Below are 52,321 nucleotides of genomic sequence, written 5' to 3'. Positions count from 1 at the left end.
CGGTCATCTTCCTCACTGCATGTGGAGCAGCTGCATATAACATCATTAAAAGCCTCACTTACCTTGACGCACCGGATACATGGGTTGGGATTCTCTGTTGCCCAACGCCAATATTGTAATTGGCAATCGGGCGGAGAATCCCTTCTGACGCCCAAATCGGGGGCGGCGCAGGTTTGACGCCAGTTTTTGAGGCTCCGCCCCCTCCGAAATGGCATCATTGCGGCGTGCGCCATTGGAATGGCGTTGGCGAGTCATCGGAAGGCCCTCCCCTGATGCTCTGCCCCCAATGGGCCGAGTTTCCAACCGTGTGGTTGACGTGTTGTTGGTAACCCGGCGTGGCGGCCGCAGACTGTGTCCAGCACCATCACAGTCGGCTGGCAGCCGTGCTACTGGTCGGGAAGTGGGGGCTTCCCCGAGGGCTAGGGGGACTGGATTGCGGGAGGGGGGGGAGGGGGTGGCGCTGGCCAAGGGTTGTCCTGTGGTGCCATATTTGGCAGGTTGGATCCGCGCACGGCCGGTACCATGTTGTCCGCCGCGACCGCTGCAGGCCGTCGCCATATGTATGCGCGGCCACTGACCCAGCCATTCTCTGGCCACTTTTGGCATGGGAGCCGGGAGTTTTACCCTGCGTCACTGCTAGCCCCTCACCGGTCCCGGCATCAGTGAAGGTTCGGGCCCGATTTTGGCATTGTGAAACGCCACATTTCCCATGCTGCCGTCGGCACTTAGTTGTAGAAACGGAGAATCCAGCCTATGGTCTTTTGCCACCCTGGTAGCACTGGTGGGTTCAACCCCAAGCCGTTCCTAATAGTCTGCCATTTCCAGTTCCATATGGCCACCCAGGTTCAGGGTGAATTCGTGACAGACTTCTTGGCCTATCTGAGGAAGCTCATAGAGTTTTGCGAGTTCGGGGCATCCTTGACCGAAGCAGGGGCAGCACGGTGGCACAGTGGGTTAGCCCTGCTGCCTCACGCGCTGAGATCCGAGGTTCGATCCTGGCTCTGGGTCACTGTCTGTGTGGAGTTTGCACATTCTCCCCGTGTTTGCGTGGGTTTCGCTCCCACAGCCCAAAAATGTGCAGGGTAGGTGATTTGGCCACACTAAATTGCCCCTTAATTGGAAAAACAAATGAATTGGGCATTCTAAATTTATTTAATAAAAAGAGTGATGGGCATGATCAATTTTATAGGGAAATTCATTCCAAACCTGTCAGCAAAAACAACACAGAGAACATTACAGCGCAGTACAGGCCCTTTGGCCCTCAATGTTGCGCCGACCTGTCTACGGAATCTCCTGAACAAGACAAGATTTCACTTGGATTGAGCAACATGAGCAAGAATGGAAGAAGCTCAAGACTTCACTAACCGCCACACCAGTTGTCACATTTTTTTGACTCATCTAAGCAGATTAAAGCGTCATATTGAAGCCTGAAGGCTCTGTTCATCTTTTCAGGGACTATAAAATGACGGTCAACAAAGTGTCCAATTTGGACCGTTACCCCACCCTGTGCATGGAGAACCTCTATGCGAAGCTCAAAGGAGGCCACACCTTCACGAAGCTGGAAATGAGCCATGCTTAACTCCAACTTTTCTTGGACCCAGGCTCCAGGAAGTTCGTAAAGGTGAACATCCATCGCGGGCTGTACGAGTATACTCGGTTGCATTTTGGTGTTTCGGCAGCCTGCCCGAGTTTCCAGCGTGTCATGGAGAATATATTGTGAGGTCTACACGAGTCCCAGCCGACCTCAACAATGTCTTGATGGCCATGGACCAGGAGCACTTGCAGAACCTTGCTGGGGTTCTCCGGCATCTTGCGGCCACCAGTGTTCGGCTCCGCAGAGAGACGTATGTGTTCCACGCTGAGGAGGTCACATAGAACATACAGTGCAGACGGAGGCCATTCGGCCCATCGTGCCTGCACCAACTCACTTAAGTCCTCACTTCCACCCTATCCCCCTAACCCAATAACCCCTCCTAACCTTTTTGGACACTAAGGGCAATTTACCATGGCCAATCCACCTAACCTGCACATCTTTGGACTGTGGAAGGAAACTGGAGCACCCGGAGAAAACCATCGCAGACACGGGGCGAACGTGCAGATTCCGCACAGAGAGTGACCCAGCAGGGAATCGAATCTGGGACCCTGGCGCTATGAAGCCACAGTGCTAACCACTATGCTACTTGGGTTACCGCATGGGCAGCCACAGTCTTCACCCGGTCGAGGACAAAGTACGAGCAATCGGCAGGCCCGGAACAACGGAGCTCCATTCATTTTTGGGCTCATAAATTATTACAGGAAATTTATCCCAAACTCCGCGACCCATTGTCGAAGAAAGGCCAGCCTTGGGAATGGCATCATCCACAACAGACGGCTTTTTTGGCGGTAAAGAAACGGCTGTCGTCCTTGAGGTTACTGACCCATTTCAACCCCACCAAATTGCCGCTGCTCAGTTACGACGCCTTGCCTTACGGCGTCTGGGCAGTTTTGGCCCACCGCATGGATGACGGAACGGAACTCCCCATCGCGCTGGCCTCTCGGACGGTCGCTGCGGCCAATTGGAATTACACGGGGGACTTCTGGTGACGGCGGGCGGGAGGCAGCCGCGCGTTGGAGGGCTCCCGTTCAGAACGGCATTTTCGGGGAGTAACGCCTGGTCCTAGGGCCAGCGACGGCAGTAAAAGTCGGGAGATAGCGCAAGGAGAAGAAGGATGTCAAAAACCGGCCAGGAAAAAAGCGGCTGAAAGTCTGTTGGAGAGGGGAAAGGTCACCGCGGGGTCAACAAAGAAGATGGAGGCTGGAGCACCAGGGGAGGCCGCAGTGCTTACGGCTGAAGAACTAACTAAGGTGATGGCTGCGGAATTCAAAAAGCAGTTGGCACAGATTGAGAAATGTATGGAGATGGTGAGGAAAGAGATGCTGGTGGAGGAGGCGGTTTCCCCGGTGAAGACGGCGGTGGCGAGCGCAGTGGCGGAGGTGCGTGAGCAAGGGGAGGCACTGAAGGAAGTGGAGGAGACGGTATTGTAGCACGGTGATCAACTTGCCTCGATGGGGAAGGAGATGCGGAAGGTGATGGACATGAACAAGAATCTGCGAGGAATAATGGAAAATCTAGAAAACAGATCCAGGCGACAGAATTTGAGGGTCGTGGGGCTGCCCGAAGGAGTTGAAGGACCGAAGCCGACTGAGTATTTTGCCGCAATGCTGGCAAAACTACTGGGGGAGGGGGAGGACCCCTCCCAATATGAACTGGATCGGGCTCATCGGTCGTGGAGGCCTGTACCAAAGGCGAGTGAGCCGCCAAGGGCAGTGACTCTGTGCTTCCGTAGGTACAGTGTGGAGGAGAAGGTCCTGAGCTGGGCCAAGCAGAAGCGGGTGGTGCAGTGGGCTGGAGCTGGTATACGTGTATACCAGGACTTTACGGTGGAGCTGGCAAGGAGGCGGGCTGCCTTCAACCGGGTGAAGAGGGCACTGTACATTGGCAAGGTGCAGTGTGGCATTGTATATCCAGCGAAGCTGAGGGTGACTTACAAGCTCAGGGTCTTTTATTTTGGAACGACGGAAGCAGCGGAGGAGTTTGCGAAGGCAGAAGGACTGTGGCAGAACTGACAAATTGAGGAATGGTCATGTGCCGATGTAACCTCATGACTGTATTTTCTTCTTTATTTTTGTATCACTGCGCGCGGGGTAGAGGCTAAAGGAGCCAATGTTGCATATATTTGGACAAGGGAAGGGACGGGACTCTCATTCGAAAGGAGGGCTCTTTGGGGTGTAGGTGGATATGCGGGGTTTGTGTGCTAAAAGGGGATCTTTGGGCTTTCCTAGGGCCGGGAAAGGGGGAAAGGGACCCGGGCGGGGGCCTCCACGCTGGCCGGTTTAAGCCGGCCAGTGAACGGGAGTGAGGTGGGGGGAGGGGCTGCGGCCATCGGAGCCTGACAAAAGGAGGAAAATTAAAAAAAAAAAAATTTTAATTAAAAAAAAATTGGAATTACACCCAAATTGTGAAGGAGGGTATGGCCATGGTTTTCGCACTTGAGAAATCAGTCCATTTACGGCCACGCGTTTATGGTGCTGAAAGACCACAAACTCTTGCTGGGGCTAGTTAAGGAGGACAGGCCGATTCCTCCCATCGCTTCCGCATGGATTCAGCGTTGGGTGTTGCTATGTGATGGAACACTGCCCTGGGGCGAGGATTCCCCATGCGGACGCTTTGAGTCGCCTTGCTGTCCCAACCAGGCCGTCGACGCCTGCTTCTGCCGGCGAAGTCCGAGCCACCTTCCACGTCATGGACTTGTTGCCTGTCGCAGCGGATCCTGACGGACCCGCAGTTAGCCTGTGTCCGGCATATCTTGTACGGAGCTCAGTACCGCATTTTGCCAGATGATATGAAGGTTTTCACTACAAAGGTTACGGAGCTCAGCATTGAAGATGGCATCATCTTTTGGGGAACACTCATCGTGGTTCCATAAAAAAGTAGCGGCCCCATTTTTGCAGGACCTCCACAATGGGCCTTCCGGGGTCTCGAGGATGAAGATGTTGGACCGCAGTTACGTCTGGTGGCCCGGCATTGACCCCAACACAGAGAAGCTCGCCCAACAGTGCAGCCTGTGCCAGCGGCATACCTCCACCTGTGGGAATGGCCGGGTTGGCGCTGGTCTCGCCTTCACGTCAACTTCGCCAGGCCGTTACAAGGGTCATGTCGTGTTGGGTGTTCTGATGCACAAATGATCCAACATGGCTGTAGATGGTACAACTCAGTTTTATTGTCTAAACAACTGTAACAACTAACTACTGGCTTGGGTACGTGCTTCACCAGCTAACCTGTGGACCCAGCCCTATCACTATCTTAGTGAGGCACTCAGCACATGGTGTATGTCTGAGTGGCGCCTTGTGAGCTCTGTGGTCTGAGCTATCTCCTGGTAGAATGAGCGAGAACAGTGGTGTTCCCTGTTTTATAGTGCATGTGCTCTCACTGGTGATTGGCTGCGATGTTATGTGTGTGCTGGTTGGTCCAACTGCCTGTCCATCAGTGTGTGGATTCTATGATAATCTATGATTAATTGAGGACAAAGGTTCGGCACAACATCGTGGGCTGAAGGGCCTGTTCTGTGCTGTATTTTTCTATGTTCTATGTGTGTGATTGCACCATGATATGCTGATGTGGATATCATGACAGATCAGTGTTTCTAATCATGGTCGACGCCCACAACAAATGGATGGAGGTCCACCGCAAGTAGGCGGCGACCTCGAAGGTCACAATTGAGCGTCTTCGCCAAACATTTAGTGTGCACAGCATTCCAGAGGTACTCGTCTCCGAAAATGAGACGGCGTTTGTCAATTTGGCTCTTTTATGAAGACTAATGGGGTCCGACGCTTGCAAACTGCATTGTATCACACGGCCTCCAACCCTGTACGGAATTGTCACTGTAGCTCATCACTTCCCACTCTGACCTCTTGATCTCTCCATCATTGGAATGCTACATTGTCCCAATTAATTTAAAGGCAAGCTTCGATGGTGATATATCATCTTTCTGCTAGACACATTGCAGCCCTTTGGTTTTAATAAGGGCTTCATTAATGAAGAACCTAACTACACCCTTCATTTGCATATGTCCAGGATGAGAGTCGTTTTCATCTGAACTGGTGAAGAAATGCCATAAAATGGCCAATTTCCACATCCTGTTCAGAGGACGAATACATAAATAACTCGGACAAACAAACTCAAAACACATGTAGCCAGTGAAGGTGCGATACTATTCCCATCTTTAAAAAGGGCACGGTAGCATAATGGTTAGCACTATGGCTTCACAGCGCCAGGGTCCCAGGTTTGGTTCCTGGCTTGGTCACTGCCTGTGTGGAGTCTGCACGTCCTCCCTGAGTCTGCGTGGGTTTACTCCGGGTGCTCCGGTTTCCTCCCACAAATCCCGAAAGACGGGCCATTAGGTAATTTGGGCATTATGAATTCTCCCTCTGTGTACTCGAACAGGAGCCGGAATGTGGCGACTAGGGGCTTTTCACAGTACCTTAATTGCAGTGTTAATGTAAGTCTACTTGTGACAATAAAGATTATTATTTTTTTAAAATACATATCATTGCATTGTCCACCAGTGTCAAAAAACTTGAAGGTAGCTCGTGGACATTATGTATTCCCTTCCAGAGTCACCTGCAACCAGATGTTGGAGCATCCCAATCTTGTACTTCCTGGACCTTTCGATATGATGTTTGCCAGGCCCTGCAGCAAACTAACCAGGAGGCTCTCGCTCTGTAGACTAGGTGACCAAGGATGAAAATGGAAAAAGAGTTTGAAGAAAAGCACCGTCAAAAAGTGCAAGAGCGGCTGCAACCTTCAGTGCTTTGCTCACATCGGAAAAACAGGTTATTTCCTGATAATAAATAAATATAATGTCAAGAAGGCCAAAGCCATTGTCACAAACTTCTTTCCCGAGTCACCATCCCCATTATTCTACCTGGCAACTAACTATCTGAGGTTGAACCAGCTTTTTGCAACCTTTGTGTTATATTCAAACCCAGGATAAGTTTTCCATCACATATTCACTGTGCCTATTTTCACCTCCGTAACATCACCCAACTAGTTCTTCTCTCAACTCATCTGCTACTCAAACCCACATCCATGTCTTTGTTGAGGAGTAACTATATTGGCAAAAAGGACAATCACTAAAAGCAAACTAACTAGGATTATTGGACAATAAAGATTGATACAAAAACAGAAAATACTGGACAGTCTCAGCAGGTCTGACAGCATCTATGGAAAGAGAAGGGAGATAACATTTTGAGTCTGGGTGACTCTTTGTCAAAGCTGATTCCGGCGTCCACTGTAATTTGCTTTAACCTTAAAAAAGATTGATACTTAACATGCATTAGTCAAGGTATGGCACAGTGCACAAGTTCAATGCATGTCAGTCTACCTTTCCTCTTAGATCCTGGGACTTTTGGGGTCTTCTCTTTTTGCTTCCTTGTGCCTGGTCTCTTCACTCACAATTTCCTTAGATTTTAATATAAAAGCAAATTACTGCAGATGCTGGAATCTGAAACAAAAACAGCAAATGCTGGACAATCTCAGCAATATGCACCACTATCAGCACCCTTCTCAGCCATGATCACCACCGTTTACATTCTCTTTGTCTTTTTGTCCATGACATCTTTGTCAATCTCTACCTATGTCCCTCTACGCAGCCCCAATGCTCCACGCCCCACACCCTCCATAACAGTACAAATATGATCCTATTTCCAGTTCTCTTTAGTTTGTCAGTCACCCAGATTCAAAATGTTAGCTCTATTCTCTCTCCACAGATGATGTCAGACCTGCTGAGATTGTCCAGCATTTTCTGCCTTTGTGCTTAGATTATAGTTTAGCCAATTGAATTCAAACATACATACAAATCCTTTAACAGCTTTAAGACTTCAATTCTGGTGGCCTAAGAACTGATCGGATTATTAACTCATTCTCAATCTGTCCTGCCACCTTCAATGATGTTGCATGGTAGCACAGTGGTTAGCACAGTTGCTTCACAGCTCCAGGGTCCCAGGTTCGATTCTTGGCTTGGTTCACTGTCTGTGCGGAGTCTGCACATTCTCCCCGCGTCTGCGTGGGTTTCCTCCAGGTGTTCCGGTTTCCTCCCAGTGTCCAAAGACGTGCAGTCCAAAGATAGTCCGAATGGCCTATTTCTGCACTGTAAATTTTATGATTCTACGAATGCACATACATTCCCAAGTCCCTCTGCTCCTGCACTTCCCTTAGAATGAATTAAAATTTAGAATGTAATTAAAATTATATTGCCTCTCCTCTTCCCACTAATATCAACCATCCTACTAATATTAATTTGTTCAATGCCAGGGTATCCCAAAACCCAGAACACCGGTTCTTAGTGGTGTATATTTTCAATTTGACACAATGGGTGGTGGAATTTTCCCCCAAAATGGCCACGTGTCCGGTTCAGTCAGAAAATTGGTGGGTTTCTCCACAGCGAAACACATAGGTTTCCCAAAGAGATTTCCCCAAACTTTGCCATTTTTTTTGAAGGGGGCGTGTTTTGCACCATTATTGGGAGGGATGTGACCTAACCATGCTGGCAAGCCTGGCTTCGCAGGGGTCGGGGCGCCTGCGAACTCAAAAGTTGAAATGAAAGGCCCCCCTACTCCCCTCACAAGGCGAAGAGGACCCCCCCCCCCCCCACTCATTGATGGCATGCTTCTCCCACCTCCTAATGAAATTTGACCGCCGGCCTGATCTCGCCCCCTCCACCCCCGGCTGAACATTGATCACAGGCATGGGACATCTGAGCCCTCCCATTCGGTTGCCCTTCATGCCCTGACCCCCAGGCGCCCCACTCCCTTTATGCCCCTGGCACCTTGGCAGTGCCAACCTGGCAGTGTCAACCAAGATGACAGTGCCAGGGTGCAGTCTACCATATCCCCACAATGGCCTCCAGGCTTCCTCCCCCCACCTCCCCCCCCCCCATTTGTGGAAACCAGGAGTGATTTGCGCTGGATTCACGCCTGCGGGTGGGAGAATTACAAGAGCTGGGAGTATCCAGCTTAAAACAGTCTGCATATTTAAATTGATTTAATTATGCTAATATGGTTCACGCCCAGCAAGGTTCGGAGGACCCAGGAACATCGCAAACTGTTTGATGCCTGGTAGAAATCCCGTTTCAGGGCTCACCTGATATTTTCCTGATATGGCAGGATTTGTGCCCCCAATGTGAGAAAAGATCTGCAAACCAGGGAGGAACAGTCCAGTCATTTTGTGGTCAATTAATAAAGAATATTTATTAGCTTAAAAGAAAACACACAAGAAGTTCTAATGAACTACAATACCCTTAACTAACTGATGCCTAAACCCCAAATTACCCCTTGTTCCCAACTACTTACATTTCCTGGACTCTGAGAAGCATCCCTTTTCTCAAACAACATCCAGTATCATATTATTCAATGAGCTAAATCAGCCACATATTATTTGTCCACATTTGGGAAAGCCGTCTTCAGATTCTGTGAAGGAATAATCTTCTCTGTTTGAGGTTGGATTTTTAAACAGCAGCCTCTTTGCAATAACTTGTTTTCAGAGAGCCTGCCTTCTACAGCTGGGTGTGGCTTAATGGTAACTGCCCCTATTGTGTCCCTTTCTCCAGTTATCTGGCTATGGATATGTAATTTATTCCCTATGATGTTACCCACCCTGTGGACTTGGTTTTTAGCATGCAAGTGCCAATTCGCTTATCTGCCCACTTTGAAATCACCTCTTCTATACACCATTGTTTCCCCTCAGTCACATTGGTAAACACTTGTTTTTCTCACTGTTGTGCTGATTCACATACCAAAGCAGCTGCACTTATTAGTCCATATTTATCCCCTTTCTTTATTATATCCCAATTTCATTTTTTAATCTTAATTTTCCTCACTTCTTAACAATACGGAAATGTATTATTTATTTCTTATCAAGATGAGATAATAGATCATTCAGAAGTTAATCAGCAATACATTATAGGCCATAGGACAATAGTCATAGTGGGTTCAGACATCAGCTAAGCAAATACTTTCTGAAATCATTCTGGGGCGAGAGGCCATGTGACTGGAGTAACCATTTTGAAATATTTTTTAATACAGCCCAAGCTGCCAAAACCGTAGTCTAGACGAGCCTGCCAAATGGGCAGTAATATTCCCGCTCTCCCCTTCGCCCTCAAGTTCAAGGATAAATCTTTATTCCAGTTTAAAATACAGCACAAGGATGGAGAACTTTTCATTGAAAGGAAACTCAGGTGGAAAACATCATCAAATTTTAGGAAAAAGCAGATTATGCTTTAAAAAGAGACATCTCCTGAAATTGCAGTCTACATGGGCTTCAACACGATTGAACTCTCAAGACCGCCGGGAAAAACTCTGCTCAGCCACAGATATGAACAAGGGACTCATAAACAGTGAACTCTCTGTTTTTTTTACCTTTTTGCACTTAACTTTAATTTGGCCAAGGAAGTAATTCCTGCAGTATATCTTGTAATTCTGCATATATGTGTGCACAAGTGGGTTGTGAAGATTAGACATGGGTTTACCATGAAAATATTTTTTTACCTTTACCTTTGAGTCTTTTCGACTCAGTAAAAACAAACTCCTTTTTGTCTTAAACTCAAGAAAGTCTGCAGACTTTGCATTCAGCACGTAAGTGGTTAAGCACCGACATTGAGTAAATACCTTCATCCTGACAAATTCACAAAACACCCTGTTTTGGTCAGACTTGGAGAGGTATGGTAGGGGAGTCATTTTTACCCCTTCTCACAAGGCTGTAAAAGTTAAGTAGCCTCCTCCATTGCTGTGTCACTCTACGAATCTTTGGACAGGAAAACGGTTATTTGCATCCTTTAAGTGTGATGTCACGAGTCATGCAAAACTCTTTAATTATCTAGATAATCAACCCATATAATTGCTAGTTAATTCCTGCTTGTGAATTCAGCTACATAAGAAAAGTTGAGACTGAGAATGAGCCAGTGGAAGCTTGTTCCCCGATATTCCAGTTCATCCTGCCTAAAACCAAATTTTAAATTGCATTAATATCTTAGCCTCTACTTCCTTACCTGTTCATGGTCCTTTAAGCATAGATCGGACCACAAGACCGCAAGTTGTAGGAGCAGAAACAGGTTATTCGGCCCATTGAGTCTGCTCCACCATTCAATGAGATCATTACTGATCTGATACGGTAATCCTCAACTCCACTTTCCTGCCTTATCCCCAAAAACCTTGATTCCCTTACTTGTTGAAAATCTGTCTATCTCAGCTTTGAACATAAAGACCCAGCCTCTATAGCTCTCAGTGGTAAAGAACTCCACAGATTCACAACCCTCTGAAAGAAGAAAATCCTCCTCATCTCTGTTTTAACTGGGTGACCTCTATACTGAGATTATGTCCTTTGGTCCTAGACTCCTACAGGGGAAACAATCTCTCAGCTTCTATCCTGTCAAGCACCATGAGAATCCTATCTTTCTCAATAAGCACAGTACGAAGTCTTACAACGCCAGGTTAAAGTCCAACAGGTTTGTTTCGATGTCACTAGCTTTCGGAGCGCTGCTCCTTCCTCAGGTGAATGAAGAGGTATGTTCCAGAAACACATATATAGACAAAATATAGACAATTTGTCTATATATGTGTTTCTGGAACATACCTCTTCATTCACCTGAGGAAGGAGCAGCGCTCCGAAAGCTAGTGACATCGAAACAAACCTGTTGGACTTTAACCTGGTGTTGTAAGACTTCGTACTGTGCTCACCCCAGTCCAACGCCGGCATCTCCACATCATTTCTCAATAAGGTCACTTCTCATTCTTCTAAACTTCAATAAGTACAGGCCCAACCTCTCCTCATAAGAAAATCCCTCCATACCTGGGATCAATTTAGTGAATCTTCTCTGACTGCCTCCAATGCCAGTATATCTTTCCTTAGATAAGATGACCAAAATTGTTCACAATATTCCAGGTCTGGTCTAACTAGTGCCTTGTTTAGTCTTCGCAATACTTTCCTATTTTTATACTCCATTCCCTTTGAAATAAAGACCAACATTCCATTTGCCTTTCCTATTAGCTGCTGAACTTGCATACTAGCGTTTTGTGATTGATGCACGAGGGCCTCCAAATCCCTCTGTGCTGCAGTCTTTCTCCATTCAAATAATATTTAGCCCTTTATTCTTCTGACCAGTGCAGAACTTCACACTTTCCTGCATTGTATTCCATGTGGCAAGTTTTTGCCCACTCGCTTAATACCCCATCTATACACCTCTGTAGACTCTGTGTCATCCTCACCACTTCCCTTCCCACCTATTTTTTTGTCATCTGCAATCTTGGCAACAGTGCATTCTCTTTCCTTGGCCAAATCATTAATATATATTGTAAATAATTATAGCCCCAGCACTAATCCCTGTTGCTCTCCACAAGTTACACGTTGCCATCCCTGTCTTCTATCAGTTAGCCAATTCTCTATAACAATAATCTTTATCGTCACAAGTAGGCTTACATTAACACTGCAATGAAGTTACTGTGAAAAGCCCCTAGTCGCCACATTCCGCCGCCTGTTCGGGTACAAGGAGGGAGAATTCAGAAAGTCCAAATTATCTGACACCGTCTTTCAGGACTTGTGGGTTTCCTCCGGGTACTCCGGTTTCCTCCCACAGTCCAAAGATGTGTGGGTTAGGTGGATTGGCCATGGTAAATTGTCCTTAGGTTAGGTGGGGTTGCTAGGTTATGGGGATAGGGTGGAGGTGTGGGATTAAGTAGGGTGCTCATTCCAAGAGCCGGTGCAGACTCGATGGGCCGAATGGCCTCCCTCTGCACTGTAAATTCTCTGATTCCGCCTCACAACACATTACCAGATCTAAAATAGCCTGATCACTGGTTGGAGCCATAACATATTGTTTTAGGAAACTGGCCCGAATACACTCTATGAATTCTTCCTCATATAATCTTCTCAATCCACATGAACATTAACGTCACCCATGATTAATGTATTCCCTTCCTTGCAGGGCCTCATTATCTCCTGATTTATTCTCCATCCTACAGTATAGCTTCTGTTAGGGATCCTATAGTCTTTGCCAACCAGTGTTTTCTTCCGCTTGTTATTTCTTACCTCCAGCCATATAGATTTGACACCGTCCGATCCAAGATCATTTCTTGCTACTGTACCTATTCCTTTTTGTATTAACAAAGCTACGCCACCACCCTTCCCTTCCTGGTTGTCCTGATCAAAAGTCACAGGTCCCTGAATATTTAGTTCCCAGCTTTGATCTCCTTGTAACCTGTTGCTAACTTTTGGTTGGTTCAATTGGCTCTGTTTTATAACCTTTGCTCTAGAGTCGCCAGGTATCTTTGATACCGCCACGAGGTTCAAGTTCAAGTAATGATCAATAACTCAACACACCAATTAGTAAGATTCAAATCAATACACATTTATTATACACAGTAACTCGCTACTTATGCATAAACTCTACTTTCTAGGCTATTTCTATCACTAACAGGCCTATACTTAGCTTCGGACTGGCCCACCAGGTCAGGGGAACAAATGGCCTTTCGTTCAGGTCCTGAGTCTACAGGATTCAAAAGCTGGTATGGACTGGTAGCTAGGAGCGCCTATCTCGTAGCGAGCGTTGACTTGAGACTTACTTTCTTGAAGGCCGCTGGACAGTTAACTCTCAGGGGTTGCTTCGCGTTGCTGAGTGACCCTGCCAAAGAAGGTCGATTTGAACTTGGGGCTTTACTTTATAGTCCCCAGGGGCTTCCCGCCCTTCGGGGCGGACCCCGTATCTGGTTTCAAGTGATTGGACTTTGTTCCAATCGCTTGGTTCGATTTCTCCAATACTGGAGCTGTTCCCTGATCGTTGGGCGGTCTTTAAGTGTCCGTTAACATCTTTTGTGTTGGTTCCTGCTGGCGCCGAGGAGTCTGGCTTGGCTTTGTTTACCTCAAAATGTTTCAATTGTTCCCGGGGATCGCTTATTACTATGTAGATGGCTGCTACATTACTATGCAGTTGGCTGCTTGTATAGATGCTGTCTGGGCTACTGCAGGGTCTAATACACAGTAACCTGCGCCTGCTAGTTTTTGCCTGTGTTGGCTGAACTTCCCTTCAGCCTTTGCAGTTCTCCATTTTAAGTCGGGAAGTGGCCAACTCAGGTGGCTACAAACCACATCTCTGTATTGGCTGTAAGATCATACCCATTAATCTCAATTTGTGCCATTAATAATTTCTAATACATCTGTTTTTCATGCCTTTTCATTAACTTCTACGTAGGTGCTCCTGTTCTACTGGCCTAACATAACATGAGATTATAATCTAGGCTTACTGTATCTATGATCCTTTAATACATTGTAACCCCCCCCCCCCCTCATACCTTCTCTCTGGGCTGCATGCTTAAGGTTTCTCCAGTATTTTCATGTATTTCGTTCCATGAATCATTGTGCATAAACATAGAAACTCCTTACTCATTACAGCTCACAACTCTTTTCTATGTTTACATCAGAACCATTGGGACAGTAAGAAATATGTTTCTTGTGTTGTCCATTACCACTTAATGAGATATCTGTACTGGCACAGTTGTTTTGAAATACCCCATACTATAATGCCATCTATATTATTTTAAAAATGTAAAATGAGAACCATTTAATGTCAGACTGAAATCTGGTAATATTGTCAATGTTTGATCATTTATTTCCAATCTTTAGTGTTATGCATTTTAACTGCAGGTATTCACTATATCACACCATGGCCCACACTGCAAATTAGGTTCCAAAAATTCTTAAATATAAGTCTATAACATAATTGAACAGACCTCATCAAATAAGTGAAATTGTATAATAGCAGCCTATTTCATATTGTGGAGTCTTGAACACTGCTGCCCAACATCAAAAGCATTATCAATCAAATTCCTCATCGGTATCAGAAAGTCCTAAGCTGTCATCAGATTCATCATCTTCTAAAGGTGGTGGTTCATCTCCCACGTAGGTTTCCTTTTTCTCCTGGATTAAAGGTTTACTTTCTTTTTCTTTCTCTTCTTTTTCATTCTTTTCTTTCTCTTCCTTCTCTTCAGTTTTGTGAGGTGGCAGTTCAAGCTTGGCCCAGATTACTGGGTCAAGTTTTTTGAGGCTGATTTCCACTTTTGTTGGGCACATAATGACAAAGCTTTTCTCTATGTCAGCGACCTGAGGAAGGAATTAATTTAATTCAGGATTACTCATTTTGCCAAGTGCTAAAATCCCAATGAAGGTCTTGCTCAATGTACTCTCAGGCCTGTTGCACCACAGAGCGAAGCCAAGTGACGTAGTGAAGGTTTTCCCTAGTACGCACCAATTGTTTTCTTGTGAAAATACTGCCATTTTAGGAAACATCACTTGCATTGCAGAGCATGTCATAAGGGCACCCTCTAATGGCTATTTCAAGTTCAACACTGACCTAACTTAGTATTAATCAATTTAAAAGAGCTTTCATGCATCGATTATGGTGTTAGGTGGCGATCATTTTTGCTATTTTCCACACTTAACCCTTAAATTGCTGGCATCTTTGTGTGTCACAGGTCCAGGCATTTTATTAGAATTTCACATGTACAGACCGAAACAAATCCTAATTTAGTTGCAGACATCAAAATTAACTTTGTTTCTGTACGACAGTGAAATCTGCTCAACAACGGCAAATAAAATGGAATGCACCGCCTGAGGGTGTGGTGGAGGCAGGTTCAATTGAGGCATTCAAAAGATAAGTAAAGATGGCGGCTTATTTTGAGTTAATCTCTTCATTAAATTAACAGAAGCACAAAAATTTTCATTTAAACATCATGCTTAACATTTTTTTAAAAACAAGGTTTTCATAGATATGTAATTGGAAGGGCAAAATTTGACATTGAACCAAAAGAGCTATTCGAAGGAGTCAGCCAGGTTTTTGATCAAGGGTCGAGGGTCTTAAATGATGAGACTGCACTCATTTAATTTTCATTGTTTTATTAACTAATACGGTTCCCACTATGTTGCTGATAATAATAATCTTTATTATTGTCACAAGTAGGCTTACATTAACACTGCAACGAAGTTGCTGTGAAAATCCCCTCGTCGCCACACTCCGGCGCCTGTTTGGGGAGATTTAAGAATGTCCAATTCATCTAACAGCACATCTTTTGGGACATGTGGGGGGAAACTGGTGCACCCGGAGGAAACCCACGCAGACACGGGGAGAATGTGCAGACCCTGTACAGACAGTGACCCAAGCCGGGAATCGAACCAGGGACCCTGGCGCTATGAAGCAACAATGCTACTGTGCTGCCCTTTTTTTTAAGCAAATTGGCAGAGTAGGATGAGGACAATGAAAAAGCAGAAGCCCAAGATAAAATCAGCAGCCAGTAAAGAATATAAGGGGCGGGATCCTCCGCGAACCGGTGGGGCGGGCAACTCCGGCGCAAATAAGTGGAGTGAACCACTCCAGCGTCGGGCCGCCCCGAAGGTGCGGAATCCTCCAAACCTTCAGGGGCTAGGCCGGCACCAGAGTGGTTTGTGCCGTGCCGGCCGGCGCGGAAGGAGCTTGGCGCCATGCCAACTGGCGCCGAAGGACCTCTGCCGGCCGGCACAAGTTGGCGCATGCGCAGGAGCGCCAGCGTCTGTTGGCGTCAACCCAGCGCGTGCGCAGGGGGTGTTCATCTCCGCACCAGCCACCGCGGAACGTTACACCGGCCGGCGTGGAGGAATAGAGTGCCCCCACGGCACAGGCCCGCCCGTGGATCTGTGGGCTCCGATCGCGGGCCAGGCCACCGTGGGGGCACCTCCCGGGGCCAGATCCCCCCGCACCCCCCGAGGACCCCAGAGGCCGTCCATGGAGGCAGGTCCCGCCAGTAAGTACCTGTTGTAATTTACGCCGGCGAGACCGGCCGTAAAAGGGCGGCCACTCGGCCCATCGCTGCCAGCGGCCGCCGACCGGCGCGGCGCGATTCCCGCCCCCGCCAAATCCCCGGCGGGGGCAGAATTCACTCCGCCCTCCGGCGATTCTCCGACCCGGTGGGGGGTCCCGCCCAAGGTGTGTGAACTGCAATACCACAAGTAGGATGCAGATAATCTAAGAACTGGAAAACACAGCAGGTTTAGGGCACTAGATTGGCATAGGCAATGCAGTTGACAGCAGTTCCAACAACACTCAAGAAGCTTGGCACCATCCAGGACAAACGATACCATTTGATTTGTACCCCATCCACCAGTGTAGACATTCACTCCCTCCACCACTAATGCACATGGTAGCAGTGTGTACCAAGATGCACATGGTAGCAGTCTGTACCAAGATGCACATGGTAGCAGTGTGTACCAAGATGCACATGGTAGCAGTGTGTACCAAGATGCATTGCAGCAACTCACCAAACACTCTTCGACAGGACCTTCCAAACTCATGACCTCTACCATCCAGAAGCACAAAGGCAGCAGATGTATGGGAACACCACCACCTGTAAGTTCCTCTCCAACCACACTCCATCCTGACTTGGAGCTATATCGTCGTTCCTTCACAGTTATTGCATCAACGTCTTGGAACTCCCTTCGTAACAGCACATTGGGTGGACTGTAGAATTTCAAGAAGGTGGCTCACCACCATCTTCTCAATTAAATGCTGGCCTAGTCAGTGAAGCCCACATCTTGTGAAAGACTTCTAAAAAGTGCTGATTCACTGGTCACCATGAAAATGAATCCTAAATACTTGCTCTGTCACAGCTTCAATCCACTTGCTTGTATATACAGCTATTCTCAGTAAAATAGCAGTAGAGATGTTATAATTGATTGACACATGCCGTCTCAACTCAGATATAGATATAGCCACTGAGGGGTAATGGGGAAGTATTGGAAGGACATATCCCAGTGGAAGTCTGCGCTTTTAGGGGATGAGAGAAAATTGGGGGAAAAAAACAGAAAAAATACTTACACCCCACAGGTTTAATACTTTGTGAAAAACTTTATCCTGTTCAAATATGATGTGAATAGTCAACTGTAAAAGACAAAGAAGAAAGCTCGTAAACATTGTGATCATCAAATTTCTCTTACTGACTGCAATTATAGTAAAGATTTTAACTCCATTACAAAGACAGTTTGAATACGTATAGATGCATAACTTGCAGTTGATTGATTTATTGTCACATGTACCAAAGTACAGTGAATAGTATTTTTCTGCGGCCAAGGGAACGTACACAGTACATACACAGCAAATGCTTTCTGAGTAGACTAGAGTGAGAGATGTGAAACATTTTCCCAACATCAGTTGAAACTTTACATCACAACCAATGTAACTACAAGAGCAATGTACTATGGATGCTGGAAATTTAAAATAAAAACAGGAAATGCTGGAAATAGCAGGTCTGGCAGTGTAATAACCTGCACAGGACTCATCCACCTGGGGATGATTGTTCCCTGTGTTCAATTGGACTGAGTTAACCTAGCACTAGCATAAAAGGCAGGCAGCTGTAGAGCCAGCTAAAAAAGGAATGAGGACCTGGTGAAAGGGAACCGGGCCCTGTGTATGTATGATGCTGTTGCTGAAATAAAGGACTTTTAAGAAGCTCGTTGGACTCCCCTGGCTTTATCACAGGCAGCTTCTGTGGATTGGGGAACTGAGTTAACGTTTAATGCCTGTGATTTCAGCCTTGTACAAAACTACATTTTCAATGTACCTAGGCAGTTCAGGTACTATAGCCTTTAATATGTTTACTTCCCTGGTGTGTCCTGGGTTGAATCAGGTCCTAAAGATCTATCTTCTATGGCATTGAACGTATCATGCATTAGCTCAATGTTAGCATTACAAATTTTCCAAAACAACTGGAGCAAAGCTTCTTAAAGCAGCACTCAATATTCACCGAAACCTCCTTTGTGATGTAACTTGTACAGTTAAAAGTTTTCACTAAAAATTAAATAAAAATTCTGATTTGTTCAAAATGCTTCGATTTTTCTGTCTATATTTGTTGAGGCTTTTTAAATTCTGGGGTTGAAATGATGTTGTACTTACCATTGTACGGTTAGCATCTATGTAGCTGAGCTCTGGGTTAGGTGTTTTTGCATAGATTGTGATGACCACAACACTGCCAGTCTGGTGCCAGTCATGCCGACAGCCAACCAGTTTTTTATCCTAAAACAGTAAGATAGTGGCATGGTAAGTACTAGTATGTGTAAAAACGCACATTTATGCCAATTGTCAAGTTCACTTTCTGATTCAAGCAAATGGTTGTCTCAAATTCTTGAAGGTACAGTAAACTAACAATCAGATAGCCAAGGCAATACAATGCCGTCTGATTCATGATTGAACAGTGAGTCAGCATCTTGAATATTAATTCTGTTTGTGACATTTTCGGGATGAATTTTCCCAATCAAGGGGAGGCAGGTTTGAGTGCATTCTGGAAGTTAAAAGTGACACTTGTTCAGGATCATGACAATACCCCTTCCTCTTCCAGGGTTCATCAGAGTGGGATTGAAGGCGAATGGGGAGTCCCCTAGGGTCTGTCAGGAAACCAACACCTCACTGCAGCATCTCAGCTCCCTCAGCAGGACCTCCAGGTATGAGCAAGAATCCCCAAGAGAGCAGACTTCTCGGACATGATTCTCCGTTTCTGAGACTAAGTATTGATGCCAACGCCGAATTCGTGGACTTTCACGTCAGAAACGCTGGCGCTGAACCTGGATCGATTTCGCTACTATTAAGGGGCGAACACCGGTGCCTTGTGGAACATAATCAATTCCATTGGAAAATGGTTCGGGAGTTGCCGGGTCCGTGATCGACACTCGGGAGGCTGACAAGTTGCAGCCGCATAAACACCTTACACACCCCACACACACTCATCCCAGCCAGCAAGGTGACACTGATTGTGCTGGAGCGTGCCCAAACAGCTGTTGGGTCAGCTGGGGCCAGAGGGCACTTAGGAGCGTGGCTCTGGGGACATCTATACGACCCATGGCCCTAAGTTCACAGTGGGTTGTTAGCGGTGTGTGCAGCTGCATGGCTGCCTTGATGGCTGCAGCAATGGTGTTCCATGCCCATCCATCCCGACCCCACAGCCCACCATCTGGCTCTCCCCCCCACCCCCCCCCCCATCCCCCCCAGCCTTGGCAAAAGCCCCTGACCAGCGGCACGACTGTCAGCACACTTTGGCGATGTTAGACACTTTTCGTACCCCCTCCCTTGCCTCCAGCAGCCACAACGCCTGTTTCACGATTTTTAAAAGCACAAGTAGACCGTGCCGTCAGGAACTCTGCCCATCGGAGATAGAGAATCGTGGAGGTCCAGAGAATACCGGGCCGGGCCCGCTAATGATATGCAAATGGTGTCTACTGTACGTGTGTTCCAGAACGTATTGGCGCCAAAATTGCAATTTGGCTTTAAGTCGGCGCCTGCTGCGATTTTGGCGTCGGAAGCGATTCTCTGCCCAATCATGTTTCCCGATTTTGGCATTGGCGAACAGAGAATCCCGCACCCCATGTCTCCTCTCCAATCCTATAGTTGCTGACCTCCCAGAAATGAAAGTGCCGGTGAACTTTTTTCAACCCATGCTGGGGTCCTCTTAATCAGATATCCTTCCTTTGACATGATGGATATGTCAACCCACCCACTCTCCTTAATTGCCCGGGGAACCTGAACACTGGATATGGCACTGGAAAGGTCTGCTAATTAATCACTTTCTGGCTGATCACTTTGGACATTTTCAGGCTTTTATGCACAACTAAGCTCCATCATAGGGATCATGGAATCAACCTGACCAGTGGAATCATTCCTGTAGTAATAAACTGGTGATTATCTTTACAATATCCCTATGGCTTAAGTTATCTCTCACTTACCATCTTTGAAGCTCCTTTATCTCATGTGGACATTAGATCAAGATTTTGTTTTATTCATTCATGGGATGTGGGTGTCCGTGGCTGGGCCAGCATTTATTGCCCAACCCGAATTGCCCTTGAACAGCATGGCTTGCCAGGCCATTTCAGACGGCATTTCAGTGTCAACCACAATGTTGCGGATCTGGAATCAGATACAACCTGCAGCACTAATTGTGCCAAAACAGATCATAGAATTTACAGTACAGAAGGAGGCCATTCGGCCCATCGAATCTGCACCAGCTCTCGGAAAGAGCACCCCACTTAAGCTCCTACTTCCACCCTATCCCCATAACCCAATAACCCAGCTGTCTCATTTTATCCACAGCAGACCAGATAGGAACCCGCACGGCCCTTACTGCTTCTTTCTTGGTCCAAAGATGCTGGCCTTTGGCACAGCCAGGCTGTTCAATGAAGTCTTCAAACTCTGTGGTCTTTATCTTACAGCAGCTCCAATATTTCATTCTATTAGAAAATAAAAACAGAGAAAGAGCAATAATATTTACCTGCTCATTAAACCCTCTCCTCTCTCAGTTCCATGGAATCAACCTGACCACTTAATCTCCAGAGAAAAAGGATACAGCGGATTTACTCTCTGCCCTGAAGGTTTAAATTAAGCAGAACTCCAAAGTGTCAAACATTACATCCTGCATTATATTGTACAGTTGCAATCCTTTCAAAACATTTCTATCCTTTGTCTCTCAATCTAATTCCTGAGCAGTTCTTCATCCAGTAATTGAAAGATTTTGAGGAGCATTGTAACGTCCCAAAAGTCTCCACACTATTGTTCCAAAGGTCTGAAGCCTCGTCTAAGTTTCTTTTCCGTAAAATAACAGGCAGCTTGTTTTAACTGAAGAATTCAGAAATATAGGCCGGGGTTTTCCAGCCGCACAGCAGCAGTTTCCACCCTCAGTGGAGGCGGCAACTCTTTCAAACGTCCATTGGTCTCGACGAGACCGGAAGATTCCGTTGGTGGGCAGGCCAGAAAACCCCATCCATAAATACCCTTTCAATTTTCCTTCCGTGACTTACATACTCTATACAGTGCAATGCTGTCTTGTGACGAATTGATAGCAGGCCTATGGGAGCAGCTGGCAGCATCCTGCCCTCCCTGCAATTACTCGCTCCATGTTCTCTCCCTCCGTCATCACACTGATTGTCCCTCTGATGTTACCTCCCTCTCTCCTTATAGTATTTTCCTGGTTTCAATCTTCCTGTCATAAATGATACTGCCCCGGATGGTCCATCCTTACAAAAAATTTCACTTTGATGCCTCTCCCCTCATTAATTCTCTGCACTATTCATTTTTTTAAATTCTCTCATGGGATGTGAGCATTGCTGGAAAGGCCAACATGTGGCTGGATTCTCCATTTCGCCACACCGGAAGCGTGATTCACGATCAGGCAGAAAATCACGCGTATTGCAAAAATCGAGGTTTGCACCCGCGCCGTGCCGGGCTTCCTCCCTGGTGGTGAAATTGAGGTTTGTGCCCAGCAATGGCGGGCCCATTCAAAACGGTCATTTAAATCTATTTAGCGGGTTGGGCACAGTATGCTCTGCCCTACCCTGATGCTCCACCCCTCTTAGGCGGAAGTCATGTGAGCGCAAATTAGATTAAGTATTTACAAATGGGGCCTGGGCACCATGGCTGCTGAGGGAGGGCAAGAAGGTAAGCAAATTTGTAAATATTCACCAAAATTGTCAGGTTTGTGGGGGGATCAGAGTGGCCTGGCTCAGACCACCATTTCTGCAATATGTGTTTTAAATGCACCCCTTTAATGCCAGTGACAGATCCCTGGCTGCCCACTCTGCTAACTGCTCACTGTGTCCTGTAAATGTTCAAAGAACCTCTGGTCACTTGGGAGTCCACCCAGGCAATCTCTCTGGAAACTCTCATACCCCAGCTGATCCATCAATGGGACGGGCGTGGCTAATCTCAATCAGTGGCACACCAGATGCTGCCACTCCTCAATGTACTCAGCAGAATTGCAGCCCCACTGTAGGGAAAGCACGGAATGCCAGAACTCACCCCAAACAAAGGACACACGCATCGTGGCATTTGGCACCATCCCTGGCACACTGACTTTCAGGGCAGAGGCTTCACCAGTGACACTATCAGGTAGCCCGCCCCTTAGGACCACCAGCTGTCTCCAAGCCCACATCGTGCTCCTGTTCCCATTAATCCTGTCCCAGGTCAGGTTGTCACAACTTGTGTGTCACACCCAGCACCCACATCACACTGCAGCTAAGCTCCCAGCAGATGCACATTTCCCTCACTCACCCCCATCTGTAGGACCTGCCTACACACAAGCCTCGAAGCATGGAGGTGGTTGGTGGCAAACGATAAACTTTACCACCACACAACCAGGTGCCATCCTGCTGGCGGAATGACACATGGCCCACCCAGTGAGGAAACCCACAGTAGGCCCCACTGGGGAGACAGGACAGGGTCGCAGAGCCTACTGCTGACATGGGTTGTGGCAGCCATCGGTAACCCTGTTGACAGCGATGGGTGGTGAGGTTAGAGGCACCCACATCACAGGCCTGATGCCGCCCACTGATGGGGACAGGGGTGCAGTGTGGATGGTAACACATCGGGGGGGAACATCTGAGAGGTGGGGCTGAGGTTGGGGGGGACATGTTGAGGGGGATGCTGAAGTGCAATTCAGGGTCACCATGTAGCCTGTTGGATTTAGATGGGCAAGGGAATACTTATCATGCTAACATGTCTTCTTTTTTTCCCTCCCCGCAGAGAATGAACTTTGGAGTACAGCCAGCAATGCTCACTATCTACCCGGCCGCAGCTGCTGTTGTGGATGTATGGAGACTGGAGGCCCGCTCAGGGAGGACCTGCAGAAGAGATGGGGCAAACTGGTCAGGCCCGAGTATTGGCAGTCCAATAGGCCGAGGAGGAGGTGCGAAGGAGGTGGTGCATCAGGGCACATGTATACCGTCGGCGCCTGTCCTCATGTGTCGCCGAAGATTTTGGCTAGCCAGGGAGACCGTGCACCACCATCTAGCAGTTTGGGAATTTGGAGGAGGACAAGCGCTCCCAGTGGCCATCATGTAGATGGTCACCCTGAACGTTTATGCCTCTGGATCTTTCCAGGGGCTGAACGAGGACCTGCCTAGGATCTCCCAAACATCTGCATACAGATGGATCCTTGATGTGACAGATACCCTATGCTCCCGGGCAGTGAACTATATCACATTCAGTCTGGACCAGGCACACCAGGATGCTGGGCAGCAGGATTAACCGCCATTGCTGGCAGGCCCCGGTCCACGCATGTCTGCCTACAAACACAGACTTATCAGGGGGTGTCCTTCATCAATAGGAAGGGCTTCCACTCCCTGATTGTGCAGTTTGTGTGCAACCACCAGATCCTTCGGTTGAGGGGTTGGCTCTTGGGTGGCAATGGTTACCCATTGAGGTCTTGGCTAATGACGCCTCTCCAGAGGCCCTAGACTGACGGGGCCACCTGTTATAACGATGTCCATGCCACAAGCAGGAGCACCATTGAGTGGTGCATCGGCATTTTCAACCTGTGCTTCTGATGCCTGGACCGCACGGGTGGGGCTCTCCAATATTGCCCCAGGACTGTCTTGAACATCGTGCTGACCTGCTGCGTCCTGCACAACAAGGAGGGACATGCTGGAGTGTGTGGGGGTGGGGGAACGGTCTGGTGGTGGAGGTAGGAGCACGTTGTGTATTGTTGGGGGGAAGGTGGCCCTTGGATGGACTTTGGAAACAAATCCCTTAAGGAGTTTCCCCCTTGGTCCACCGCGAGGGTCACCACATCAGGTTCACGTTTGGTGATAGCTATAGTAATCCCTGCCCACATGATTCCCGGCCCAGAGGACCACAGAATCACGAAAACCTGGAGATTCTGGTGCCAGGCCCGCGTAATGAATGCAAATGAGTCAATAGGACTCATTTGCATTCATTAGCATCCTCCCACTGGCGCGCGGGCATAAATCCCAATCCCGCCGCCAGCAGGGAGGGGGTCAGAGCATAGCAGTCAGTTTGGCTCATTGCGAACCTTGATTTCAGCCAGATGCCCAATCACAATCCGCATTGCTGGCATCACGTGGTGGAGAATCCCGCCCACTGTTTTACACATCAAGAATAGCCATTGAGGCAAGATATTGGAGGACTGATAATGCCCATAGCAATGTAACCTAAAGAACTTCAGTGGTTTAAGTGGATGAGTGGTATATTATTGTTTTAAAACTTACCCTTCATGGAAGATGGGTATTCCAGGATGAAAGTTGCATGTCTCCAGATTGCTGTCTGGCGCTTGAAATGTCTGGCAAGGAAAAATGAAACTTGAGTAGCACAGGGAAGCACACGATAAAGTTAAGTAAATGTGCCTTGTCCTGGCTCTTCCCTGTTGTTAGCATTTCAATGACGCATGATAGGTAGGCCCCAAGCTTTGCAATACCATCCTAAAATCTCTCAATATGGCTACCACCCTGTCTTTCTTTAAAATGTTTCTTAAAACCTATCTCTTTCGTAAACTGTCTTAACACCTCTTTATGTGACTCAGTGTCAAACTCGGTTTGCTAATACTCTGGTGATTCGTTAATACATTAAATGCACAATATAAATGCAACTTTTCTTTTACTTAGTCACGGGATGTGGCTGCGCTGGCAAGACCAGCAATTATTGCCCTTTCCTAATATCCCCTCAGAACTTGATGAAGAACTGCCTCTTGAATACGAGTGAGTAGCTTGTTAGGCCATTTCAGACAGTTAAGATTCGACCACATTTCTGTGGATCTGGAATCACATCTAGGCCAGATTGCATAAGGCCAGCAGATTTTCTTCCATAAAGGATATCAGTGAACCAGATGGGTTTTTATGACAATGTAGTTACATATTCACCATAATTTTTACTATATTTTCATTCTAGATTTCATTCTAGATTTATTTAATTAATTGAATTTAAGTTCCCCAGCTACTTTGGTGGGATTTGAACTCATTTCTCTCGTCTACAGCATTCGTCCGGGCCATTTTGGGCAGAATATTACGCTTTCCGCCCCCCCCCCCCCCCCCACCCCCCCCACCCCTCCCCAAGGCAGGTTCTGAGGTGGGGTGGGGTGGGAATGACAAGCATGAATCTGAACGGATGGGATCTCCTCCTCCCCGAAACCCACCCACCCAAACCAAGACGCAATTTCATGCTTGGGTGGACAGGGCCTCGGGCAGGAAACCCACGATTTCATGTAGCAAAGCCCAGCGGCGCAATTCTCCCATCGGGAGTCTAAGTGCCGACGCCGGAGTGGTAACCAGAGTGTTTCACTCCGGCGTTGGAGCCCACTCCCAGCCCCCTATTCGCGTGCCGGGCCTTGGCGCCGTGTAAAAGCGGCGCCGCGTAAATGACGTCCCCACGCATGCGCGGATTAGCCGGCGCCAACCTGCGCATGCGCGGTTGCCGTCCTCCCCGAGGTCGCCCCGAAAGAAGATGTCGGATGGATTTTGCGGGGCGGCGGAGGAAAGGAGGTCCTCCTTCAGAGAGGCTGGCCCGCCGATCGGTGGGCACCGATCGCGGGCCAGACCCCATTTAAGGCCCCCCACGGTGCAGGAACCCCCTTCCCCTCCCGGAATTCTCCCCCCCCCCCCCCCCCCCATAGGCCGCCTCCCAGCATTCCCGCCGGCAGCGACCAGGTGTGGCCGTTGTGTTGGGCAGGCCGCTCGCCCGTTGCAAACGGCGAGCGCCGATTGTCCGAGCGGCCTGCCGTGATTCTCGCCGCGCCGGTTTGGGGGGGTGGGAGAATCGCGTGCGGGTGTCGGGCGGCATGGCGGGACACGCGCGGCGCCCCGGCTAGTGTCCCACCCGGCAGGGGGGGGGGGAGAATTCCGCCCCTTAAGTGGCCACATAATGGCTTCTTCAGGGCCTTTTTCCGCCTTGCCTCAATTTTTAGGCTGGTGGGAGCGGGTGCAGGTGGGGTGGGAAATAAAGGAAAATAAAATTATTACTCTCAACCAGGAAGATTGGGAGCCAGTCTCCGAAGACATCTGCAGAGTTGGGGCACCCTCGCCTCCAGGATCTTGGAACGGCATGCCTCCCAGCACCGCCCCCCCCCCCCCTCCCCCCCGGGGTCTAAATCCCAATGCCGCGATCATCCCCCCTCTCAACTCCTCCAGGGACCCCCAAGGACTTACCTTTCCAATGGTTCCAGGCAGAGTACTGCTTCTGGCAGCGCTGTGCTTGGCTGGGTTGGAGAGCTATCAGCCAATCTGATTGGCCGACACCTCTCACAGGCAGGACTTCCTCCCAAGCGAGCGTTAAATAGCAACGGGATTCTGAGAGTTGCTGGTAGCCCATTACATGCCTACTCTCGGATGGCACGCACCAATCGCTTGCCATCCTTAAAATTCTACTCTATGGTACTGTTCTCATAACCACCATGCTACCTGCCCAAAGGTGATAAGAGGTGATGCCCATGGACGGGTAGGCTGTAGATGCCAGGCATTTTGCCACAAGAAAAGAACAACAGTGGAGAAATAGTTGCCACCTGGTCTGTCACCTAGCCCACCACCTGCGGAAGTGCAGGGCAGAGACCTGGCAAGCGAGTCATCTACCAGTAGTCTTAGTCAGGGTAAGTGGTTTGGAAAGAATGCCATGAAAGGGGAGAAAAAAATGAAGCAAACTCTCTACTTGAATATAAGGAATAGAATAAGCAACACACCTTCTTGCAGCCAGCATGTTTACATGAGGTGCCCACTTTAAGGCCACTGCTGGATTCTTCCTCTGAAAAAGGAGATAATAGAGGTTTAGTTCAATTACTGCTTTAACCTGGATATGTTGTCCTCTGGTGGCCATTTTTGGGGTGTCAGATTTGCCGAGGCTGCTGCCAGGAGTGAAGGCAGATGCCCTTGCCTTTGCCTCGTTGAATGTCCAGAGGCGAGACCCATTTCATCATATTAAAAGTGCTGATTTCCAAAGATAATACAGCAAGATTTCAGAATATACATCCATCCTCATAGCCTGACTTTTTATAATCTGATCTAAGCTGTTTACCAACATCAAGTCTGAAGGAGAAAAAGTCTTTCTGATCATCAAACTTACTCTGGCCAAAGCCAGCATTTGATTATTCTATATTGGACTTCTCTCCTACACTTTAAGGAACACCGAGTTTCCTTTGCTACCTCCCTGAAAAACAAAATCAAGCATTACTTTTAGTACTTCTTTAACTTCCTACAACTCTTTCCTCAATCTTTGTTCCCTTCTCCAGCAGTACACTGGACTCACCGATAATTTGCACACAGAGCTTTCAGGCAGAACCTTCCAAACCAGAGACCTGCACACCTAAACACTCAAGGGAATCAGTTACATTGGAACATCATCAACCCCAAGTTCCTCTCCAGTCACACATCATCCTGACTTGGGCATATGTTGCCATTCACTCATTGTCACTGGATCAAAATCCTGGGAACCCAATGCCTAAAAGCACTGTGAGAATACCTTCACAACACAGATAGCATTAGATCAAGAAGGCATCATCACCTTCTTTAAGATGAACGACAAACGCCGGTCTTGCGAGTGACTTTTACATCCTCAGAAAAAGAAATTGAATCGTCGGTCTGGATTTTAGTTGGGATGCATATGTGGGGCTGAGGTCGGGAAATCAGAACATTTCTTTTTGTTGGTTTCTTGCCTACAGGCAGCCTGATTGACAGCCTGGAGGTTTATTGGGTGGGAAAATCTGTAGCACAAGGCCACAGCCAAGGAGGACAGATAGGTTTAATGGGGAATGAGAGAGATCGAGGTTGGTTGCGGGATGGGGGAAGGGCGCCTGATGGTGGCCAAGGTGTCCCATTCAGAGGGTGGTCCCAATCACTGGAATACTCCTGAACATGGTACGAGTGTTTCTGATGGTCCTTGTGGGGCATTCAATCAATGCTGGGAGGTCCAATTGCGGCAGGAGTAGCAATTGGTGGCTGGGGGTCAGATGGTACTTGGAGTGGCCTGATAGTGAGAGGGAGTGATGTGTTGTTGGGCTTGCTCGTCTTGGCCCACAAGTTGTTCTATAACGTCATTTATCTAATGGATTCAATCCTTCTCACTTCCCTTCACCTACCAGATTCCTATGACCCGGGAAACCCAGTTGACATTAGTGAAAAAAATAGAATGATTTTAAAAATAAAATCATGCAACTTCCTCATGTAATATTTAAACAAGCCCCACTTCCCTCAAATGGATTAGTAACCCCCCTCCTCCCCCCACGCCTCATCCTCCTTTGGTAAAGGTTTGAGGTGCGTTGGGTTCCTGTTTCAGATTTTTGGAATTCAAAACTCTGACTTGACTCCAACATGATCATGTTTTCTGGAGAATTAAACTTAAGCACTTGGAGACTATTTACCATTGGTTAAGCAAAGCCTTGATTTTAACATTCACATCCTTGTTCTCAAATCCCTCCATGGCTTCACCCCTGCCTATCTTTGTAATATCCTCAAAACCCCCAAGTTATCTTCGCTCCTCTAATTCTGGTCTCTTGAACAATCCGAATCCTGCCAGTGCTGGCTGACCTTCAGCTGCTTAGGTTCTATGTGCAAGAATTGCCTCCCTAAACCTCTTTCCCCTCTTGCTTCCTTCAAATCACCCCTTCAAACATACCTCTTTGATCTAGCTTCTGGCCATCTGCCCTAGTAGCACCTTTTACAGCTTGGTGTCAAATTTTGTTTTATAACATTCCTGTAAGATGCTTTGGGATATTTTGCTCTCTTACAGGTGCTATATAAATACAAACTGTTCTTTGTTTTTGTAGAATTTACCTCTCTCTCTGTCTATTTTCTGAGTTGACTTGTTGAGCTTCTCCAGGGACTCCTGCAGTGATTTAGATACTTTCAGAGGCAGTTTTACCATCGGTTCTTCAGAACTATCAGAATATAGAAAACAATAAACAATGGAATCAATTGGACAGACTATTCAGATCTACAATTGTAAAAGGTGGATCACTGCTATTCAAAGCACTGGGGGATTGGGACACCCCTCCAATGTCAGCGACTGCATTCTCAGGGCGAGTATAAAAAAGATTAGATGCAGAGTAAACCTCCTTCTATCATGCCCTGTCAAACACTCTCAGGTCAAGTGCAGTATAGGTTAGAAGTAGAGTAACTCTATTGTACTATTATGTGCTCTAAGATTAAGAATGAAGCCGCAAATGCCGTCCCATCACTGTCAGTTATCAAGTGCATCCGGTTTGGATATAGCATCAGTTAGATACAGAGGCAAACTCTACCCTCTGTTACTCCATCAAACATTTCCAGGTTAGGTCTAGGGACATAAGAACCAGAGCAGGAATTTAGCCCCTTAAGTCTGTTCTACTATTCAATGAGATTATGGTTGATCTGCACCTAACTTCACACACTTGCCTCTACCCCATATCTCTTACTAACATTGGGGAACAGAAATCGAACAATCTCAGATATAAAATTAACCATCGATTTAGCATCGATTGTCATTTGTGGCAGAATGTTTCCAAACTTCTACAAGTGTTTGCGTGAATAAGCATTTTATGATCTCTGGCTCTCAATTTTACATTAAGCCCCCTAGTCTAGAATCCCCATACAGTAGACATAGGTTATCTCTGTCTATCTTACTTGTTCCCCATAATATCATTAAAACTTCAATCAAAGCACTCCTGAACCTATATTCCATGGAACATAACCAGAGTTTGTGTTATCTTTGTTTGTAATTTAACCCATGGGTGCCAGATATCACTCTGGTAAATCTGCACTGCACTCCCTCCAACACTAATACATCCTTTCTAAATTGTAGTGCCCAGAACCTCTCACAGTACTCCCGGTGTGGCCTAGACAAGACTCTGGATTGCTGAAGCATGACTTCTACACCTTGTATTCCAGTCCTCTTAATAAACAGGTCAGCATTCTGTTAGTCTTTTTGATTATTTTCCATATCGAATACAAATTAAACACAGGATAAAATTCTATCTGCTCTGTACCAGGAAGCTGCCTTAACTAATTTCAGAAGAATGTTTCCTTCTGCATCAATGTGCCAATTCTGTTTCCTGAATAAGCATCTTTGAACAGGAGGACAAGATGGTCAATCTAGCCCAAATATTTGTCAAATTCACTATATTGACATAAGTAGCTAAATCTATTAGTTTCTCTAAACTGAGTCCAAAAGTAATCCCAATTTTTTGGGTACGTTTTGCAGTGCACAGAATATTCATAATGCTGTTTTATTCCTTGTTGTTATAATTTTGGCATTTGAATGTAAGTCAAGCAGGTGTTAGCTAGATTGTGTCTGGTGTCTAAGCCAACTACTGTGTAGACAGACACCCATGGTACCTTGGTCTTTCTCTCTTCATTGACTCTGCTGACTTGGGTCCCTTGATGATGTACTCAGTGTCAAACTGTGACTTCAAGTTATTGGTTAGATCTTTGTTACATCCCGTCTCAGGTTTCAGAGGTTCTGGAGGCTTCACATTAGAGTGCTGACCTTTGGTGCATCCCTAAGCCACAGGAAGAATATTCAATTAAAACAATCAATCCAGCATATCACTACTTCATTTAACTTGCAATCTCAGGATTATTGATCTGAGTTTTATGCTTCTTATCTCTTTAAAGTCAGGCTGGAACAAAAGAATGGTCCATATTTTCGCCACAATGGAGAGGCTCTCCGCCGTGATGAAAATCCCAAAAGTGGGCAAAAATTCTAAGTCAAGCTCCCAAACACAGCAGAGTGGAGCCGGATTGGTCGGTTTACGGAGGCAGCTGGCCTTCAAATCACCAGATGCCTCCACTGTCATGGGACATAGGTAGGCCAGGAGTGCAGGTTTGAACAGGTCAGAGGAGGTCTGAACTTGGTGGATTTGTTTGGATAGCCAGGGTATGCCTATGCATATTGTCTCAGGACACCTTTCGGAAAGGCAAGGCACTCTTTGGGATTGTTAAAAGTGAACATGATTAGGCACTTTTTACGCACAAACTCATTGGAACTGTCAAGCTGTCAAAGCCGTCGAGGAACTGTGTCAGGTTGTCAAATAACTGTCAGGCTGTTGAGGATCTGTCAAAGCTGTCAAGGACCTGCCAAAGCTGTCAAGCAGTTGTTAAAGGATACGAGGTAAGTTAACATGGAGGGGTGAGGGGCAAAGGGCTTGGGTGAGGGACCTGGATGGGCATGAGTTGGTACTAAGTTGGCATAGGAATTATAAAGGACCATGGAGGTTTGGGGGCCATTGTAGGTATTAGGATCCATGCGGGTAGGGGAATGGGCTGGCATAGATTATGAGGGGCTATGGTTATGGGTAGAGGGACAAGGGTTGGCACGGGGGTTATGGAAGGGCCATGGTGGGTGGGGACTTGAGGTGGCATAATTTGGCATGCAAGGGACAGAGGAAATGTGTGGGGAGGGGGGGGGGGGTGAGTGGTGAGTGCTGCCAAGGGATGATTTTTTTTTAAAAAACTTATTTTAAGTGCCTTGTGCCTAGCCTGCTTCCACTCCTTGTAGTCTCTGCACTCATAACAGAGATGGCGGCCTCCACTTCAATGGAATGAGAAATCTAACCTGTGGACAGCCATTTTTAAAGGTGGGGATTGCAGAGCCAGGAATTCTTCCATCTCTGTATGCCCCACCCAGGAGCGAAGATCTGGGCCAATGTGTTCACAATTAATCAAAGTTTTCAATCAAAATAGATTTCTTACAGTCTCTACAGAGAACAGTTGCTTACCCTAGCAGGAGAATAATTAATGAAAAAGCTAACATATACCATTGCTTTATATCTGTTAACATAAATTCTTTGGCACCAAAACCAATGGCACGAATTCATCATTCTGAAAAAAGACAGGCAAATTGCTATGATCAGAGCATGACTGAGAAATCAAGCAAATGATATAACTGCATACCAGCCTTCAGCAACCTTAGTTTCCTCTTAGCAAGACTGGAAATTCCTTTAAGAAGTTTGGTGGCCTAGTTAAACTGAGAAAGAAAAGAGGGGCAATGTGGAAGGAGGGCTATGCAAGGAGCAGCGAGAGGTAAGGGTAAGAGCTCACAATGCCAGAAACAGGGACAAGGAGGCAGATGAAGAATATGAACAATGGAAGGCAGAGGGAAGACGAAGGGAAGGGAAGGGAAGCTGCACCCCGACAAGCTTGTATGAAAAGTTCACAGAGGGCTCAAAGGGATACCACATTGTTTCCTGGAAGGAGATGTGTGAAGATTCCAGATGCAGTGGCTTGAGGTTCAAGTGGTACAAAGGTGCCTCACAGGTGATGGGCTCGGTGGGAGGGTGTTTGAATCAAGGAACAGACGTCTTCTTGAAGCTGCAAACCTTTTCCTTCTGGGTTGCTGACGTCCGTACGGTCTGGTGAAGTCAGGTGGGCTATAGACAGTGATATAAGTGTACTGGACTGTTTTTGAAAATATGGCGCAAGGACCTTTGAACCGGTCAGCTGAGGGCGAGTGGATGCTTGCCAGATGAGACAGAGAGGAACTCGCATAATTAATAGCGATACAAGTGCAAAATCTGGCGCAGGGTCCCGCCATTCTGGCCAGCAGGAAAGACGCCATCCCTTCATGGTTTAATTTGAGCCAGGGCTCCATTCTGGGATCTTCCTGTCCAGCTATAACATCAACCGGGATCGTAACTTAACTAACATGACAATCTGATTCTACCTGAAATTCCGTATTAGCAAGAACATACTTACCGGGATTGCCAGAAATTCTGAAAAGTCAATTGTCCTTTTTTTGCAGCAGGACCATCCCTTAATGAAACAGAAAACAATTATAGTCATTCTGCGTTTCTTTCACTTGCACAATTTGACAAGCACCGGGGTTGCAAGACTGACTGTTGCCATTTTGGACAACAGCCAGAAGGACCCATGTCAACAGCAGCACGATATCAGCATCACCCCAGGTACTGAGTTACTGAATTCCTGCCAAGCTGAATAGAAGCCACACATTGAGATGCAAGTACTACTAAACATAAATGAGGTGATAATGAAGGAAAGTAAGTGGGAGATACTCTGCAATTTGTTACAGTCCCTATTTTCTTCTTCCTACCATGTTTCCTCCTTGACAGAAGAAAGAAATAACTTATATTTACATAATGTGTTTACAACCATTGGATGTTTCAAAAGGTTTTGCAGTCAATGTAGTACCTTTTGAAGTGCAGTCATTGGTGTAATGTAGGGAAACATGGCAGACAATTTGCACACAGTAAGGTATCACAAATAAGAATGAGAATGTGGAGCGTTACAGGGAAAAGGCAGGAGAATGAACTAGGTAAGTTGCTCATTTGATAGCCAATGCAGACGTGATGGGCAAATGGCCTTCTTCTGTGCCTTTACAGTTCTGAAATAAATGACCAATTAAGTGTTTTCAGTGATTTAGGCTGTAGGACAGTGGTTCCCAACCTGTGGTCCATGGAAAAAAAAAATACAATTACGTGTGCCTCGTTATGTATCATAATTGCTGTTTCATAATTAGTTGCAGTGTAATTTGCTTCACAAACATCTTTGTGTAATATTATTCACAATGTATTTGTGAGTGTGCATCAGAAACTATGAGAAATAGCTGTGTTTTTAATACCCGTTGATATATAAGTTTGACTCCTGTCAGCCACAGGCTAGGTAAGAAATAATGGGCGAAATTCTCTGAAAATGGGCTGAGTCCCCACGCTCGTGAGAAAACGTGCGCAAATCACTGTGGACTTTCCTGGAGAATCCAGAATGATTCTCCACATTGAAGGGGGCTTGCAGGGCCCTGGAGTAGTCCATGCAGCTCTGGCTGCCGATACGGGGCCCTGTACTTCCGGCCGCAGGTCCGCGCATGCGCCCGGAGGCCGCCTCTGGCGGTGGCCCCGCGCAACATGGCGGATCCACACAGCAAGCCGACCCCAACAATATAGGCCTCCCCAGATCCCGCCCGCCCGCCGATCGGTGGCCCCCGATCGCGGACCTGGCCGTCCTGGACGCCCCCCCCACCCCCCCCCCCACCATGGCGGCCGCGGATGAGTGAACCACGCCGGCGGGAACTCGGCCAGCTGCCGGCGGAGAATCGCCACGGGGTTCTCTTTCAATGGCCCCCGATCGGTGCCGCCTCGACTGCGCATGTGAGACTGGCGGCGATTCCCGGGCAGCAGATAAGCGCGGGAAGGAGTCAGACCCAATCACCCCCGCGCCGAGCGCAATTACGGCATGGCGGGTCGGAGAATTCCACCCATAATGTTTAAAATGGCTTGATTACCTTGTGCTTCACAAAGGCTTCTGATGACGATATGTGGTATGCATAAGGTAAAGGTTGGGAACCACTGCTGTAGGATAGTTATCTCAAAACACTAAGGGAAATCCCCTGTTCTTCTTTGCCAAGTGCAAAGGATCTTTAACATCTATCTCAAAGGGCAGACAGGATCTTGGTTTAACATCTCATGTGATAGGTGGCGCCTCTGTATAAACGCTTAACCCAAAACTAGTGCTCTTCCTTGGTGTTAGCAGAGTGGTAGCAATCTGTGAGATTACTGCCTGTTGTGAGTAGGTTAAACTTCTTGGGACATCTCATAACAATTGAGTCCTGAGATGGACATATTTTCTTACCACACAAGAGCAAGAGCTTAAACTCATTTTTGCCACTTGGTTCTGTAGCTATCTGGGATGGCCACTTCCAGAATACAAAATGGGTGTTTGCAAAGACTGTAGGGAACTATGGACAATGCTAAGAAAGCAACCATGCACAGAGCTTGTATGCATATTGGAACTGCAGCTCCCAGACGAGACTGAAACTGTAGGTCTATTAGCATATTGATAGCTCTTCTCCGGGAACAAAGGAAAGACACTCAAGCAACCGATCTAACTCCAGACCTCGCGGCACCAGTTCCCCAAACGAAAAGCATAAACAAAGCAAGGCCAACGGCCACCTAGGACACGCCTAGCCATCAGGGCACCTACCCCTTTATTGGTCAAGATCAATACGAGTGATCAAAATACGGCCCAATTGATCGAGGCCAAGTTCAAGGCCCGCCCAAAAGCGCGCGAAGCCCCTTCCGGTATAAGAAGAAGGCCCCGAAAGAGAATCGCTCTCTTGGAATCGGCTCTCAAAGCAGAGAGACCCTTCCACCAGCTACACCAGAAACAAGTAAGTCCAAGGTCAACACTCGCTACCAGACGGACAACCTTAGCTGTTCCCTTGTACCACTTCGACCCCAGCATCCTCAGATCCGAACAACGGCCATTGTTCCTCTGACTGAGTGGGCACCCGAAGCTAAGTATAGGCTTTAGCATTAGAGATAGTTTAGTCTGTAGTATTTCGTGCATGAGTAGATATTACTGTGTATGTAAATAAATAGTATTGACTTTGAACTAACTAACTGGTGTATTGGCTCTTTGACCAGTATCCGGGTTTGAACCTTGTGGCGGTATCGAAAGATACCTGGCGACTCTAAAGCAAACGTAATTAGGATTAAGGAAGGCGACCATATTGACCGCCATACTTAGAACCAGAGAAACAGAGCAACAATTCAAAGATGGTCGGCTTGTGAGTCCTGCAGTCTAACTTTCCAGCTCCCCAAATTGTAAATTGCCAATGACTTGCATTCTCAATGCTGGAAGCTCACCACTAATTTGGCTGATACTCCAAGCTCTGTTTCTGAGTGGGTGAGTATGGTCTTCCCACTGCCATTGTTCCTCTCAATGCTAACCCTACATAACATAAAATAGGGCATTTCAGAAACACAACCCTCGTGATGATGAATCGAATGTATAACTATCTAACAATGACACGTTTGATATCAACCATCAATTCCTAGTCAATGCTGATCTCAGTTAAGGCAACAATAGAGCTACTGTAGAAGACATTAGCACCCAGAGATAGGGAAGAACCATATTAGCGAGGGTTCCTATCCTTGAAATAGATAGAAGGTTAAATGTAAAAGATTATGGCAGTCAGTGGGAAAAACCTTTTATTCATACACAGTGCCTTCCACTGCCTTATAACTTTAACTAAATTAGTGACTGAAGTAGATTATCACATTGTTGTTTGAGGGATTTTGCTTTCTATAAAATGATTGTTGGGTTTCCTATGTTACAACAGTGAATACTGTTAATTGTATGAATTAAGGTGAAAGATATACAGGTGGAAGGCATTCATTAGATGATTACTTGTGCACATCATCAACCCCCAAAATGTCACTTTAATTTAAAATTTGCTAAGTTTCCTTTAAAATTTCTTCTTGCTACAGTGCCACTTTCGGGGATAGTTCTAATGATTTGATTGGTATATTCAAAAGGTAGAAAGAAATACTGATTATTTGAGTTTTCGTGGAAATGTCCCTGGACTAGTAATCTAAAGGTGCAGGCTCTGGCGAGCTGGGTTCAAATCCCACCATGGCAATTGGTGGAATTTATATTCAATTAATATGAAGGTGTTGCAGAGAAAGGAGCTATATATTTGTAATGTTTCACTTACACCTGAGTATTGTTGGTCTCTTCCTTCACTGGAGGAGAGTTAGGAGTCTAACAACTACGGGGGAGACTTTTACAGCCCCTCCTGTTGGCAGGGTTTTCCGGTCTGCTAAAGTCAATGGACTTTGGTATGGCTCACCGCCTTTTACAGCCCCATCCCCACCATGGCAGAGCTTTAAAACTGAGATACATGCTTCAAAGGTACTTCATTGGTTTTAAAGCTCTTTGAGGCATCAGGTAGTCATGAAAATGCTACATAAATTCAAGCCTTGCTTTTTTCCTAATGCCCTACAGTAAGATATCCTGTCAACATTCACTGTTCAGGTTCCCATGTGAACAATGATCACTTTGGAGGTGGCCAGAACCCATGAAAATTTACCCCATTAACTTGGAGAGAGAAAGTGGGGAAAATCTTGTGGAAACATTGTGCAATTGGAATGTTTTATATTTATATCAGGAAGTATGAGATTTGATATTCTCTGGCAACAAATAACTATAAAGCCCGAAGTATGGATCACTGGAAACATAGAGTAGGGAGTTCACCCCGGTTACATTATTTGATTCAGCTGTCAGAATGCATTCTCTGATTTTAGTCCCAGAAATAACTGGGTGGCTAAGTTAATCTTTGGCTATTAAGAGTTCAGGACTGACACCTTTCAATGGACCCAGTAACTCCTTTCTAACTAGGGCTTGTGTTTTAACTCAGAGTAGGTGGCCATAGTTTCATAACTGCAAACTCTCTATCAGAGAATCCATGTGTCATACAAGTACTGGCGGCACGGTGGTGCAGTGGTTAGCACTGCTGCCTCACAGTGCCAGGCACCCAGGTTCAATTCCAGGCTTGGGTGACAGTATGGAGTTTGCATGTTCTCCCTGTGTCTGCGTGGGTTTCCTCCCGGTGCTCTAGTTTCCACCCACAGTCCAAAGATGTGCCGGTTGGGTGGACTGGCTATGTCCAAAGGTATGTAGGTTAGGTGGGATGAGGGGAATAGGGCAGGGGAATGGGCCTAGCTAGCATTCTCTTTCAGAGAGTCAGTGCAGACTCAATGGGCCAAATGGGCCTTCTTCTGCACTGTAGGAATTCTATAGTTTTATTGGAAGATCAGAGTTTCTCTTACTTTCATCCTTAGGGGCTGGCTCTCAATAAACTGATACTAGCAATGTGACACAGCATGAAGGGTTAAGGATGGGGAAAAGATATTGTGGGTGAGTAAAGAAACAGGCCACTAAGTCACATTAAGAGGCTGTATTCAGATCACACTCATTTTGATGCAATCCAATTTAGTCTGTTTAGCAGGATTTAATTAGGTCTAGAAATAGATTGTACTTTTGAACCTACCTTGAGCGCATCATGGAAGATGGGAACGCCTGGGTGATAACAGCAAGCATCTGTTGGAGAAAGAGTCAGAAGTTTCTAGTGAACATGTTAAAATAAAAGTGTGAAAGGAAGGACTAAGTGAAATTATGCAAGGTTCCTTGACAGAGAGCACCAGGTGGTGTGTTTGTTCTTTATCTCATTGTTTCCCTACTAGTACAAGAATGAAATCAAAATGAACTAAACTATCTCCTCGTCCACCTCATCCTCATCTTGCATTTGGAACTTTCATTTATTTGATCTCGGAATGTGGACATCGCTGGGATAGTGCGCGGTCCCACAGACCCGGAGTCCCTACACAAGTGGATTAACCAATAATTTGTTTAAAGTTTCTTCTCTCTCTCTTTCTCTTCTCTCATTTTCTTGTTTCTCTCTCTTCATTTCCATTTCCATATATTTTAGTTTTTGCTGCATCTCCATTTCTATTCATTTTAATTGCCTTTCATGCTCTAACTGCAACCAAACTCTCTCCAGCTCAATTGCCCCACCAGAGAATGTCCCTGATGCTATACTATCTCATCGGCTCCCCTGTGCTCCTCACACCTCCATCAAATTTAAATGTTTGGCAATCACTTCAAGTACCTTCACCTTCTCAGCTTTAACTGGTACAGCTAATTTTCATTTCCCTGTCACTTCGACGAGCGAGTCTTTGCGAAGCCCCTCTAAATAAACCAGAGTTAAGTCTTCAACCTGAAGAAAATGCTTAACAGCTTCCAGAGCCATCCAGTTAGATCACTACAACTCATGTGTCTCTTTTCATTCACCCTGTAGGCCAAATTCGCCGTCTAATGTTCCACAAACCCGGACGAGCCCCCAATTTATGTTACAACACCCTGGGCTAGTGCGCGATCAATTCTAGCCGCATAGACCATGTAGTCCCAACACAACTGAATTAACCAATAATGGGACTGAAGACTAATAAATCCCCAGGGCCTGGTAATCTACATCCCAGGGTTCTGAATGAGGTGGTTCTAGAAACAGTGGATGCATTGGTGGTCATCTTCCAGGATTCTATAGACTGTGGAACAGCAGGATTAGGATATGGAGTTGGACGATCAGCCATGATCATAACGAATGGTGGAACGGATTTGAGGGGCCTAATGGTCTCCACCCTCTCCTATTTTTTCTATGTTTCTAAGAGGGTTCTGAGATCTTTGCCCTTGACCGCTCCAATGACTTGCATCAGATTTGTAAGTGAAAGAAACTGTTTATAACAAAACAGAAATAAAACATGCAATAATTTTAATGGAATATCGGCCAGCTAATCTACTACTCCCCCCTTTTATCGTGTCACCCTCTAACAAAACACACACAAGGCAGACACACACAGGGAGGGGGAGGGTACAATAATAAGTGGATTAATATAGAATGGAAGATGCGTGTCCTTGCTGTTGAGGTTGTTGCAGCAGCAGGCTATCCTCCCAGGATACCGAGTGATTGGACCCACTGGTTGGATAGCTAACGAGCGTCTTCTGGCAGTAGCATTCAGTCAGAACCCCCAGACTGTAGACTTTCCTCTGGGGGAGTCACTTTAACTTTTATTACCCTGGGCCTTCACTCAAAAGAACAGCCTCAGGCCTGTGTAATTCTTATTTTTTTCCACCTCCACCAGAATGACGAAGAGCCATTCTGAGATAAGAACAGAGTTCCCTACACAAGATCTTTTTTTTTTTAATTTATTAAACAACTGACCCTTCTTTCAGCTAATGGCTTGTTTAGCACAGGGCTAAATCGCTGGCTTTGAAAACAAACCAAGGCAGGCCAGCAGCACGGTTCAATTTCCGTAACAGCCTCCCCAAACAGGCGCCGGAATGTGGCGACTAGGGGCTTTTCACAGTAACTTCATTGAAGCCTACTTGTGACAATAAGTGATTTTCATTTCATTTCATTTCATTTGTCTAGATTTCCTTTTTTCTTTGTCTCCACTCAGACCCAGTTCTCAGCCTGAGTTTTACTCTTTCTTGGTTTCCAGACTCGCTAGGAACGTCCTCCAGCTTTACTGAGGAGAAAACAAAGTCTCCAACTGCGTTTTTGAGAGACGTTTTACCCTTTCAGGGAGAGAAAAACTTAAAAGAGCCTCCTTCAGCTCGGAGTTCAAACCAAAACATGGAAACAACAGTGTGGGGAAATATTAAAACCAAATTTTGAAAATATTGTAACTGTGGGAAAGTTAAAATAAGAATTAGTTGGGTTGTAGATGAAATACAAGCTTGTATTGTTCCTCGTCAACGTCAGATTATAGATTTGCAGTTTGGCGGTGATAAAAGTTAAATGTTACACCAGCCTTTCAGGTTCCAGACTGCAAATGTTCAGAGCCAGTAAGTTAGATAGCAGCGTGAGTGATGGTATGGAGCAAGATTCCGAAGTCACAATTCAAAACTCGTAAGCCAATCAGGGGCAGAGAGGAGGGCAGTACCAGAATGTGCAGGTAAAAAAGCTCCTGGTGCACGTGGAGCTCTCTCTCTTCTTTGTTCTCTTGCCATTGTTCTCTTTCTTTTGCCCTGCTGGGTTTGTGTTTCTTTTGTTTGTATTTTGAAAAAGTGTACTAACCAAGTTTTGCAATAAACTAAATCTCAAACTGCCACCAGACCCCGTCTCTTATTAGAAAATAAGAGATCATACAGTCTCACAGAGGAAGGAACATTTCAGAATGGTCAGCCCCAATCAGCATAAATTATCAGCTAAGCTCCAGCATTCTGAAACAGCTCATTGGCCACCAGCCAAGTCCATCAAGAGATGTCATCATTGATGTCAAACAAAAACAGCATATCCTGCTGGAGTGCCTGTTTTTTCTAAATTAAAGGTGAAGAACATCTTAAAGGCACAGGTCCCATTAATTGAACAGGTACAAAAATTGAAATAGCAGAATAACAGAAATTAAAAGGAAAAAATAAGGGTTGGACAGGGATTAACAGGAGAATCCTTACACTGGCTAGGCAGGCATTTATTTCCTATCCTAGTTGCCCTTGAGAAGGTGGTGGTGAGCTGCTTTTGTGAACCGCTACTGTCCTGGAGTGTAGGTACATCCACTGTACTATTTGGGAGGGAGGTTTAAGAATTTTGACCCAGTGACAGTGAAGGAATGGCTATATGCTTCCAAGTCAGGACGGTGAGTGCCTTGGAGGGGAACTTGCAAATAGTCATGTTCCCATGTGTCCACTGCCCTTGTCCTTCCAGGTGGTGGAGGTTGCGGGTTTAGAAGGTGCTGTTGAATGAGCCTTGGTGAGTTGCTGCAATGCATTTTTACTCCTTACTTCTCACTTTTACTCTTCCTCCTTAAATCTACAGGTTCTGTCACAAACTTTGCATAACGATTACTTCCAATTTACCTTATCTTCACATCTGTTCTTCCAAATTCGGTTATGCCTTACATAATGGAATGAAATGAAAATCACTTATTGTCACAAGTAGGTTTCATATGAAGTTACTGTGAAAAGCCCGTCGCCACATTCCGGCGACTGTTCGGGGAGGTTGTTACAGGAATCGAACCGTGCTGCTGGCCTGCTTTCAAAGCCAGCGATTCAGCAGTACAGTCAATGAAAAGGCACTAAAGGCTGTGCACCAAGGGAAAGTTCAATAGCATAGTTTCAAAATGACATAGATAGGTTGGTGGAATGGGTGGACAAGTGGCAGATGAAATTTAGTGCATTGAAGCATAAAGTAATTCAATTTGGTAGGACAGACATGGAGAGAAAATATAAAGTATAAGATACAAATCTAAATGGTGTGTAGGAACAGAAGGACCTGGGTTTAAATGTGCATGAATCATTGAATCCTACAGTGCAGAAGGAGGCCATTCGGCACCGACCCGCTGAAAGAGCACCCTACCTAGGCCCACTCTCCCACCCTCTCCCCATAATCCCAACTAACCTGCACATCTTTGGACACCAATGGGCAATTTAACATGTCCAATCCACCTAACCTGCACATCTTTGGACTGTGGGAGGAAACCAGAGCACCAGGAGGAAACCCAATCATATGGATAAAAAACATTAAAAAACAATATTATAAACATGCGCTCGTCATACAACAACAAAGTAACAATTCACCTAGAGGTTAGTAGTTAAATTAAAAATTATAAATAATATAGTGCAAATTATCAGAATGATGTCAGGTTCGAGATAGGAGATGGCACTTGAAGCAATAGATTTGGGAAGGCAAAAGGAGATTGAATAAAGGCTTTTAGAATAATTAAGGCTTTTGAAAGAGTGAACGGGGCCATTAACTCTCGCTGGGGAATCTGTGATATGGAATCGGTGAGGAGAGGTTGTGACTTTCAAAAGTCATTAAATGAATTGAGAGGCTAGCAGAAATGTCACACGCCGGAAGCTGTGGCGGTCTGCAATGCGTTGCTTGGGGGAGTAATTAAACGGGACATACTTCAAGGGGAACATAGTTAAACATTTGAAGCAGCTGTGGGAAAGGGCCGGCCAGTGGCAGTCGCTTTAGCAAAGAGCCAAGACACCCTAGGCATCGGTTGAATGTCCTGTTGTTTTCACAGAGCGGCACAACACAGGATAATTAAAGCCTTTACCGGCGAGTCATTGGAGCAGAGCGGCGACCCAATCAAACAGTGCCACCTTCGGAGGGTTAGTGGGGATGAAGATGTCAGTAACGAATAGGAGGAGGTTGACAAACATGTAATATGGTGCTCCTTGGAGGGAAGGTACTATACATAGAGGAAAAGAAGGCGGTGCTTGCACCAGCATGGCGAGCAGCAGAGAAAGCTGGAACCCGAAATACTCCAAGAACTAAACTAGCTGCCTTGCCCGGCCTAATAATGAATGTTATCGGCAAAACTGGACGACAAAAAAGGAAATGATCTCGAGCTTGGGAACCCCACTTTCTGCGGGAAAAGCGGCCCCGATTACAGACAGAGTCTGGTTAAATGGAAGATGTGGCTGAAGTTTGTCACTCGCTCACCCTGGCTGTTGCTGTCGGGCTGATAGCACTGCCCGCAGCCTCGGTTATAACACCGCTCCGACATCCTGTCGCTTCCCACTTGGCGAGTGCTTCCCGGGGAATAACAAGCGAGACGCCGCTGCCCTGTGAAGATCTCGAGACTCCAGGAATATCTTGCGCCGTCTGGAAGGAGTTCTCCAGGGCGGGGGGCGGGGGGGGAGTCGGATTGTGTGTTGCCCAAAGATAGTCAAACACCACACACGCTGCCGTCCGTCACACAGCCGAGCTGACAGCTTCATCGTGGGGGAGGAGCGTAGACAGGACAAGGGATTAAAATGAAACTTCATCCTGAATTAAAGTTAGGGCAGATTGTTCTCCTAACCGATCCACGGGTACAAGTGCTCTAATTCCCCGGGGTATTTCGTCGAATCATAAAATGGGCAGAGCACAGAAAGAGGCCATTCGGCCCGCCGTCTCTGTACTGACCCTCTGATGGAACTATTTATCTCGTGCCGCTCCCTTGTCTTTTCCCAAAACTATTCAGGTTCTCCTCTCCAACCCCGCCTTCAGATTATGATCCAGCATGGTAGCACAAGTGGATGGCACTGTGGCTTCACAGCGCCAGGGTCCCAGGTTCGATTCCCCGCTGGGTCACTGTCTGTGCGGAGTCTGCACGTTCTCCCCGTGTCTGCGTGGGTTTCCTCTGGGTGCTCCGGTTTCCTCCCACAGTCCAAAGACATGCAGGTTAGGTGGATTGGCCATGATAAATTGCCCTCTGTGACCAAAAACGTGAGATGGGGTTATTGCATTACGGGGATAGGGTGGAAGTGGGTCAGTGCAGACTCGATGGGCCGAATGGCCCGTATGTTCTATGTTCCCTACTGAAAGCCTCGATTGATCCTACCTCCATCACACTCTCTGACAGGGCATCCCAGATCCTAAACACTCCATCGGCAGGAAAGATTTTCCTCATGTTGTCATTGTTTCGTTTGCCAATTGCAATTAAATCTGTGCTCTCTGGTTCTCGATATTTCCACCAGTGGGAACAAATTCTGATCTACTCTGTCCAGACCCCTCTTGATTTTGAACACCTCAATCAAATCTCCTTTCGACCTTCTCTCTCCAAGGAGAAGAATCCCATTTAGAACATAGAAAAATACAGCACAGAACAGGCCCTTCGGCCTACAATGTTGCGCTGAACTTTTGTCCTAGATTGAGAACAAATTAATCTACATCCCATTATTCTACCGTAATCCATGTACCTATCCAATAGCCTCTTGAAGGTCCTAATGTTTCCGACTCAACTACTTCCACAGGCAGTGCATTCCATGCCCCCACTACTCTCTGGGTAAAGAAGCTACCTCTGACATCCCCCTATATCTTCCACCATTCACCTTAAATTTATGTCCCCTTGCAATGGTTTGTTCCACCCGGGGAAAAAGTCTCTGACTGTCTAGCTATTCCCCTGATCATCTTATAAACCTCTATCAATTCGCCCCTCATCCTTCTCTGTTCTAATGAGAAAAGGCCTAGCACCCTCAACCTTTCCTCGTAAGACACACTCTCCATTCCAGGCAACATCCTGGTAAATCTCCTTTGCAACTTTTCCAAAGCTTCCACATCTTTCCTAAAATGAGGCGACCAGAACTGTACACAGTACTCCAAATGTGGCCTTACCAAGGTTTTGTACAGCTGCATCATCACCTCATTGCTCTTAAATTCAATCCCTCTGCTAATGAACACTAGCACACCATAGGCCTTCTTCACAGCTCTATCCACTTGAGTGGCAACTTTCAAAGATCTATGAACATAGACCCCAAGATCTCTCTGCTCCTCCACATTGCCAAGAACCCTACCGTTAACCCTGTATTCGGCATTCATATTTGTCCTTCCAAAATGGACAACCTTACACTTTTCAGGTTTAAACTCCATCTGCCACTTCTCAGCCCAGCTCTGCATCCTATCTATGTCTCTTTGCAGCCGACAATAGCCCTCCTCACTATCCACAACTCCACCAATCTTCGTATTGTCTGCAAATTTACTGACCCACCCTTCAACTCCCTCATCCAAGTCATTAATGAAAATCACAAACAGCAAAGGACCCAGAACTGATCCCTGCAGTAGGCCACTGGTAACTGGGCTCCAGGCTGAATACTTGCCATCCACCACCACTCTCTGACTTCTATCGGTTAGCCAGTTCGTTATCCAACTGGCCAAATTTCCCACTATCCCATGCCTCCTTACTTTCTGCAGAAGCCTACCATGGGGAACCTTATCAAATGCCTTACTAAAATCCATGTACACTACATCCACTGCTTTACCGTCATCCACGTGCTTGGTCAGCTCCTCAAAGAATTCAATAAGACTTGTGAGGCAAGACCTACCCCTCACAAATCCGTGCAGATTATCCCTAATCAAGCAGTGTCTTTCCAGATGCTCAGAAATCCTATCCCTCAGTACCCTTTCCATTACTTTGCCTCCCACCGAAGTAAGACTAACTGGCCTGTAATTCCCAGGGGTATCCCTATTCCCTTTTTTGATCAGGAGCATGACATTCGCCACTCTCCAATCCCCTGGTACCACCCCTGTTGACAGTGAGGACGAAAAGATCATTGCCAACGACTCTGCAATTTCATCTCTTGCTTCCCATAGAATCCTTGGATATATCCCGTCAGGCCCGGGGGACTTGTCTATCCTCAAGTTTTTCAAAATGCCCAACATATCTTCCTTCCTAACCAGTATCTCCTCGAGCTTACCAGTCTGTTTCACACTGTCCTCTCCAACAATATGGCCCCTCTCATTCGTAAATACTGAAGAAAGGTACTCGTTCAAGACCTCTCCTATCTCTTCAGATTCAATACACAATCTCCCGCTACTGTCCTTGATCGGACCTACCCTCGCTCTAGTCATTCTCATATTTCTCACATATGTGTAAAAGGCCTTGGGGTTTTCCTTGATCCTACCCGCCAAAGATTTTTCATGCCCTCTCTTAGCTCTCCTAATCCCTTTCTTCACTTTACTCCTGGCTATCTTGTATCCCTCCAGCGCCCTGTCTGAACCTTGTTTCCTCAGCCTTACATAAGTATCCTTCCTCTTAACAAGACATTCAACCTATCTTGTCAACCATGGTTCCCTCACTCGACCATCTCTTCCCTGCCTGGCAGGGACATACATATCAAGGACACATAGTATCTGTTCCTTGAACAAGTTCCACATTTCAATTGTGTCCTTCCCTGACAGCCTACGTTCCCAACTTATGCACTTCAGTTCTTGTCTGACAGCATCGTATTTACCCTTCCCCCAATTGTAAACCTTGCCCTGTTGCACACACCTATCCCTCTCCATTACTAAAGTGAAAGTCACAGAATTGTGGTCACCATCTCCAAAATGCTTCCCCACTAACAAATCTATCACTTGCCCTGGTTCATTACCAAGTACCAAATCCAATATGGCCTCCCCTCTGGTCGGACAATCGACATACTGTGTTAGAAAAGCTTCCTGGACACACTGCACAAACACCACCCCATCCAAACTATTTGATCTAAAGAGTTTCCACTCAATATTTGGGAAGTTGAAGTCACCCATGACTACTACCCTGTGACTTCTGCACCTTTCCAAAATCTGTTTCCCAATCTGTTCCTCCACATCTCTGCTGCTATTGGGGGGCCTATAGAAAACTCCCAACAAGGTGACTGCTCCTTTCCTATTTCTGACTTCAACCCATACTACCTCAGTAGGCAGATCCTCCTCGAACTGCCTTTCTGCAGCTGTTATACTATCTCTAATTAACAGTTCAACCCTCCCACCTCTTTTACCACCCTCCCTAATCTTATTGAAACATCTATAACAAGGAACCTCCAACAACAATTTCTGCCCCTCTTCTATCCAAGTTTCCGTGATGGCCACCACACCGTAGTCCCAAGTACCGATCCATGCCTTAAGTTCACCCACCTTATTCCTGATGCTTCTTGCGTTGAAGTATACACACTTCAACCCATCTCCGTGCCTGCAAGTACTCTCCTTTGTCAGTGTTACCTTCCCCACTGCCTCACTACATGCTTTGGCGTCCTGAACATCGGCTACCTTAGTTGCTGGACTACAAATCCGGTTCCCATTCCTCTGCCAAATTAGTTTAAACCCTCCCGAAGAGTACTAGAAAACCTCCCTCCCAGGCTATTGGTGCCCCTCTGGTTCGGATGCAACCTGTCCTGCTTGTACAGGTCCCACCTTCCCAGAATGCGCTCCAATTATCCAAATACCTGAAGCCCTCCCTCCTACACCATTCCTGCAGCCACGTGTTCAACTGCACTCTCTCTCTATTTCTAGCCTCGCTATCACGTGGCACCGGCAACAAACCAGAGATGACAACTCTGTCCTGGCTTTTAACTTCCAACCTAACTCCCTAAACTCCTTTATTACATCCACACCCTTTTCCTACCTACGTCGTTGGTACCAATGTGCACCACGACTTCTGGCTGCTCCCCCTCCCCCTTAAAGATCCTGATGACACGATCCGAGACATCCCTGGCCCTGGCACCCGGGAGGCAACATACCTTCTGGGAGTCTCGCTCGCGACCACAGAATCTCCTATTTATTCCCCTAACCATTGAGTCTCCTATCACTATTGCTTTTCTATTCTCCCCTCTTCTCTTCTGAGCCCTAGAGCCAGACTCAGTGCGAGAGACCTGGCCACTAGGGCCTTCCCCCGATAGGTCAACCCCCCCAACAGCATCCAAAACGGTATACTTGTTTTGAAGGGGAAAGGCCACGAGGGATCCCTGCACTGTCTGCCCGTTCGCTTTCTTTCCCCTCACTGTAACCCAGCAACTCTTGTCCTGTACCTTGGGTGTTGTTACCTCCCTGTAACTCTTGTCTATTACCCCCTCTGCCTCCCGGATGATCCAAAGTTCATCCAGCTCCAGCTCCAGTTCCCTAACACGATCTCTGAGGAGCTGGAGTTGGGTGCACTTCCCGCAGGTATAGTCAGCGGGGACACCGGTGGTATCCCTCACCACCTACATCCTACAGGAGAAGAATGCAACTGCCCTGTTCTCCATCTCCTCTTACCTTACAGAATATAGATGCCCTGTGGACCAACTGGAACTCTGCCCTCCGACTCTGCTCCCAGCCAGGCTGCATTCTCTGTAAACTTCCGGCTCAATTCACGCTCTTTGAGTAAATGTAGGAAATGAAATGAAAGGAGCACCTTATTCCCTCCTCACCTAACTCCCTCAGTCACCAAACTCAGTCACCATTATAGCACTCAAATGCACCCAAATTCAGCATTCAGTGCCATTTCTCCAATCTTTTGACACAACTGAAATTCCACTGGAACCATTCTTGTGAACCCTTTCTGCACCTCTCTAATGCCTTCCCAAGCTTTCTAAAGTATGGTGCCCAGAACTGGACACAGTAAATCCAATTCAGGCCAAGCCAATGTTTTATACAAATTTAGCATAACCTTCTTACTTTTGATAAAACCCACAATGATGTATGTTTTTTAAACCACACTTTCAGCATGTTTTGCCATATTCAATGATTTGTGCACAGAAACACCCTGTCATGAGAATGTCGCTTTAAGAAATGGTTAGCTGCTCATGTTACTGCAGTGATGTCAGAGTGTGGGTGGAGCTGAGCTCTGGTTCAGCTTTTTAGTTTCACTTTGAGAAAAAGCTTGGGTGTGTCTGGGTTTTACCAGTGAGCTGCAGCTGAAGTTATGTAAAGAGCTGTCCTGTTGATCTCTGCCATCCAAAGACTGTCTCTGGATCATTTGGTGAATTCAGAATTATAAATGTTCTCAATAGTGAATGTGAACCTAATGTGCTCCTGTTTAAAGGTTTGTTAAGTCTTTTGGATGTCAAAAGGACAGCTTAAAGGATTACTTAGTGTTGTATTCTTTGGGGGTTATCTTTGAATTAATGGTTGCTAAGATATTCACTGTTTGTTTTAAAAAGGTTCACTTAAGTTCATAGAATAAACATTGTTTTGTTTTTAAAAATACTGGTCCATTTCTGCTGTACCATACCTGTAGAGTGAGCCGTGTGCTCCTCATACCACAATCAATTAAAAGTTGTGGGTCAGGTGAACTCCATGATACACTTTGGGAATCTCTACACCCTGACCCACAACAACCCTCTGGTCCCTCTGTTCCTGCACGCCCTTTAGGTTTCCACCCTATATTTTCTCTCCATGTTTTTCTTTTCCAAAATGAATTACTGCACACTTCTCCGCGCTAAATTTCATCTGCCACTTGTCCACACATTCCACCAACCTATCTATGTCATTTTTAAATTCACAATACTTCCAAGTTTTGTATTATATGCAAATTTTGAAATTATACCTTCTACATCAAGATCTAAAGTCATTAATATATATCAGGAAGAGCAGGGGTCCTATCACCAATCTCCAGGGTGCTCCACTATAAACCTACCTCCAGCTCAAAAAACAACCATTAACCACTACACTCGATTCTTAGAAATCAGCCAATTTTGCATCCATGTTGCTACTGCCCCTTTTATTCCATGAGCTTTAACTTTGCTCATGAGTCTATTGTGTGGCACTGTATCAATATAATGGTGGGATTCTCTGGCCCCCAATCACGTGTTTCTCGGCGGCGGGAGGTGGTGCGTGTTTGCTGGCAGCGGGATTCTGTGCTCCTGATACTGTCAATGGGAATTCCCATTGAAACTACCCCACACCATCAGGAAATCTGCAGGTGAAGGTGCGCCGCTGGTGGGACTAGAGTATCCCATTGCCAGCGATCAGCCGGAAAATTCCGACCAATGTCTTTGAAAATGCATGTACACCACATCAACAGCATTACCCTCATCAACCCTCTATCGCATCTGAAAACTCAAGCAAGTTAGTTCAATGTGATTTGCCTTTAACAAATCCATGCTGCATTTCCTTAAGTAACCCACATTTGCCCAAGTGACTATTAATTTTGTTCCAAATAATAGATTTCCCACCATCAATGTTAAACTGACTGACCTGAAGTTGCTGATTTATTTTTACAGTCTCTTTTGAACAAGGGTGTGATGTTTACAATTCTTCAGTTCTGGGACCACCTCTGAGCCTTAGGAAAATTGGAAAATTCTGGTGCTTCTGCAATTTCTACTCTCCTTTCAGTATCTGGATGCATTTCATCCAGTCCTGGTGCCTTACCGACTTAAACTACAAACAACACATCCAATGCCTCCTGCTTATGAATGTTAAACCCTTCATGTATCTGAACTACCTCCTCATTCATCATAACCTGGGTAGCATCTTGCTCCTTGGTAAAGACAGATGCAAAGTATTCATTTAATACCTCAGACAAGGCCTTTGGCTCCATGTGTAAATCCCCTTTTTGATATTGAATCGCATCTACTTCTCCTTTTACCACCATTTTACTATTTATATGCCGAAGGAAAACTTCTGAGTTTCCTTTTTTGTTAGCTGCCACTCCCTTTGCCTACTCTTTCTCTGTGCTTCGCTTATTTGCTTTTTCAAATTCCCCTCTGAACCTTCTATATTCAGTTTGGTTAATTGTATTAACCACCTGACATCTGCCATAAGCAAACATTTTGTGTTTTCGTTATCCAGGGATCTCTGGATTTGTTTGCCCTCTCTTTCCCCTTTGTGGAAATATACCTTTACTGTACTTGAACTATCTCTGATTTAAAGGCAGCCTATGTTTCAGTTACCAGTTTTGCTGCTAACCTTGATTTCAAATCATCTGGGCCAGATCCATTCTTACCCTACTGAAATTGGTTTTTCCCCAGTTAATTATTTCTACCCGGAATTGCTCCTTGTCCTTTTCCATAACCAATTATCTTAAATATTATAATACAATGATCCCTTAAATGTTTCCCTGCTGACTTGATCTACTTGGCCGACATCATTCCCAAGAACAAGGTCCAGCAATGCTTCCTTTCTCATTTATTTCCCACTTTATTTTTCCTGCCGATTTTCTTCTTTTCTCAAAGGTGCCCCACAATCCTCCAGTACCTGAGCCCACATTCTGGGTTTGAAAGGTTATTTGACTGTGAAGGGCATTAGAGCCCATCCTCATGCTGTTCTCACCCAACATCCAAATGCATTCCTTCCCAGTGTGAATGGACAGTGATTTGGAGGAGGAATCCTGTGGAAATTTCCATCACTGGCTCAACTGCTGCTGCGACGGGTTGTACCTCCCCTTGGCTGAGTTGGCTAACTGAAGAACGTTTCTTTCTGCCATTCTTCTGTGCGGTCCCCATTATCAGTCAGAGGGATGTCAAAGGGATCTTACACACCTGGTACAGTTAGTCTATTCATTTGTCATCAGATTTGGCACAACTACACTCTCTCCAATTGCATAATAGACTTTGCCGCATTTATGGGGAGCTGTCAAAATTTAGAATGGACATTACAATTGTGGGACGCTGTTGGCAATGCCAAATTTAGGGAAGCAAAACACTGTAGATGCTGGAAATATGAAATAATAACAGAAAATACTGGTAATACTCTGCAAGTTTGGCAACTTCTGTAGAGATGACCTTTCATCGCCCTGATTAACTCTGTTCCTCTCTCCACAGATGCTGCCAGCATTTTCTGTTTTACTTCAGGTGTAGGGATCTGAAAGTGTCTATGAATTTGCTGATGATGCCCTTGTGTCTACAAATATTGTCCCAATCAGTCCACTTCTCATATTTCTTAAACCGAGCGTAGGATGATTTTCATCCTCCTGCTAATCAGATCCTCCTCCTTTTCTGAAATATAAAAAGAAGCTTTCTGTGTTATCTTTATATAGTGCCTTTCATGACCTCAGAACGTCCCAAAGCACTTTACAGCCAGTTAAGTACTTTAGAAGTGGTCAGTCACCACTGACACCTTTTCATGTGCGGCAACACGGCGGCATAGTGGTTAGCACTGCTGCCTCACAGCTCCAGGGTCGCAGGTTCAATTCCAGTCTCGGGTGACTGTCTGTGAGGACTTTACACTTTCTCCCCGTGTCTATGTGGGTTTCCTCGCACAGTCTAAAGATCTGCATGTTAGGTGGATTGGCTACTTAGTGTCCAAAACGTTAGGTTGGATTACGGGGATAGGGTGGGAGCCTGGGCTTAAGTAGGGTGCTCTTTCCAAGGACTAGTGCAGACTTGATGGGGCGAGTGGCCTCCTCCTGCACTGTAAATTCTACGATTCCATGTACGATGTTAAACAGTGAGTACTTGCCAGCTATTTGACTTGGGATGAATCATGACCTTACTTAATGTCAACACACAGGCATTTATCAACCGTGA

At 46.2% G+C, this 52,321-nt stretch overlaps 1 protein-coding gene and 1 long non-coding RNA gene across 2 annotated transcripts; one reads left to right on the top strand and one right to left on the bottom strand.

The window, feature by feature from the left end:
• Window positions 1-12,917: 12,917 nt before the first annotated feature.
• LOC140421122 (cysteine and histidine-rich domain-containing protein 1-like) lies at window positions 12,918-43,321 on the bottom strand. The gene is made up of 11 exons (XM_072505532.1): window positions 43,083-43,321; window positions 38,124-38,173; window positions 33,035-33,091; window positions 30,677-30,840; window positions 29,138-29,241; window positions 27,052-27,113; window positions 24,596-24,666; window positions 20,719-20,824; window positions 18,504-18,623; window positions 17,430-17,492; window positions 12,918-14,686 (listed from the first exon to the last, which is right to left on the bottom strand). Exons 1-11 carry the CDS (start codon window positions 43,144-43,146, stop codon window positions 14,402-14,404), a joined length of 1,146 nt encoding a protein of 381 aa, XP_072361633.1. The 5' UTR covers window positions 43,147-43,321; the 3' UTR covers window positions 12,918-14,401.
• Window positions 18,966-30,683, top strand: LOC140421123 (uncharacterized). The gene is made up of 3 exons (XR_011946675.1): window positions 18,966-19,048; window positions 23,112-23,274; window positions 30,144-30,683. It is a non-coding gene; the product is annotated as an uncharacterized lncRNA (long non-coding RNA).
• Window positions 43,322-52,321: the final 9,000 nt, after the last annotated feature.

The sequence above is a fragment of the Scyliorhinus torazame genome, chromosome 5, assembly GCF_047496885.1.
Source record: "Scyliorhinus torazame isolate Kashiwa2021f chromosome 5, sScyTor2.1, whole genome shotgun sequence".
Classification (NCBI taxonomy): domain Eukaryota; kingdom Metazoa; phylum Chordata; class Chondrichthyes; order Carcharhiniformes; family Scyliorhinidae; genus Scyliorhinus; species Scyliorhinus torazame.
This window is presented reverse-complemented; position numbering and strand designations above follow the sequence as displayed.

Coding starts and splice junctions, on each gene's coding strand:
- LOC140421122 (XM_072505532.1), bottom strand. CDS start 43,146: ATGTCGGAGCGGTGTTATAACCGAGGCTGCGGGCAGTGCTATCAGCCC. Junction 29,242..30,676: donor ATGAAGAGAGAAAGACCAAG/GTACCATGGGTG, acceptor ATATTCTGATAG/TTCTGAAGAACCGATGGTAA. Junction 24,667..27,051: donor AACATGCTGGCTGCAAGAAG/GTGTGTTGCTTA, acceptor TTTCCTTGCCAG/ACATTTCAAGCGCCAGACAG.